The 68,306-nt window shown below is 39.0% G+C and overlaps 8 protein-coding genes across 11 annotated transcripts; 7 read left to right on the top strand and 1 right to left on the bottom strand.

Annotated features, from left to right (window-relative positions):
• Positions 1-24,262: 24,262 nt before the first annotated feature.
• Positions 24,263-29,308, top strand: LOC115728971 (arogenate dehydratase/prephenate dehydratase 1, chloroplastic). Its single transcript, XM_048276204.1, has 11 exons — positions 24,263-24,986; positions 26,062-26,129; positions 26,210-26,302; positions 26,384-26,584; positions 27,009-27,089; positions 27,179-27,274; positions 27,698-27,775; positions 27,881-27,970; positions 28,056-28,123; positions 28,281-28,362; positions 28,660-29,308. Exons 1-11 carry the CDS (start codon positions 24,680-24,682, stop codon positions 28,714-28,716), a joined length of 1,221 nt encoding a protein of 406 aa, XP_048132161.1. The 5' UTR covers positions 24,263-24,679; the 3' UTR covers positions 28,717-29,308.
• Positions 29,309-31,200: 1,892 nt separating this feature from the next.
• Positions 31,201-34,232, top strand: LOC115725909 (glucan endo-1,3-beta-glucosidase 1-like). Of its 3 annotated transcripts, none has more exons than XM_030655575.2 (4): positions 31,201-31,607; positions 31,709-33,017; positions 33,658-33,685; positions 33,822-34,060. In XM_030655575.2, exons 1-4 carry the CDS (start codon positions 31,541-31,543, stop codon positions 33,837-33,839), a joined length of 1,422 nt encoding a protein of 473 aa, XP_030511435.1. In that variant the 5' UTR covers positions 31,201-31,540; the 3' UTR covers positions 33,840-34,060. The 3 variants fall into 3 exon arrangements, with proteins under 3 accessions (XP_030511435.1, XP_030511434.1, XP_030511433.1); XM_030655574.2 differs by having other exon boundaries at positions 31,203-31,537; positions 31,709-33,013; positions 33,822-34,232; XM_030655573.2 differs by having other exon boundaries at positions 31,204-31,607; positions 31,709-33,013; positions 33,822-34,232.
• Positions 34,233-36,694: 2,462 nt separating this feature from the next.
• On the bottom strand, positions 36,695-39,377 carry LOC115728973. Of its 2 annotated transcripts, none has more exons than XM_030659380.2 (7): positions 39,130-39,377; positions 38,270-38,549; positions 38,052-38,171; positions 37,810-37,968; positions 37,460-37,632; positions 37,264-37,369; positions 36,695-36,888 (listed from the first exon to the last, which is right to left on the bottom strand). In XM_030659380.2, exons 2-7 carry the CDS (start codon positions 38,513-38,515, stop codon positions 36,859-36,861), a joined length of 834 nt encoding a protein of 277 aa, XP_030515240.1. In that variant the 5' UTR covers positions 38,516-38,549; positions 39,130-39,377; the 3' UTR covers positions 36,695-36,858. The 2 variants fall into 2 exon arrangements, with proteins under 2 accessions (XP_030515240.1, XP_048132607.1); XM_048276650.1 differs by lacking the exon at positions 39,130-39,377 and adding an exon at positions 38,961-39,022.
• Positions 39,378-40,589: 1,212 nt separating this feature from the next.
• LOC115728969 (aminomethyltransferase, mitochondrial) lies at positions 40,590-44,463 on the top strand. Its single transcript, XM_030659375.2, has 4 exons — positions 40,590-40,742; positions 42,267-42,844; positions 43,364-43,482; positions 43,785-44,463. The coding sequence occupies exons 2-4, from the start codon at positions 42,284-42,286 to the stop codon at positions 44,329-44,331; spliced, it is 1,227 nt and encodes a 408-aa protein (XP_030515235.1). The 5' UTR covers positions 40,590-40,742; positions 42,267-42,283; the 3' UTR covers positions 44,332-44,463.
• Positions 44,464-45,814: 1,351 nt separating this feature from the next.
• Positions 45,815-47,209, top strand: LOC115725911 (probable F-box protein At4g22030). The gene has a single exon (XM_030655577.2). The coding sequence runs from the start codon at positions 45,815-45,817 to the stop codon at positions 47,108-47,110; it is 1,296 nt and encodes a 431-aa protein (XP_030511437.1). The 3' UTR covers positions 47,111-47,209.
• Positions 47,210-52,691: 5,482 nt separating this feature from the next.
• On the top strand, positions 52,692-54,297 carry LOC115732625 (probable F-box protein At4g22030). Its single transcript, XM_030663312.2, has one exon. It carries the CDS (start codon positions 52,965-52,967, stop codon positions 54,252-54,254), a length of 1,290 nt encoding a protein of 429 aa, XP_030519172.2. The 5' UTR covers positions 52,692-52,964; the 3' UTR covers positions 54,255-54,297.
• Positions 54,298-58,578: 4,281 nt separating this feature from the next.
• LOC115733829 (probable F-box protein At4g22030) lies at positions 58,579-59,932 on the top strand. Its single transcript, XM_030664439.2, has one exon. It carries the CDS (start codon positions 58,630-58,632, stop codon positions 59,917-59,919), a length of 1,290 nt encoding a protein of 429 aa, XP_030520299.2. The 5' UTR covers positions 58,579-58,629; the 3' UTR covers positions 59,920-59,932.
• A 3,913-nt stretch (positions 59,933-63,845) lies between these two features.
• LOC115728602 (probable F-box protein At4g22030) lies at positions 63,846-65,135 on the top strand. Its single transcript, XM_030658932.2, has one exon. It carries the CDS (start codon positions 63,846-63,848, stop codon positions 65,133-65,135), a length of 1,290 nt encoding a protein of 429 aa, XP_030514792.2.
• Positions 65,136-68,306: the final 3,171 nt, after the last annotated feature.

Genomic DNA, 68,306 nt, shown 5'->3' with positions numbered 1-68,306 from the left:
ATATTTCAGAGAAGCTGAGGAGGAGGAGGAGGAAGACTGAGTAATTAATGATAGTGACACATGAAAGAATCCTCCATTTTCTTGGAAACTGGCTAAGGCCACTTCTCTTCAAGGCTTCATCGACATGTCTATAAATAGCGAGAGAGTCGTGAATTCTCTCCAAACAACTCAGCAAAGTCAGCCATTACAACAGCTTCAGCCTTCAAGTGTCCTCACAGAGAACCAGCCAAAGCGCTGGTTTCTCAGCCTCTTCTGCTCTTAGAATTGTATTTGCCATTCTCATCCTCGTCGATCATGAGTCTCATCTCAAGCCTCTTCAGTTGCTTCTCCGATCATTCCGGCAGTAGAGTGATCAGCTTCGAAGGAGAGGGTCACTCGCACAAGAGCAGCTCGATAAGCAAAGACGTCCACGTCAAAGGCGAAGCCAGATTGAAGAAGAGCAGCTCCAAGACGAAGTCCAAGCCTCCTCCGATTCCGATGGCTTACTTCCCTGTCGGATCTCACCTCTCTCGTCTCTGAGTCTGGTTGAAATCTGAATGCCGTCGGCGATCTTCCTTTTTGTGCAGGAGGGATGATAGAATTTGTGTCTTAATTCGTTCATTTGTTATTAGAAACTTGTTGGGAGTTGAATATAAGACAGTGAGAAACCTTTTTCGGTTTTTCCTTTTGATGAGGTTAATGTATATTATTGTGCTCAAGGATCACATCATTTTTATGTGAAAGAATAGCCGAAAGTCGCTTTTACTATGTTTGTTGCATTAGTGCGCTCTCTTTCAAGTCGATTCCTCAGTGCTTAAGATCAAGACCAAAAGATAACCACGTGCATGAACTCGCAATGAGGAGCTTAAACTTTAGGGTTAGTCTCCTCCACCCATATGGAAAAGAGAAAAGGAAGGTTGGGCCAAAATCTGTCTGCTGCTCTTGCTACCATGGGTAACACTAGATTTACCCATTATTGTTGTTATAAGATTAATGCGCGAAAACTGATTAAGATCTCGTAAATAAGTCAATACGAAAGCATAGAGAAATAACGAGAAACGATAAAGGATACTAAAGATTACGTGGTTCGATCCAAATATCGATACCTACATCCACAGGAGAGCTAGCACGAATAATCCACTACAATCGAAGAATCCGAATTACAATCGCTCAATATGCTCGTATTTCCTAACCCTAGATTACACCTAAGCTCCAAATATTTATAAATAATAAAATAACTCAGATGTAAAACTCACGCGCAAAATCTCCGAGTGTTCAAGCCCAAGCAAAAGCTCGCACACGGCCAAACCCCAGAACGTTCCTTGCGTTCTTTTATTTTCTTCTTCGCACATCTTTTCTCTGCTTCTTCTTTCGTGCGGCGCGTCTCGAAATTTTTTTTTTTTTTTTTGGAACAGAACAGGTCCTCTCCCTTTTATTTTGTATGGTTGCAGCAGGTGTCAAGGGTAAAACCCTTATGTTTACTTTTTTTCATCTATTCTCTCTGACCAAAAGAAACAACCTTGGGCCCCACAAGTAAATATAATTAGAAAAAGTGAAACTCTTTTGTCTTGTAGTGGCTAGCATCACTTTTCTTGAAGACGTCCACTGCAGATGCCACCTTTCGGTCAACCGGTCAAATCTTGCATACATCCAAGATTTTTCTTTAAATCAATTTAACTAACCGATTTATATCCGATTCAAACTCGAGATATATTTAACAATTGTGTTCCAGCATCACATAATCCTTATGTGAAAGATTAGACAAAAGCTGCTTTTTTTTTTATTATGTTTTTATTGGTCCTCTTCTCTTTGAAGTCTAATCCTAAATGTATGAAAACACGCCGTGGAGCCAACAATAAACGTGCTTAATCTTTTATACTTATGTTAATTCAGTCATAAACTTTTCAAATTTGATCAGTTCTAAATATTTTGACAACTTACTAAATTGAGTCCTTCTATTAGATACAGTTGACGTTGACGCCGGTCATCCTAAACGATCCATCGGCTTTAGCATAAACAATTTTAATAATTTTTAATTTAAAAAAAAGTTATAAGCGAAAATATTTCGAGTCAAACCACGTGGTAATTGAGATTGGTCTCCAACGGATAGTATGTTTTCCAGGTGTACATCACCAAGCCAATGACATGATGACGCGTGGCCGTGGGTAGAGAAAAGTCAGAAAGGGAGGAAGTTTATAGAAGATTCCTTTACAAACGTGGCCTTCAAGGAAATGGTGGTCCTCCAAATTAAATACGATCGAAGCTGCCCGAATGTGTAGGCTACCGCTCTCGAACCCATCAAAAGTGACTCGTGGTCCCTTAATGTCGGGGTCAAATTGATGAGTGGCTAATTTTAAAAAAGTAGTGCACAAATGTCAAAATTAACTATCTTTACCAAAAAAAATTGGTCAAAATCAACCAAAGAAAAAGTCTCAAACCTATTTTAATTATGCCAATTCACTCCATCATGTCAATTTTGTTTGGAAATCGCTAATGTGACATAGCCAACGGTAACGTGGACGTTTTTAGTAATATTTAAATATTTTTATGAATTTTTTAGTTATTATCTATTCTTATTTTTCTTTTTTGAATTTCCTTCTTCCCTTTCTTCTTCCTGTAGCGATCTCCGGACCATGGCATCCAGTTGGAGGAAGAAAGGGAAGAAAGAGAAAAGAAAAAAATGAAATTATTATTAAAAATGTCCTTGTCACGTCAATGATTTCTGATCAAAGTTGATCAGATAGATCAAATTGGCTCAAATATAAAAAGTTTAAGACTCAGTTGAAATAAAAAAAAGCTTAAGACTGAATATAGGTTTAAGACTATTTTGGTAATTTTTTCTCTTATTAGTTTGGCAGATTTAATCATAAAATTTCTGACGATTTGCCAATATAGTCCTATATTTTGGCCAAAAATCGCTTACAACTACATGATAAAAAATGTTATATAAATTTAAGAAGTTCTTGTACAAAAATTGCAAAAATTATTCACATCAAGACTGTCGATTAGACTATGTCATGTAGGACAGTTGTTGTCCACTTCGGCGAATTTCGACCGATATTGACCAGACAGATTACGTTGGCAAATAGTTAAAAGGTTTAGAAGTAATTGGCCAAATTGAAAGTTTGAGACTGAATTAACATTCGTAGAATATGTTTAGAACTTTTATGACAATTATCCCACTTTGTCAGCCTAGGTATTTTCGGGGAAAAAAAAGCGTAGGTATTTCCAAGAATCTAAGGGGAAAGAAGACCGAGTAATGATAGCGACACTGAAACCCTCCAATTTCTTGGAAGCTAAGGCCACGTCTCTTTAAAGCTTCATCAACATGTCTATATATACCGAAAGCACCGTGGATTTTCTCAACACGACTAAGCAAATTAGCCATCGTAACAGCTTCACGTGTCCTTCAAGAGAACCAGCCAAAGTACTGATTTCTCATCCTCTTCTGCTCGTAAACCCAGTATTCCGGTTTCCATCCTCATCGACCATGAGTCTCTTCTCAAGCCTTTTCAGTTGCTTCTCTGATCATTCAAGTGGTAGAGTGATCAGCTTCGACGGAGAGGATCACTCGAACAAGAGCTGTTCGGCAGGCAAAGACGGCCATGCCAAAGGCAAAGGCGGATCGAGGAAGAACGAGTCCAAGAGCAAGTCCAAGCCTCCTCCGATACCAATGACTTACTTCCCCGTCGGATCTCAACTCTCTCGTCTCTGAGTCCCGGAGAATGAAGGACGATTCATCATCTTTTTTCTCATCATGCACAAGAAACGATCAACCGAGGATTGCAAAGCACAAATCTTACTATGTAATATTCATACCGAACGGCAAGCTAACCTGCGGCCGCATCTCCAATCGAGATTGTATTCTTTCACTTTGATGTTTAAACATGTGTTGGCGAACCATTACCATTCAGATGGCCGAGGTCACACTCATGCTTTTCATTTCCATTCTAAACGACACTTGTAACAGTGTTTAATCTAGTTGCAAATATTCAATTTATCCAATTGAGCCCTTTACAAGATCATGTCAGTCCTTCTTTACTATTGGTGAGTTATCCTAATTATGCCATTGCCAAGATTTGAGAATGTCCTCTCATTTCAATCCATTTACTAAATTCATAGAAAATAGTTTTTCTTTTATTACCTTTTTTTTTGTCCCTTTGGTCTATATAAATATTATGATAACACAATTCAAGTACATTTTAGCTTACAATATTTATAACTGTACAAGTGGAATCTCATTCAGGATTATATCCGGTTGATATTCCTGCTATTTTTAGGAATAAATGTTTTCATAAGGGTATCCGAAAACTATATTAATTTATAAAAAAGATAATAGTATTTATAGCAGTCTAACTTTTGCTCCCAATTTTTGGATAGAAAAAAAAATTAAGCTTTTGTATTTCGAGTTTTCCTAATTAATTTTTTTTAATTGTGTAAATCAGGAAATTGAAATAGTAGGAATAAAAACCCGATACAACATCAAGTGAGACTCTACTTTTTCTAGTATAGAGATCATAAGGTAAAATGAATTAAATGGAACTAATATTTATAGAGGCCAAAAAGGTAAAAAAAGAAAAGAAATAAAAAGACATCATATCTTCTTTTGATTTCAAAAATGGATTAAAATGAAAAGATAATTCTAAAATTTGGGCAGTAGTGTAACTATGAAAATTGTTAGTAGCATCAAAGATTAATTTGATTTTGTTATGCAAAATTAAGTTATTAGATTGAACAAACTAAAATTTTAGAAACCATATTAAAGACAGCATATCTTCTTTGGATTTGGAAAATGGATTAAAATGAAAAGATATGCAAGGTCAATATCGAACAAATTAAAAAATTACGGATGGCATTGCATATCGGCCCAAAGTTAAAGAACTATCTAGGGCCATTTTCCCTTCCGGATAATAGCAATGTCTTTATGAATATGCCTACAATATATAGAAAATGAATTCAACAGCTTTTTCCACTTCAAAGCGGTCAACAAATAAAAAATGGGAAAATTGTCCAATCAGTCCTAAATTTATTGTACGTAATACGCATACTAATTTAATCCTAAATATTTTAATTATATTAATTTAGACCTAAATTAATGCGTGAAGTTCCAATATAGTCCTTTCTGTTAATTCTCACCGGAAATCATTGATGTGACAATATGTCGATGGCCGGTGATGACCGAACCTCCACATCGCCGACTCTTTCGAAAATTGATCAAAACAACCACATTCACAGTAAACTAAACTGGTTAAATTGAAATGTTCAGAACTGAATTAGCTTATGTTTTATAGACTTAAAATTAACTAGGTAATTTTGAGGAAATTAACAAAGAGACGTTGGACCAACTTACTTGTCCAAGACATGGTATTAGATGGTGTTTACCACGTGGCAGTTGAGAAAAGTCTCGCACGCACGTGATAATGCCTGCTGCACATCGCCAAGCCAATGGACAGGCAACAACATTCAAAGTGCCGTAAGCTCCAAGCAAATGTCGATCCTCCAAATTCAAGTCATTCGACATCGTTGAACGTCCTTAAATGCACGCGATGTATCATCTTCAGCGCCGCCGCGGTGGATGATGCTTGCTCCCATGTGGAGCCGTGTTGGACACCGAATCGAGTCATTCAATCGCTTTCCGATCTTCAGAAAATCACGATTCATCCGTCGTGTATGTTTGACTTGCGTATGAGGCGTAGGATAACTCCAATTTCCATTCCAACTTGCATGTCAATGAATCGATAGTTATTCGGACTCGCTCAAAAATAATAGTAGTTATAACTCAAATCGAACGTGTTGATTAAACGAGTGAAACTCTTGTTGAGACGTACGGGAGGGTCGGTACTGTGCATCCCTTCTTACCTTTCTTTGCTAATAAAAAATTTTTGTTAAGTAGCAATAATATCTTGGAGTATGTTTCGTGGAACATTCCGTACAATAATACAAATTGTTGGCGGGGACTTGAGGAGGAAAACTGAGTCATGATAGTGACCCATTTTCTTGGAAGCTGGCCATCCTTTTTGTGCGGGAGGGATGATAGAATTTGTGTCTTAATTCATTCATTTGTTATTAGAAACTTGTTGGGAATTGATATAAGACAGTGAGAAACCTTTTTTTGGTTTTTCCTTTTGATGAGGTTAATGTATATAATTGTGCTCAAGGATCACATCATTAATTTTTATGTGAAAGAACAGCCGAAAGTCGCTTTTACTATGTTTGTTGCATTAGTGCGCTCTCTTTCAAGTCGATTCCTCGGTGCTTAAGATCAAGACCAAAAGATAAACACATGCATGAACACACAATGTGGAGCTCAAACTTTACGGTTGGTCTCCTCCACCCACATGGAAAAAGAGAAAAGGAAGGTTGGGTCAAAATCTGTCTGTTGCTCTTGCTACCATGGGTAAAACTAGATTTACCGTTTATTGGGGAGAAGTGTCAACAAAGTCGTAAACCTATTACATTAGTGCCAATTCAGTCCTAAACCTTTTTTTGGTGCCAATTCAGTCCTAAACCTTTTATTGGTGCTAATTTAGTCATAAACCTTCCGTATTGTTGCTAATTCAGTCCTAAATTTTTTATATTTATACCAATTGAGTTAATCCGGCCAATTTCGATCGAAAATCACTGACGTAGACATCAATTGTCCTACATGGCACGACTATCGCTAATTTGGACATTTTTTAATATTATTTTAATATTTTAAATAATTTTTAAAGCAATTTTTTGGTTTTTTTCAAAATTATTTTTAAAAATTATTTAAAATATCAAAAAAATATTAAAAAAATAACTACGTTAGTGCCAACTGTGCCACGTAGGATAATTGACGTCCATGCTAGTGATTTCCAATCAAAATTGACCGAATTGACTCAATTGGCATAAATACAAAATTTTTAGGACTAAATTGGCACTATTGTAAAATGTTTAGGACTGAATTGACACTAATAAAAGGTTTAGTACTTAATTGACACCAATACAAAAGGTTTAGAACTGAATTGGCATAAAAAAAAGGTTTAGGACTAAATTGGCACTAATACAATAGGTTTATGACTTTTTTGACACTTTTCCCCCATTTATTGCGTTCCAGTATCACATGATCTTTATGTGAAAGATTGGACAAAAGCTGCCTCTTTTTTTTTTTAATGTTTTTATTGGTCCTCTTCTCTTTGAAGTCTAATCCTAAATGCATGGAAACACGCCGTGGAGCCAACAATAAATGTGCTCAACATTTTGTACTTATATTAATTCGGTCATAAACCTTTTAATTTGATCAGTTCTAAATATGTCGACAGTTTATTAATTGAGTCCTTCCGATCAATTTTGATCAAATATAACCGACGTTGACGTCGGCCATCCTAAATGACCCATCGACTTTGACGTGAATAATTTTAGTAATTTTTTTAATTTTAAAAAAAGTTATAAACGAAAATAATTCGAGCCAAATCACGTGGTAATTGAAATTGGTCTCCCACGGATATTATGTTTTCCAAGTGTACATCGCCAAGCCAATGACATGACGACGCGTGGCTGTGGGTAGAGAAAAGTCAAAAAGGGTGGGAAGTTTATATAAGATTCCTTTACAAACGTGGCCTCCAAGGAAATGGTGGTCCTCCAAATTAAATATGATGGAAGCTGCTCGAATGTGTAGGCTAACGCTCTCGAAGCCATCAAAAGAGACACCTGGTCCCTTCTATACCCTTAAATGTTGGGGCCAAATTGATGACTGGCTAATTTGAAACAAGTAGTGCACAAATGTCAAAATTAACCAAAAAAAAAAAAAAAAAAATCTCAAACCAATTATAATTATGCCAATTTAGTCCATCCTGTCAATTTTGTAGGGAAATCGTTAATGCGACATAGCCAGTGGTGACGTGGACGTTTTTAATAATATTTAGACATTTTTTTTGAATTTTGAATTTTTTATTTATTCTTATTTTTCTCTTTTGAATTTCTTTCTTCCCTTTCTTCTTCCTCTGGCGATCTCCAGACCATGGCAACCAGCTAGAGGAAGAAAGGGAAGAAACAGAAAAGAAAAAAAATAAAAGAATGAAATTATTATTAAAAATGTCCTTGTCACGTCAATGATTTCTAATCAAAGTTGATCGGATAGACCAAATTAGCTAAAATGTAAAAGGTTTAAGACTCACTCGAAAAAAAAAAAAAGTTTAAACTGAATTGACATAATTACTATAGGCTTAGAACTATTTTGGTAATTTTTTCTCTTATTAGTTTGGCCAATTTAGTTATAAACTTTCTAACGATTTGCTAATGTAGTCCTATATTTTGGCAGAAAATCGCTGACAACTACATGACAAAAACTATTATGTAAATTTAAGAAGTTCTTATACCAAAATTATAAAATTATCCACATTGGCATTGTCGATCCGATCGTGCCATGTAGGATAATCGTTATCCACATCGGCGAATTTCGATCGATATTGACCAGACTGATTATGTTGGGAAATAGTTAAAAAGGTTTAGGAGTAATTGGCCAAATTGAAAAGCTTGAAATTGAATTGACATTCGTAGAATATGTTTATAACTTTTATGATAATTATCCCACTTTGTAAGCCTAGATATTTTCGAAAAAAAAAAAAGGCCTAGGTATTTCCAAGAATCTAAGGGGAAAGAAGACCGAGTAATGATAGCGACACTGAAACCCTCCAATTTCTTGGAAGCTAAGGCCACGTCTCTTTAAAGCTTCATCAACATGTCTATATATACCGAAAGCACCGTGGATTTTCTCAACACAACTAAGCAAATTAGCCATCGTAACAGCTTCACGCGTCCTTCAAGAGAACCAGCCAAAGTACTGATTTCTCATCCTCTTCTGCTCGTAAACCCAGTATTCCAGTTTCCATCCTCATCGACCATGAGTCTCTTCTCAAGCCTTTTCAGTTGCTTCTCTGATCATTCAAGTGGTAGAGTGATCAGCTTCGATGGAGAGGATCACTCGAACAAGAGCCGTTCGGCAGGCAAAGACGGCCATGCCGAAGGCAAAGGCGGATCGAGGAAGAACGAGTCCAAGAGCAAGTCCAAGCCTCCTCCGATACCAATGACTTACTTCCCCGTCGGATCTCAACTCTCTCGTCTCTGAGTCCCAGAGAATGAAGGACGATTCATCATCTGTTTTCCCATCATGCACGAGAAACGATCGACCGAGGATTGCAAAGCACAAGTCTTACTGTGTAATATTCATACCGAACGGCAAGCTGACCTGCAGCCGCATCTCCAATCGAGACTGTATTCTTTTGCTTTGATGTTTAAACATGTGTTGGAGAACCATTACCATTTAGATGGCAGAGGTCACACTCGTGCTTTTCATTTCCATTCTAAACGACACTTGTAACAATGTTTAATCTAGTTGCAAATATTCAATTTATCCAATTGAGCCCTTTACAAGATCATATCAGTCCTCCTTTTCTATTCGTGAGTTGTCCTAATTATGCTATTGCCAAGATTTTAGAACATCTTTTCGTTTCAATCCATTTACTAATTTCATAGAAAATAGTTTTTCTTTTATTTTCTTTTTTTATTGTCCCTTTGGTCTATATAAATATTATGATAACACAATTCAAGTATATATTAGCTTACAATATTTATAACTGTACAAGTGGAATCTCATTCAGGATTATATCCGGTTGATATTTCTGCTATTTTTAGGAATAAATGTTTTCATAAGGGTATCCAAAAACTATATTAATTTATAAAAAGATGATCGTATTTATAGCAATCTAACTTTTGCTCCCAATTTTTAGATAGAAAAAAAAAATTAAGCTTTTGTATTTCGAGTTTTCCTAATTAATTTTTTTTAATTGTGTAAATCAAGAAATTGAAATAGTAGGAGTATAAACCCGATACAACATTAAGTGAGACTCTACTTTTTCTAGTATAGAGATCATAAGGTAAAATGACTTGAATGGAACTAATATTTATAAAGGCGAAAAAGGTCAAACAAATAAATGAATAAATAAAAAGACAGCATATCTTCTTTTGATTTCAAAAATGGATTAAAATGAAAAGATAATTCTAAAATTTGGGCAGTAGTGTAATTATGAAAATTGTTAGTAGTATCAAAGATTAATTTGATTTTGTTATGCAAAATTAAGCTATTTGATTGAACAAGCTAAAAGTTTAGAAACCGTATTGAAGACATCATATCTTCTTTGGATTTGGAAAATGGATTAAAATGAAAAGATATTCAAGGTCAATATCGAACAAATTAAAAAATTACGGATGGCATTGCATAGTAATTAAGAACTATCTAGGGCCATTTTCCCTTCTGGATAATAGCTATGTCTTTATGAGTATGCCTACCATATATAGAAAATGAATTCAACAGCTTTTTCCACTTGAAAGCGGTCAATAAATAAAAATTGGAAAAATTGTCCAATCAGTCCTAAATTTATTGTACATAATACGCATACTAATTTAGTCCTAAATTTTCTAATTTTACCATTTTAGACCAAAATTAATGCGCGAAGTTCCAGTGTAGTCCTTCCCGTTAATTCTCGTCGGAAATCACCGACGTGACAAGATGTCGATGGCTGGTGATGATTGGATCCCCACATCGGTGACTCCTTTGAAAATTGATCAGAACAACCACATTCACAGTAAACCAAATTGGCCAAATTTAAATGTTCAGAACTGAATTAACATCCGTTTTATAGAATTAAAATTAACTGGATAATTTTGAGGAAATTAACAAAGAGACGTTGCTTTCGAACAAAAAGGCAAAGAGACGTTGGACCCACTTACTTGTCCAAGACATGGGATTAGATGGTGTTTACCACGTGGTAGTCGAGAAAAGTCTCGCCCGCATATGGTAATGTCTGGTGCCCATCACCAAGCCAATGGACAGGCAGCACCATTCAAAGTGCCGTAAGCTCCAAGCAAATGTCGACCCTCCGAATTCAAGCCATTCGACATCGTTGAACGTCCTTTCATGCACGCGATGTATCATCTTCAGAGCCGCCGCGGTGGATGATGCTTGCTCCCATGTGGTTTGGAGCCCTGTTGGGCACGGGTTCCAATCACTCAATCGCTTTCCGATCTCCAGAAAATCACGATTCATCAATGGCGTATGTTCCACTTGCGCTTGAGGCATATGATAACTCCAATTTCCATTTCAACTTGCGTTCCGATGAATCGGTAATTTTCCGGGCTCGTTAAAAAAAAAAAAAACAGCAGTTATAACTCAAATCGAATGTTTTAATTGTGCGAATGAAACTCTTGTTGAGGCATACGGGAGGGTCGGTACTTCCATCCCTTCTTATCTTTCTTTGCTAATAAATTTTTTTTATAAAGTAGCTATAATATCTTGGAGTATGTTTTGTGGAACATTCCGTACAATGATACAAATTGTTGGCGGGGACTTGAGGAGGAAAACTGAGTCATGATGGGGAGCCATGAATCCTCCATTTTCTTGGAAGCTGGCCATCTTATTTTAAATCTGTAATCTAAATATATAATAGAAGACAAGAAAATGAGCTAAATTAATTTTTGTACACGATTAATTATTATTTATACCTTTATTGATTGAGGAGGCTAAGGATAGAATCGGATCATGCTACTATATCAACGTTGACAAATATGTTAGAAGTCTCCCCATTGTTCGTAGGCTGCCCCAACCTTCATAAGTTGTATTCATTTATTGGTTCTTCGCAAATTAGGATTGTCTTTGGATAATAATCACATGCATGGAGGCATGAATTTGTTCGTTGAATCAACCCATTAGAATCATGCTAAGGTTTCATTTGTTTGTCTAAAAATAAATAATTTGAAAATATTTTTTAAAGATCTTAAATCTATTGCAATCGTGTCGATTCAGTCTTAATATTTTTTTTTACAATTAATTCCTAAATATTTTGAAATTGTGTCAATTCAATCTATTTGATCAGCCATCGCTAGTGTGAAAAATTTTTAATAAAATTTTCTGTGTTTTTTCTTTTTCTTGTTTTGGTTAGGGCTAGAAAGAGGGCGCTAGCCCTTGCCCAACTACGGGCGAGTGCTCGAGACCCTTGCCCAACAGCCAGTGGCCTCCTACAGGCCCTTATGAAAATTAATAAAAAATTCAAAAATATTGAAATGTTATTAAATTTGATATGTCAGCACCGACGATGCCATATCAACGCCGACCGGTAAAATGGTCTAAATTTTAGGGCTCAATTAGCTAAAATAAAAGTTTATGACTATTGGCCCAATTTCAATAGATTTAGGACTCTTTTAATAATTCTCCGCACCTAAAATGCTTCTATCAATGAACCAGAAATTAAGAAATCCTCCCTAAAGATGAATTCAAACATGATTTTATCTCATTTATGGAGTTATCATATAGACAATTTACTTGCATAGATCTCATTTAGTTCCATTTTTTCGCTCGGTTATTCGCAAGAAAATTATGGTACTACATTATATATCTACAGTGTATATCTACTTATAGCAGAAGTCCTAACCCTTTTTCGATAATGTACTTGAGTCCTGAAATTTTTATTTCGTGCATTTAAGTCTTGAAACTTGTCACAGTCATCCACCGCCATTCCACCAGTTTTGTTAGGATTTTTGGGGGATGGAAAACCTACTTGGCATTTTGTTTATTACTACCATGTGGAATTGATAGAATGAAGAAAATTGTCCCGTGTCATTTCTCATCCATTTTTAAAATCATCTCGTGTCATTTCTCATCCATTTTTAAAACTAACGGAGTTAACGGAAGGATTTAAATGCATCGAAATGGTAATTTTTATGACTTAAATATACGAAGTGAAAATGTTAGGATTCAAATGAATTATCATGATAAATATTAGGTCCAATCATTGTCCCCTATATATTTAGCTTTATTTAAATCTGGATTGTGTATGCTAGATCATTTTTTTCTAGTGAGCTCAATTTGACTCTCGGTGATCAAGGAAAAAAAAACGGCAAGAAAATATATTTAATAACGTGACAAGGTGGAAGCGCACTGGGAAGGAAGAGCGTATGGTCCAAGAATACTCGAGTTCATGTCCGTAATATTCAAACCTAAGAAGGCTCTGAACAAAAAATTTAAAATTAAAAAAAACAAACAAACAAACTAAGAAGGCAAGAATGACCATAGAATTGCAGTCACATTTTGTCATCTGGGAGTCAAAAATTACGACTAATCCCATGGTTGACCTTTCTAATCTCGTTGCAATTAGACAAAAACTTGTCTTGGTTCGCTTAATCCTCGTGGCATAAACATGTTGCCCAACTGGGGGAACATTTGTATTGTTGTAGACACGTCATTTTATGAACAAGGCGATACTCAAAATCAATCTTGAAGTTTGGGTCTAATGTGTGGTTCAGGTCTACCGTAGCTTAAGATATTAGGGCTGAGCATAATAAATCGGGAACTGCTTGGACCCAAACAAACCGGCCAATTCGGTCCGGCTCTCGAGGGATCCAATTCCTGGGTCCATAAAATTGGAACCTGCTAGGATCGGACCAACTAATATATTTTTCTTTTAGATTCGTAATTGCAAACATAAACCTAACATACTTAGAATGCTTAGGATAACTTTCAGGTTTAGCAACAACGTGATGCTGTTAACGAATGGTGATCCGGTGAATATGTCGTTAACGAAAAAAATGAATGATAAATCACAAAAAGAATGTGACCGGTCCAATGATTGGGCCATTCAGAAACCAGATCGAAAACTGCTCCAGCCTATGAGATATACCGAGACTGGACTGGTCCAAACCAAAGTTGGGTGGCACGGGTCCTTTAACCAGTTGGTTTGCCTTCTGGATCCCAACAAGTCCATATGGCTGCCCGTCCATTAATTAGAACTATCCGCATATACTACGCAACACCGGGTTTTGAGTAATAGCTTTTTCGAGAGCATCCTTTTTTTTTTTTTTATCCCGGTTCTATCCTAGCCACATTGTGTGTGTACTATGTGTCGTGTGCAGGTTGTGAAACCCTACTCCCTTCTCACGTGTCCCCACCCCGCTCCTCTCGAAGGTGGGAATTCGAACCCCGCACCTCTCTCTTCTCAAATGGGAAGAGTGGCCATTGGGGTAATACGCCAACGGTTTTTTATTGATGATTTTTTTTTCCCATTGATGAGTTGAGTAGGTATAATCTGATATCTTTTTCACGGACATTGACTTTGAACTCTTGGAGTATACTATACCGCACAATGTCAGACAAATTGGAGTACTATATTCTTCAATTATTTTCCTTTAAATTGATAAAGTAAATTCGCGTGGAACCCAAGCAACATCTCTCTATATAAACACAAGGGGAAGTCAATGTCAGACAAATTGCATGTAATTTGCTTCACAACAAAAGCAAAGACTCACCAACTTCCACTTTGTGATTGTCTCTGCTTTTCAGCTTCAAGGGTCACAGAAAAAAAATCAGCCAATCCAAGACTCGAAAACCATAAGTCCGCCATTGCCGCCGCCGCTGCCGCCACCGCCGCCACCGCTGCCAGCAATCATGAGAATCTTCTCAGGCTTTTTGGGATGGTTCCGTCACTCCAACAGCAAGATCAATTGCGAAGGCAAGGATCAATCGCAGAGCAGCTCAAGAAGCAAAGACCGGGCAAAAGATGAAGAGAAATCCAAGAACTCCTCCAAGAGGAAGTCAAAATCTCCTCCGATCCCAATGACTTACTTCCCCGTCGGATCTCAGCTCTCTCGCTTGTAATCTATCCACTGGGGCAACAAAACAAAAAGTTGTTTCGTTGCAGAGAAGATCGTGCTCAAAATTCCAAAAATTCCGAGTGTTGCTTTGCAATTTATTCGTCCGTGTTTCTTCATATCATCACGGATGTTCATCATCACAATGCTCCATTAGGATCTTTTATGAAGTTTTATCGATTTGTGGGGGTAAACTCAAATGAAAAGACTCGTCATAGACTTGATTGTATTTTCACTTGATCAGTCCAGCTAGCAGGAGCAGCTGATCTTGGCTTGGGATCTGTCATCTTTCTGAGAGCTGGAATCCCATATTATGTGAGGAGAAATTGCTTTTGCTAATTCGAATTGAAGGGTAGTGTAAAATCGGTGTATTTCCGGCATCATATCCGCACACCTAATGTGGGCAAAACTTAATTTTTTTTAAGCCGATATGATCTAACAAATTATGAATAGATTTCAAGTTTTGGGCAAGTGATTAGTGGCAAGAGCCACCACTACCTCTCTGACATAGGTACGTGACGTCTATCTCTGGATAACGTATTGAATTGGCTCAGCTCGATTACAACCCAATGCGTGATGCAAGCGAAATTGTTTAGAAATCCAGAGGGTATCCTTGAATGACGTATTATCAGTTGAAACTTGTATCTGTGAATTGAGATCTGGCATACGATCGGATTAGTTACGACGATTGATTCCTAGATGAAACTTGCTTCGATGATGGAATAAAGTATTGGACCCCGGCAAGGACTGTCTCATTGGCCCAGTGAAGCCCGATTATGTATCTGGGGCGGGCTAGTGCAGGGCAACATTTTCTTGGTTTGGACTTGGGCTTGCACTGTTGACCTAATCTGTATGACCTCACTGATTATCTATACCGAGCAATACACGCAAGCGAAGACCTGCGTTGGGAGATTATTTGCATGAAATGTGAGGACTGAACATGTGCGCAATGTCTCAACGGCACGCGCAAGCTTGTTTTCTAATGGTCAAGCTAATCTCAAGAGGTTACAAATACCATACTCTCTCTTTCTTTCTTTTTTTGTCTCCTAGGACGTTGTCAGAATGGACTTGTTGTGATGTTGTAGGTATCCCATATACGCCGTGACTATGGGCGAGCGTCGAGGGCGAGCATCGAAACTCGTTTCAATCTAATAACTGGCTTGAGCCAGACTGAATTGGCTGGTTTTTAGGTGAACCAGATAGGCTCATAGGTAAAAAGCTTGGCAGCGGGGCCGAGACCAGTCTAGTTCCCGAGTTAGTCCTCTAAACCGCCGGTTTTATACGGAGGAATGGGCTAGCCAAGCCAATTCCAAAAGAGTCCTCGAAGTGCTTCCACCATTTGGCCAAGGCAATATAATGTACTAATTATGCCAAAAGTGAGTTTAATATATTTTAAGTATGAAACAAAAACTTGAGACCCAGAACCTATCGGTTTAGTTTCAGTTCAGTTTCAGATTCCAAAGACTTGAAACCGATCTTGACTGGGTAGGTTCCATGTTCTCGAGTGGAAACTGTTCTATCCTGAAATGAATCATCGCTAGCCTGGACAATGGCCTATCTCATCTGTTGCGAGGGCAAGGGAATCGGCAGGATGCCCAGCACATCCTCTCCAGGAGGCTGGCCGCCTATCCTCGATCTTTCCATTTTCTAGAAGACCCCGGGCTAATCGGGTGACAAAAACAGTTGACCGAAAGAAACAGAAAGCGGTAATCCTATGCTGGTCGCTGAAGGCATGCTTTTAGTTAGGTGGAGAATTTATCTAAGTCAATGATCGCAATCATCAATTAAAAGCAAGCATGAACTCATGGTAATCGAAATCGAAAGCTACTTCTCTTCTGCTTAGATACATTGTAACCGGATGATAAAGGGTCCAGTCAATTCTACTTTTCCTGCAATTCTGAATTTTGACTTTCATCCCAATGGGGATAGGGGCGATCATGTGATCTCATCTTTTTGTTGGTTTAATACTGTGGAATTCTTAACATCTCACCGACAAGAAAGTTAGGCGTTTGATTCCACCTGGACCTGTTCAAAGTTGGTTTAAATGTCGGTGTCAACGTTAGTGAAATCTGATGAGAAAAGTGTCGATGGTGATGGGGACAAGATGCATCTCAAGCTTTGATTTCTGCACAGTCAGTCCAATAGACTCTAGTCAAATTTATTTGAGACCATATTTTAGACCATGGGCTTTTTTCTCTCTAAAAATAGGATTATTACAGGACAACGTGTAACAGGATTGTCTCTTGCAGGGAAAATAGTTGCACACTAATAAGCTATTTTTGTAAATTTAGACGATTTGTGGAAATTTTTTACTAATACTAGACTCCATTTGTTTTGCACAATGTGAATGATTTGAAAAATATAGTCTTAAAAATGATCGCTTTTATCGCTTAAAATAATTGATCAATAAAAAATATTTTCCTTATCAACAATAATTTCAATTTAGATATATTTATGGACGAGGAAAATATTTTTTGTTTATTTAGTTTTTGTAAGTGTGCACATGAGATCAACGCTTGGTTAAAAAAGAACTTGTGGGATGTGATCCCCGATCTAGCCGCGATCTATGAGCATTATTATGATAGTTAAAAATAAAAATATTTTTCATTTTCTCACCAAAATTTAAATTATGGCTCGCGTTTTTTCCACCTCTTTTTTGGTTTCTAAAACCCTGCACCACCTTCTGACAAAAAAAAAAAAAAAAAAAACCTCTACCACCTTGAAATGACCATATTATCCCTTGTGGGTCCTTTTTTTTTCCTATTCCATGTAATCAAAGTAACGATAATATTTCCTATAAATTTTTGGAGAGCATTTTATTTTGAATTTGCATAATAATAATGGATATTTGAAATTTTTAATGTAATTAACTTTGTCATATCATATAATGTTTTTATAAATTCGTCCAATGATGGCATGAAAATTAAACCAAAAAAAATGAACTACACATTTAGCGAATAAAATGACAATTGAGCAGTTAAAATACACGGACATAATGACAAATATAAAGTCATAAATAAATCAAATGCATTCATTAAAATATGTAGATGATTCTTTTCTCTCGTATTCATGCTTAGGTTATTTTTAGAATAACGGTTTGCTAGTAAAAAATAAAAAAAAAGGTTGAAATATACAACTCATTAATACAATAATTACTTGGTTATCTGTCAAATAGACTATTTTTTTTTCCAAAAAAAAGTGGGACTCCAATTTAATCCCAAACAGGAAATAAAAAAAGAAGAAGAAGAAACCATAAATGAATATAAAAAAATGTCAGAATCAATCATATATCAAGAGTTGGTCCCTTGACCTCCATTTGTCGCTTGAAAGGGCCATAGGTAGCTTTGTCCTTTAAGTAAAATTACAACTAGGAAAAATGAAGGAAAAAACATCAGAAATAACCTTAAATCAAGAGTGGGACTTACAAGAGATAGTGTGACCAATTTAAGGTGATAGCGGGTGTTAGAAGCCAAAAATGGGGTAAAAACAAATCGCGAGCCTAAAATATTATCTAAATTAAAAAGATAAAGCAATGACAAAATTTGTTTGTAATGTTACATGAAAATACTCGCATCTTATGAAAGTTTCTAATAAAGAAAAAGTCTTAAGTGCGTAAGTTTCAAAATTTAAATGAGGCAAAGGATAATTATAAAAAGAATGTTGAGACACTAGTTATTGAAGTGAGGATGAAACTGTTGTTGCATTAAAATATTACGGAATCTTTTAATATCGAGTTTCGTGGAATTAAGTCAATCATTGCAATGTAATTGGCTTGTCTTTAGCTGTACTAGAAGAGGCGATATGAATGCATTCTTTATTTTAACGTGCCGATACCTCCACGCCTTACACCCTCGATTTCTTTTAAATTGTTTTTTTCTTTCCTTGGAGGGAGGGAAATACCAGAAAAACTTACGGAAGGCTTCTCTTCCAGCTTTCCATCAAGCTTTTTTAAGGACATGCTCGTGTCTAAATTTACTTTGCTATGCAAAAAAATAGTCTCAATTACCCATATTTTGTATAAATTTATCATTTTTCTCTAACATCACCTATTTTTCTGTTGGTGGTATGTACCAATGGAGTCATTTGGTGTGTGTGTGTGGAGAGAAATTATTGATTTATGTAGAGTGAATGAAGTGTACAGAGCGATGATAGAGTTAGCATAGGAGGAGAAAATTCTCATCAAATTCCGGTGATGACCCACGGGACAAAACTGGTGGATGAGCTGAACTATCTGAGAATAGGTCCACCAAATATTGACAATGATGTCATTTTTAATTGGTTCCTAAATGGTCGTGCGCCACATGTTTATGTTAAATTGTGGTACGATTGGTGCTGTGGAAGGACCCAACCAAGTCGTCGAGATTGATTGAAAAATGCTGGCGGCTCGTGCATGGGTCCATAGTCGTGGTGATCGACGAGCTGAAAATTGATATTTCGGTTGCGAAATTAGATCGTAATAAAATGAACTCGAATGAACGCTCGTTGGTTAGAAGACGATGCCGTGATTCGAATATTGAAAGGCGGGCGGAATTGACGGGGTTAGGTTTCGAACGATTTTTGGACAATAATGGATGATTAGCACGATTTGTAACTAGATAGAAAAAGTTTAAAAGTAGGAAAGGATGTTGTCAAATTGTCCAAACGCGAAATACGAGGACATTGTCATTATTAGAGGCATAAATCTCTCCCTCCTCAATTGTTTAACGTTCTTTTGTTATCGGGCTCGTTCGTTTGGGTAGTCAGAAGCAGATACTTAGAAAAAATTAAAAGAAATTAAGTAACATATAGTTATCTAAACCGCGAATAACGTCTAGATTGTTATATATGGGAAAACCTCGAAATCGAGACGAGATGTTATATGTTTTAAGTACGGTAGAAATTATCATTAACAATAAAAAAAAATTTAATTAAAAGCTTACTCCAACACATGCCCTAGAAGAGAGAAAAAGGAAAAAAATAGGGAAAAATATCAAAAAAAGTCATAAACCTAATGAATTGGTGCCAATTCAATCCTAAACTTTTTATTGGTATCAATTCAGTCCTAAACATTTTGTACTTGTTGCAATTGACTCTATCCGATTAATTTTGACTAGAAAATCGGCGACGTGGACGCCGATTGTCCTATGTGACACGGTTGGCATTGACATAGACATTTTTTTAATATTTTACCGCTTCGCCTTCGCTTCGCCAAATCCGGAGAGGGCGTAGCAGCCCTCACTAGATTTGGGCAAATGCTTGCAGCCCTTGTTGGCCACAACGAGGGCCCCCGACCCCTCACCCAGAGCCATCAAGGGCCGCGACACGCTCACTGGCCTTCAATAAAAAGAAGAAAAAAGTACATCTAAGAAAGAGAAAAAAATGCAAAATCAAAAAATTATCTATATATAAAAATGTCCACATCAGCAATTTTCTATTAAAATTGGCTGAATGAACTCAATTGACACAAATACAAAATGTTTAGGATTAAATTGGTACTAATAAAAGGACTAGAACTGGATTGACATCACCGCAATAGGTTTAGGACTTTTTTTTACACTTTTCTCGGAAAAAATATCAAGTGCTGATCTGGAAGTTGCCATTTTCAGGTGCTATCTATTTACCAGTCATGGACAAATCCATGAAAGGAAGTAAAATGCGGTCAATCATGCAATGAGATTCTAGAGCACATTGTGGTAAATGGTTATTGGCATATTTGATAGGAGAATCTGGACCTGAGAATGGGAACATCTGTGTTTCTTCTTGGGCATACTTATAAGTTGCTATATCTTATGCGTTTATTTAGGCGTTCGTTATGAAAATTAAAAATTTTAGAATTGAATTGACAGAAATGTAATAGATTTATAACTTTTTAGATAATTTTTCCTTTGGATGAATGTCTTCGCAATCTCGATTGAGTAGAAAAAGTAGTAGGGCAAGGCGGTGCTCCCAACCTACGCGACCATAACCCCGCTCCTCATCCCCGCCCTCCATGCGCCGTGCTAGCACGATACTATTTTAGTCGACATCATCTTTGATCAAATATAGACATTTAGCTTAAAATGCACTCATGAAATGAATGATTAAATAACAACATGGGATAGAGATGTTATGAAAGATCCAACACGGTGACTACTTTGTCCAAAAAAAAAAAAAAAAAATAGAATTCCTTCAATCGAACATAAAAATTTAGGTTATAGAACATTCTCGACACAGAAACCTATCAATGATGATAACAAGAGTCTAGGAAGAGGCCAAGGAAGTTCCCATACCTGTTATGTCTATATTCTCTTTGTTAAAGATATGAGGTGAGCTGTCCGATGTCTAATATAAAAAAAAATATTCATATACTAAATTTTCAAGATAAAAGCAAAAATATAAAAGCATGAGTCAACACGTATTCTTCCACGTTCAAAACTTTGACTATCTAACCATTCAACTTATCATTGACGTGTTAAAACCTAACTTCTCTGTTAGGAAGCTTCTCTCAAGGAGCAGGAGGGTTGTTGAATTTTTGTTTGGGGGTTTGCGTCCTTTTGAGAGCTTCAACTTTACAATTTTCCCTCAATTGTATCAATTGATGTCTTGACCATCATGCTTTCAAAGTTGCTGAAGAACTTTCATGTCATACAAATTTGAACGTATGAGTGAGTCAAACTTAACTCCCAAGACTCCTAGCTCAGGAAAAATTGCAACTTACAATGTGTGTATAAGCTATTGTAAATGGAGCAGTCTTAGGGTTTTGCAAATTTCTTTAGCCATTTTGTCATAGTTGGCAATATGACCACTTTTATATCTCCCCCCAACATCCATTTATTAAGAAAAATTGTTCAAAAAGTTCTAAACCTAATGCATTTTACCAATTCAATCATTAATCTTTTGCACTTTCGTCAATTGAGTCATACACTTTTTGCCAATTGAGTCCTATTGACCAAAAATCGTTGATATAGACACCGGCTTTGCAACATGGCATGGCAAGCATTGGCGCATGCGATTTTTAATAATAGTTCAATATTTTTTATAATTTTTTATAATTTTTTCTTTCCTTTTAGTTTCTTTCTCAGTGGTTGTAGCCGATGAGGGCTCGACGACCCTCGCTGGCCACCAAGAAGAAAAAATAGAGGTAAAAAAAAGGAAAAAGAAAGAACACTAAACATTTAATATAATTTTTAAAAACCTTAAAAATTATCCACGTCAATGCCGGCCGTGTCACACCGGATGATCGGCGTCCACGTCAGCGATTTCAACCAATAGGACTTAATTGAAAAAAATGAAAAAGGTTTAAAATTGAATTGATAAAAGTGCAATAGATTTAGAATAATTTTTTTCCTATTTATTACATTTGCTCCTTTCACTCTCTTCCTTGTTCCAATATCATTTTTATAACTCCTCATCATTTCAAAAGTGTGTCTACTGCAGAGTATCAAAATTTCTTATTTTATTTACAATCATTTCCTCCCTCCTCAATTTCTTAGCATTCTTTTATTACCGGGTCCGTTCCTGTGGTTTGTCGGAAGAAGATACTCAAAGTAAATAATAATAATAATAATTGAATTACGAATAACGATATAACCTGTGAAAACATCTAGAATCTATAACAACAATCGCAAAATCATTAAAAGATTACTTCAAAACATGCCCAAAAAGGGGAAGGCTAATCGAGTGCTTGTCTTGAAGTTCCCATTGTTAGGTGCTGTATAATTAGCAATTATGGCAAATCCAGTCAAGGAAATAAAATCGTGTCAATCTTGCCATGAAATTCTAGAGCACATCTTAGTCAATGGTTGTTGGCATATTTGATAGGAGGGTCTCAACCAAGGAAGGGGGGAAATCCGTGTTTCTCCTGTACTTATAATTTGAAAGTGTACGAGCTGATTGAAGTGTTCACTAGAAACAAAAAAAATTACATATTTTTAATTTGGGTGTCTTCGCAATCTCGATTGAGTAGGAACGATAATAAAACAGGACAATGCCCCCGACCCCGACCCCGACCCCGTATCCTTAACCCCACTCCACATCCTCGCCTCCGTGCACCATACTAGCTAGATGAAATTTCCCTCACTAACCACATACAAAAATGGACATTTTAATGGAGGTCATGTTGGATCAAATGTAGACATTTAGCTTCCGATGCATTCTTGAAAACTAATGATCTACTAATGACATTATAAATTGCATGTGAAATCCAACACAATGACTACTTTCAAAAAATAAATAAAAATCAGATGGTGTATTTTTATACAAATTCATTTGACAAACCAGCCTTTGAACAAGTCATCACCAGGCATCAGCACAGACATTTACATCAACAAACTTTCTCCCAGTGATCATTTAAATATTCATAAAAAAAAATGTCATTGTCAAGTTTAAATGCAGAAAATTAGTTGGATGAGTTCTTCGATGCTTGGCTTAGCTCGGTTGGTTCCTTAATTGCGTGGGCAACAGCAAAAGGATGGAAATCCCTTTTTGAACAAGTGACTTAGACCCTCAATTTGGAATTTAGAGCACATGCTAACCTAACTCCCCTTACCTAAATGTTGCCTTAATTCTAATTAACTCACCTAATAACCTGATTTAGTCATTTACCAGGGTTGGGAAAGGTCCGTATTTTTATTTCCAAACTTGTCGGAAGCATACATTATACTTGCCAGAAGTGCACATTTTAAGAGATTTACATGGATTTAGTCATAAACATTTTAATTCATAGTGGAGTTAAAAAATGTATTGATGCAAAGGAACACTTGATTTCTATGCTTAAGCTTATCTTAAGTTTAATATTAAATATTATACCGTATCTAAATCTATCGGGCTAAGATTTAAGAATAATTGATAGTGATATTACAAAATATACCTTCCTTTTTTATGGGATTACTCATTCAATATTGAGCAAAAAAAAAGAGGGTAGGACATAAAGGGTTGGGAGTGGGACAAAGATGACCAAAAATGGGATTTTGAGCCTCTAAAAGTGTAACTAGAGTACTTAAAGAAGCTATTAATAGACTCTAGATTGACATTAAAAGTCCATGAATTTGCAAATAGAGCAAGGGGGTTAATAGTAATGTATGAATTGTGGTAATTCATAATGATCTCCCCTTTCAAGATTAGTCCATTGCATAAATAGTCCCTCACCAAAACCATCCCTCTTATAATCATAGATTTATCGACAAAAATGTTGGTCATCAATTTAGGTCGCGTTTGTTTCACTCAAAATTCATGATAAAATACAATATTTTTTTTTCATGTAATTCATTTTTAATGAAAATCATTATTTTTTGTATAATATAGGGAAAATGATTTCCTTCTTGTTAGAAAGAGAAACCGTTTTCTCCCAATTTAAGCATATTATTTTCGGTTCATGAAAGTTATTTTCCATACAACAATTAATTTTATGTCATCCAAATATCGAAGAACGATCTTGTGAAAATGATTTTCCTTCGAACAGACATAACATAACTTGTTTGCAAAAATTGGAAGTTGTCTATATTTGGCAAATAGAAAAAGTCTCCAAGCTTCTTCTTTTATGGATAAGCTTCAAACTCAAAAACAAAATTAAAGGTTTTCCAAAAAAAAAAAAAAAAAAAAATAGGAATTTAGCTTGGACATGTGCAAACCCCCAGACAGAGAAGTAAGAGCTCAACTTCTCTCTCTCTTCTCTCTCTCTCTCTCTCTCACTGGTTCTTATTATTGTAGCCCAGAAAGCGTCACACAAGCACAAAAACTTGCTCCGTCTCCATCTATCCTTCTATGCATTCCGAGGAAACGTGTAGCCAACATTCCGCTCACCTACCCTCCTTTGTTCTCTCCAAGAAGTTCTGATTAATAAAAGAAACACACGAGATCCCCTTCCCCCCGCAAGACTTCTGCTTCCGTTTCCCAATCAGCAGCCGCAGTTTTGCGCACACATTTGCGAAGGGAATTCTTTCGCGCTGGTTGATGATCACGTACACCTACACCCGCCGTGGGGTCCATAGCCTCACCACCATTTCTTGATTCCCTTCCGTCGGCAATGTCCCACCAAACCCACCAGCACATGGTTGCGCATTTGCGCGGTTGTGCGAATTGAATGGTGTCGATGGCTTCGAAGGGGGCGCTGCCCATCTGGGTCTGTGCGAAGACGGCGCAGCTTCAAGTGGGTTGCTCAGATTTGGGGGCTAGGACTTGTGGGTTTGCTCTGAATTTGAGTGTCAACGGGGATTCGGAGAGGCCTAGGAAATGGGAGTGCCTGAGTGTTGGAGTCTTGGCTCAGAGAGCTATCACTCCTGTTGAGGATGAGAAGCCTCAAACTTCTGGGTTGGAGTCGTCTGGGGCTATTGAAAGGACCCAGCAAGAGGAGGCCAAGGTGTTTCACAAGGACTTGAATCTTCTTCCAAGTGAGTAGTTTTAATTCTTCCATTTTTCTATTTTGTGCTGGTGAGTGTGAGTTCCTTGTATTTAGTTATAGTTAATGTAATTTGGAAGCTTTTGAGAGTCTATGCAAAATGAGGGAGAATTTATTCATCAATGTCTGCTTGAAGATTAGCCCCAATTTGGGATTGGACAAGATTGATCTTTTCTTGACTGCGTTTTGAATTGAATTAGCTTGCAGAGTATAGGACTTTTGATGGGGAATGCAGATTGACTTTGGGATTTGTTATGTGATGCTTGGGGTCTTTCATTTTGGGTGTTGTTGGATCTGTTATGGTTTAACTGGTTTTGCTATGGAGAAGGTGATGATTGAATGGATAATACACCCGATGGATGTGAAAATGAAAGAAACGAATTCTTTCTCGAGAGTATGTGGATGGAATTCATGGTAGTCACATTTGCCTTAATAGATGCTGATGCATTTAGTTGAGAAGTTCTTGATCAAAGGGAAAATGCGAGTTGTTTCAGATTGGGAATCGCACCCTTGAGTCTGAACTACATGACTTAATTGGAGGGGATAATGATGCGTCCTGTAAGAAGTAGTAGGTATAGGAGATTCTTAAGTGAACTAATTTTGATTGTATTTGGAGTAGGCGTTTACCTATGCAAACTTGATTGATTAGAAGAAAAAAAAAGAGTTAGCGTGTTAGTGCTGCTAAAGCTTTGCGGTTCTGAGATAGGTTATTTACGAGTTAATGGCCATAAATGACTTTTTATTACGGAATAAATTGTTGGAAGGGATCTAGATTTGGTCCCATCTGCAAATCTCTCCATTCCAACAACTAATGGGGAAAAAGGTAAGAAAATCTTTTCAGATGCATATTCAAGATTCTTGGAGACCATTTTATTGTGCTTAACCAAACATTATTGATCACTTACCAAATCAAGTAGCCTGCCATTGGAACCTAACAATATACATTTGGCTGTTATAATGTCGGTAAGTTGATTAAATTAAGATTAATTGTTTTGTTATTAAATTTCCAGCTCTCTCCTGTGTCTTTTCGACGATTTCATAAATTTGGTCACATGCATAAATGGCAGAACCACTGTCTGCGCTGGACCTTTATTCTAATTCCAATGATGGTTCAAAAGTGCGAGTTGCTTATCAGGTACAGAACCAGCTTTCACTTATTCTTCCCATCATATTTTCAGAATGCTGTATTTATGAACTATGATGTCATCAATGCAGGGTGTACCAGGAGCATATAGTGAGGCTGCTGCTCTAAAAGCATATCCAAAGTGTGAGACAGTACCATGTGATGAATTTGAAGCTGCATTCAAGGTTTAAGATACTGCTACAGTTTAGGCTCAATTGCTAATTATGCACAACCAAACCTAAATATGGTTAAGTGCTTTCTTTCAGGCAGTTGAGTTGTGGCTAGTTGACAAGGCAGTCCTACCTATCGAGAACTCTGTAGGTGGAAGCATCCACCGTAACTATGACTTGCTTCTTCGTCATAGATTGCATATAGTGGGGGAGGTGCAATTACAAGTTAATCACTGCTTATTGGGTTTGCCTGGCACAAGAAAAGAGGATCTTAAACGGGTTTTGAGCCACCCACAGGTCATTTTTTTTCCCATTTTCTCCTTCTCCTTTTCCCTGGTTCCTTAAAAGGAAGGCTGTTTAACTCTATGACCTGCTTGTGTACAGGATATGAGTAATTATTTCAACTGATTATGACAAAACTATAAAACTGTGACCAATAGATACGATCAGAAATCAATTGTGATGAAACTATTAAACTATCTTTTCAGTTGTAGGTTTCTGTGCTGTTATTACAACCTTCTGTTCAATCATGACCTTTTGGTTGCTGACTAGAAATAGGAGCTAGCTGCCAATCCTAGTTACTTGACTTAAGCATCTCATATGCTGGTATTTACTATAATTCTATCTGATGCTACCGACTGCATTGGACATTACGTACTCTTCATGAAAATGTACATGATCCTATTATTCTCGAATCTAACGTGTAATTTATTTCTTTCAGGCTCTGGCTCAATGTGAGATGACACTAATGGAGTTAGGTGTCGTCAGAGTCAGTACTGAAGACACTGCCGGTGCTGCTCAGGTAACAGTGCTGAAAAGTCACGTGTCTCCTTTTGACGTCATGCTAAATTACTGATGTTATTATGATTCCACACAAAAATATCCGAATAGATTGTCGCCTCAAATGGTCTAAGAGAAGCTGGAGCTGTTGCAAGTTCAAGAGCAGCAGAGATTTACGGACTCGACATTCTTGCTGAAAAAATCCAGGTAATGCCTTTTTTTTTTCAGGGAATATAGAGGAGTTTGCACTGGTCGGTGCATATGCCATAGTGAATCACCTGTTAAGAATATTAGTCAGTCTGTTTTTGAATATTTTCCGCAGCAACTCACTGTGATTGTGCATTTATTACTAGAAATCTCCAAGATAACAATGCAGCCCAGAAGTTTTAACGCACCAGCGTTGAGATATGCAAGAATTATCCCACACTCTTACTAGCATATATTAAACCCTTTAATACATTCCTTATGCACATCCATCATGCATCAATCATCAATGTATATGTAAAACTACCATACTCTGCTCCTTGTGCATGGCATTAGTCTTGAGGTTTGTGTAGTACGTGTTTCTTTTGCATTTGTCTTTCTCATTATCGTACTTGATTGGGCTTGTTTCCACTTAACATTTATCAGGATGATGATGATAACATCACCCGTTTCCTTATACTTGCTAGAGAGCCTATCATCCCAGGAAATGACAGACCCTTTAAGGTATTACATTGCTGCAATGATATTTTGACGTACTTCTATTGATACCACCATCAACAATGCTTTCTTCTTTTCCTTTTTTACCATTTTCTTACATCTTGCCATCAGACAAGCATTGTTTTCACTCTTGAGGAAGGTCCTGGTGTACTATTTAAAGCCCTTGCAGTTTTTGCTCTTAGGGACATTAATTTGACAAAGGTACGTCCTACTATGGTCGATTTTGGCCTTTGCTTGTAGCACCAGAGGGGACATTTTTCCATTACATTCTCCACTGAAATTTCAGATAGAGAGCCGTCCTCAGAGAAAGCGTCCATTGCGGGTTGTGGATGACTCAAATAAAGGCAGTGCCAAGTGAGTGGTCTCATTATCATCTGGTTTTCCACTAGATAGCGATAATCCAATTTCTGGTATCTGAAAGATTAGGGTTTGTCTTCCACTTTTGGGGGATGCTGAGTTTATTACAACTTTCATGCTTTGTCATTTGACTATTTGATATTGAACATGGCAGGTACTTTGACTACCTTTTCTACATTGACTTTGAAGCGTCCATGGCAGACCCCCGGGCCCAACATGCCTTGGGACATCTGCAGGTTTGTTGTTTCACAACTTACTAGAGATCGGTATTTTGGGAATTTGATCTTCCCCAGAGTTTAAATTGTATTATAGTATCAATTCCTATGAAGCAATCCATTGTCTTATTCTTTGCTGCATCCAGTTTTTCAGCTTACTTCCCGATCTGAGGGTGTATTGAGGTTCAATGGTTTAGCCATAATCAGCTCTCTCTCACTCTCATTCTTCTTTAATGTGTATGCGGAGCACTGGCAAATTCATACTAGAAAGTACAAGAAATGTAATCTTCTTTTTCTGTTTGCCCGAATTGTTTGCAGGAATTTGCCGGTTTCCTCCGTGTCCTTGGCTGCTATCCATCGGATATTATTCCATAGACAGTTTCTTTGAGTACCTGAATGAAGATTCACATTCTGAACATAAAACCCGCATTTTGTTGCCGATTCTACCTGTCCATCTGTGCACATCTGTACTCCAGAAGCAGGGGTCTAAAGACAGCATTTGCCATTCTTATATAGAGTTATTGTTGGTAGGAGCTTTCCTTGTTAGGATCATTCTTCGTCAATTCTTTGATCCTCTTCATGACGGCAAGTTTCATGTTATCAAGATTTGCAGGCGTCACCAAAAGGCCCGAGATTAAATCATTCTATGATGCCTCATCGGGCATCGTGTCTATTGTTTAGATGCAAATAAACTTGCATTGTCTAGCAACGCCGCCATCATCAGTCCATAGCATTTTCTTAACGTTCATTTTCTGAAGCTCTCTTGATTTTGACTATTGCATTATTCAAGCAGTTCATTTGTGGCGACTCGGTTGGAGCGACTCGGTAAGAATGTGTTTACTGTACTCTTGAATTACCAAATGAAGAAAAGATTGATTGTTTCTTCAGTTTTCAAAAAATTAATGTATCTATTGTTTGGGTTGCCAACAATAGAATTATGAATATGAGCTCTACATGATTGAAAATTGATCATTGCTGAATGGTTGCTGGAAAAGCTAAAATGTTGCAGGGTTTCTTTTAGGCCAGAAATATTGCAGGATTTGATGTACACTATTTTGCTCTTGCATGTGATTATTTCCGTAGACAGTTACTAGTTCCTGACCAGGATGATCATCGTAGTGATCGGTTACTGTTTCCCAGATCGAGTCTAGTAGCACTTAGTAGGGATGCCGAAGTTTTACTCGAATGATTTGAGAATACATTTGGGTGTATTTGAATGGCAAGCGGGACGGGTTTGTCAGTTCCGTGATCTGATTGTGTGGTTGAACAAGGTAAAGAAACGTGATGCGCAAGTCGGCGGGACGGGATGGCTGGGAAGGTAATGCATTTCATTTGCGAGTCATGTGCATCTCACGTGCTTTTGATCGTGTCGTCTGTCAATGTACAGTGTTATGTCCTAAGAAAACAGAGAATTAATACTAGCAAGTAGCAACCAAGCCCTAAATTGATACGGTAAAATGGTATGTCTAAATAAAAATGTGATTAAAAATGAATGTTGTAATGTTGCATGAGAAAGTGGAAGAAATGAGAAGTTATAAGAGATGTGCATCGACCGTGTTGTTTTTATGATATTATTATTCGGGTTAATAATACCAAAAATTTTAAACCGGTATATATGTGAATTGATTTTTGTGTTAGAAAAAATCTCAATCCGGTACACATGTGCTACGTTTACTCTAAATTAGTTTTTATATCACAAGAAATTTCTATTTGGTATGTTCGTGTCACGTTTATCCCAAGCTAATTTTCGTATCACGAAAAATAATCAAGTTGGTACACTTATAATAAATTTATCATCCGTTAACTGCAGTTGAATGCCCTCGATAAATTGGATATGTGTAAACACACGTGGCAAACAACTTGAATGGTCGGTATGACGGTATGCGACTTGGATCCGATGTGGAAATACAACATAAGAAGCTGATGTCGTTTTGGAAAGACAAATTTGAAGAAAATGAATCGAGATCGAGAATTATGGAAAAATTAGATCCCCTCTCTCTCTCTCTCTCTCTCCACCAAAATCTTAGGGCAAAATTGAGGCACAATCAGGGATTTTAGTGGCTCTTCAAGACACGAGGAGCTCTAAATAGATTTCCCAACCTCAATTCATTTTCTTCAAATCTAGCTCCCTAAAATGACATTGTTTGAGAGATCCGTTTATATTGAATCTCCACGTCACGCCCCAATCGTTTAAGTCGTTAGTTACACGTGTTTTCACTTCACCAATTTGACCGAGGATGCAGACGACGGCTAACGAAGGGTAAATTTGTCGATAGTGCACAAGTTTTAGATTTTTTTTGACACGAAATTAGTTGTGACACAGGTAATTTGGGATAGATGGGGCATAGGTAGTTTGGGATAGATGTGGCACAGGAATATCCCTTTAGAAATTATTTTTGTGACACCTAAGTTACTTGAGGATAAATACATTACGATTATACCAGTCCAAGATTTTTTTTTTTTGGTTGGAAGTTCAAGATTTTTGGTGTAATTAACTTTTGTATACATTTATTTCGAAATGGTTTTGGGAGAGTCAAAAAGTGAGATCAAGCTCACTCTTTTCATTTATTAACTAAATTAGATACATAAGTCAACTTTGAGAATTTGCTAACGGATACAGTCTATTTATTTCCTGAAAAACGAAAAATTTGAAAAATATTCTTTTAAAAATAATAGATAACATTTTTAAAAAAATAAATGAGTCGATAATAACTTTTTTGAGAAACGAATTGACATTTGACAAAATAGAAGGGGCTAAATGGACTTTTCACCTTCAAATGGTTGGTGGGGGAAAAAGCGACATTTCCGACCGAAGATCGCCACAAACCAAAAGTCGCCCACGTTTCCATCTAAATTCCAATCGTTGTATGTCCGTTGTCCTTCCCTTTTCTCGGTCGACAGCTTTGCATTGCATCGCTCGTTTGAAGTCCAGAAGTTGCTGCTGGGATTTCCTTAAATGCATGCTGCTATTGACTGTCGTTATCCTTAAACTATGCCGAAACTCAACATCTAACTCCAGCTCTCTCTCCTCAGTTGAACCAAACCCAGATTCGGCATTCAAGACCGAATGAACTTCTGCAACTCTTGTCCTCTCTCTCGCGGTCCCCTTATTACCCCCACCACCGTTCGATGTAATGCCGCTGTCAGCAGCTGAAGCTGAACTGGACGATGAAGAAGCGCGCGCAACCGCATTTCCGTAATGGCGAGCTTTGGGATGGTTTCCGTTTTCTTCACGGCCGTCTTCTTTCTCTGCTACGGGATCCCAGGTAACAGGACACTTGAGCGTGAGGAATTCAAGGAACCCACGGAGGATTAAATTTTTTTAACTGGATCTCTTTCTTCGTTTATCTTTAAATTGCTTCTGCAGCTGGGTCATCTCCAGCCGCACAAATTAAGCAGACCCAGGACCCGAAAGACGAACCCTTTGTCGGGTTGAACGTAGGCACGGAAGTTTCGAATCTTGTCTCCCCAGAAGCGTTGGTGTCGTTTCTCCAAGTGCAGAAGATCGCCCACGTACGTCTCTACGATGCGAGCCCGGACATTCTCAAAGCTCTGGCTCGCAGTAAAATTCGGGTGACCATCAGTGTTCCCAATAACCAGCTTCTTGCAATTGGGTCCTCGAATGCCACGGCTGTAGCTTGGATTAGCCGAAACGTTGTTGCGTACTACCCGAAAACCCTAATTACAGGCATTGCAGTTGGGGATGAAGTCTTGACCACCGTACCCTCTTATGCTCCCATTCTTGTGCCTGCAATTGAATTGCTTTACAGTGCTTTGGTAGCTGCAAATTTGCATAATGAAATTAAGATTTCGACCCCACATGCTGCGTCTCTGATTCTTGACACATTCCCACCTTCTCAAGCTTTCTTTAACCAGAGCCTTAGTTCAGAGATAGTCCCTCTGTTGCAGTTCTTGTCTAGGACCAGCTCGCCTTTGATGATGAATTTGTACCCTTACTATGTGTTCATGGAGAATAAAGGTGTAGTTCCTCTTGATAATTCGCTCTTCAAGCCAATAGCTCCATCCAAAGAAATGGTTGATCCCAACACTTTGCTTCATTATACTAATGTGCTCGATGCGATGATTGATGCTGCCTATTTTTCAATGAAGAATTTTAACATTACGGATGTCAAGGTTCTCGTGACTGAGACAGGATGGCCTTCAAAGGGTGATTCAAAGGAGCCTTATGCAACCATTGATTATGCAGATACTTACAATTCAAATTTGATCAAACATGTACTTGATAAAACTGGTACTCCTCTGCACCCGGAGACCACATCCAATGTGTACATATATGAGTTGTTCAACGAGGATCTTAGATCACCTCCAATATCTGAAGCCAATTGGGGGTTGTTTAATGGGAACTTGACGCCGGTTTACTTGCTGCACGTATCAGAAACCGGGGGCTTTTTGGCCAATGATACTACCAACCAGACTTACTGTATTGCAATGGACGGTGTAGATTCAAGGACATTGCAAGCAGCACTGGATTGGGCGTGTGGTCCGGGGCAGGCAAATTGCACAGAGATTCAGCCAGGAGAGAGTTGTTATAAGCCAAACAATGTGAAAAGCCATGCTTCATATGCATTTGATAGTTATTACCAGAAGGAAGGGAAGGTTTCCGAGTCTTGTGATTTCAAGGGTGCTGCTATGATCACCACTACTGACCCCAGTAGGCATCATTCTTTCTTTTTCCATGTTGCTTTCTTGAACTGCATAGATATTTGATTTGTGTCATGCCCTGCTTGGCCATGCTTATAAGGGGCTGTGACTTCATTGGCATAAGGGTGGAATGCTTTTCCCTATTATCGAGCAATGCCTCTTCTCTTAGTAAGAAGTATGACTAAATTGGATGAATTTTCCCCTCTCGAGCTCGAGCTCGTTTTCTCCTAAGAGTGCACTTCCTTCCTAGTGGTCACTGTAACTAAAGGATTTGTGAAGTAGTAGTAGCTCTTGAAGTTGGGCATTTGGACTTCCTTGTGAATGAACATTTCCTAAGCTCTAATCTTTGAACCGGATTGGTCTTAGGATAATAGACTAGTGAGTACTATTGGTCAACCAAACTTCTCAATCTGTCATTTAACCGTTTACCTAGTCCCTGTGATGATTCTTATCTTCCTAATCTGGGTTGAGCTGGAAGACTCCTAAGTGACGATAAACTTAGTAGGGATGCCTCATTTCGTGGGTGATGCTTGTAATTATAAAATAAGCATTCACAAGATCTTAATAAGAAAACTTATTTTCCTGTTTGTGTTATCTTCTCTGTGCTTCTGAAAATTTCTAGAGCTCATCTGATGATTTTGTTGTTTCATTCAGGTCATGGAGACTGTGCCTTTCCTGGAAGGTGAGAAAGGCCATTTCTCCAGTACTTTCTTTTCTTGTGTTTATAAAGACGTGTTGGTAAACCTCATTTATGTACTCATAGAATGTGTTAAGACTTAGAAGATTTCTTGATTAGCATCCTTCTACTTTGGGTGCAGCAAGAAGGAAAGCAATAACACAGGGCAGGCAAATTCAACCGAGCCAAGTGGTGCAGCCAACAGATTAGGACTCATCACCTCGAGAAGTGGCAGGGTAGTTGCATTGGTGAGGGCATTTCAACTTCTTTTAGCCACACATTTCTCCCTTTTCTTTTCGATTCCTATGTTGATGCCGCGCTAAGTTACAGACCAATGACCATGGTTCTTTGGTTGGATGAGATTCATTCATTCGTTAATTCCCCCCGATTCAGATCAGATTCTTTTAAGCATTCGCCCCCAATTTGACGAAAAGTGATGGCGGAAATAGGTTGTAGATCAGTGTTTGAGGATTCTGAATGCTCCCTTCTATGTACATTATGTAACAAGTTTGTTCTTTTGTAATATGGAATTTTGGGATCATTTTCCTCTGAACTTACCATGGCTGTTTCTTTCTATTTGATGCTTGGACACTCTGGCTCTTTCTTTCAAGTCGAATCATAACGGTAAAACTCTGTTCTGTGTGTTATGCGTTGCACAGCTTGAGATATTGCTGCTCGAGACTATAAAGTTGATGACTGAAATTAAAAACTCAAAAGCAAGGAACGAGTACTTCATTTTGTATGGTACGTTCTCTCTTTGGGACAAAATCTGAGAAATCAGTGAGAACTTGTTCTTTAATTCTCAAAAATCTCAATCATGCAGGGAGAGTGGCTGTACTCCATATTTGATATGCTTGAAAGTGAAACTTGATACCCATTTTCTTGCCTCAACTAGAGTGGGAGTAGTTGAACCTTATCCTTATCAAAGCCCTATATGGTCACCTAAGCTAAGTTAAAAACAAAAAAAGAAAGCAACATGGGAAAAAGTAGTACAGACAAAATGAGGAAGCAAGATAGCCACTATATTTACATGTATAATAATGTTTTGCTACATACCAAAAGCAAAAGAGTTTTGTCTCGAGATGGCATTTCCCATGAGTACCAATTTGAAATCGCAAGAGAAAAGACTGGTGATTTTACAAAGAGGCTAGCAATTTTAGTTCAGCAACAATTTAACTCTCCCCACTTAAGACTTTAGCGTGGGAGTCAAATCTCGCAGCTGTGATACTAGCGTTCCGTACTCTCTCCAAATCCCTTTACTAGTAGGGTCGCATGTTTATTGACCAATTTTAGTTCATTTAAGCCAGTGGCAAGATGGCAAAACTATGGAAGATACATACAAGGAGATTCGAGAAAAGTCAACTTTCCGACAAAAAATAACAAATTTTTTATAAAATAACTAAAAAAGAAGAGACTGTGAAGTTTGATTGCTGCTGACCTCACCTATGGTGGAGACAGTAAGAAAAAGAACACGAGAGACAGTGGGATCCATCCGGGAACGACATATCTTTTGTATATTCTAAGTTCTTTGTTTTTCTTTTCGTGAAATCGTTCCAAATTTAATATAAAAGTCAATTGATGTAGATCCGACAAAAGGACTATACTGTATTTAACTAGAGAAACTCAACTGGTTTCATGAATGAAATGTTAAAACTTAAACCCATAAAAGACTTCTTCCCACAAATAACTGATTAAGGAAAATGAAGGGATTGAGGGATTCTCTGTGTGTGTGTGACGTGGTTGAGAACTGGGAGGGCATATATTGGACCGTCCCTGGCTTGTATGTCTACTCCACCGATTTCCCTTTGAAAGTAATGGACATGGACCATCGCAATTTGTCTAAACAGCAGATTCCATTTCTAGCTGCTTATATATTAAGAGCTGAGAGGCTTGGGTTCAACAAGGCCAAGTAAGTTTGGCTTGACTCGGTGAAGCTCTCAAGCTGTTAAGAACCATGAACAGATTTAACAGAGCTCTTCTCCTCGCTCTTCTTCTTTCCATTGTCATTGCTTCCACGAGTACTGTCGACCATGACATTGCCATAGAAACTGATTAGAATAGCTTTTGTCGTCGATCAAGCGGTAGGAAGCTTATGGTCGACAAGGAAGATGACGATAAGAACTGCTCGTTTAGGGGTTGGTGGAGTTGTGGAAGTTTCTTTGCCAGGCGGTGAGGGTTTTGGCAAGGGAGGTAATGTGAATGGTAGTGCCGGATATGGAGGCAGCGGCAGTGGAGGAGACGGTGGTGGAGGAAATGGCGCGTAAGGACATGGAGAAGGTTATGGAGGAGGGGCAGGGGCAGGGGCAGGGACAGGGACAGGGCAGGTAAGGGCAGTGGAGATGGAAGAGGATGCGGGGGTGGTGCAGGTGTTGGAGGTGAAGAAGGTAGCTCTGATGGAGGTTTTGGCCATGGAAGTGGGTTTGGTGCTGGTGGTGGTATTGGAAGTGGAATTGGCAGTGGCGCTGGAGGTGGAGGTGGTGCCGGCGGTGGTGGAGGTGGAGCATATGGCAGCAGTGGCTCTGGTGAAGGGTTTGGTCAAGGAAGTGGCTTCGACGCTGGGCTTACTTCAGGTACTAATGGAGGGGGAGCCGGTGGTGGAGGTGGGGGTGGTGGGGGTGGTGGGGACGGAGTTTCCACCGGAGGGTACAGTCATGGGAGTGGTTTTGGTGGAGGCTTTGGCATGGGAGGATTCATTGGTGGTACTAGAGGAGGTGGCGGCAGTGGACAAGGGGGAGATTCAGGGGAGGGATGTGGTGAAGGCAGTGGTTTCGGAGCAGGTGGAGGCATGGGCGGTGAGTTCAATGGTGGCAAAGGCGGTGTCCACATTAAGACCATGACAGTTTTTACCAAATTCGTCTATTTGGTCATACAAAGACAAGCATCACTCCGATCATTTTCAAGTGCCAGTGCAAATGCAGAAGGCAAATAAGTGATGTAGAAATGAGAACTGATATCTTTCTCACTGCGAAGGTAATCTGAACCTTTGTATGAGCTAAAAAGAACGATGGCAGGGCCTAGACCGAATGTTTGAGCAAACATATTCACAGATTTACATAATTATTACACACATTACTATGTACTAAGACTAGTGAAAATTTCTGGGTCACTGAACATTATGGAACTTCTAATCTACACAGTTCTTACAAGGGATGATGTGCTTGCACCTCAGTAAGGAGCACTTAGACTCTTGGCCACTGTGGACTCACTACCTGCATAGGCCAATAAATAATCTCACCAGCAGAAACACATCAAATAGATGCATATATCAACTGAAAATCCATCGTTGTCATAGAACTTGAACAAAAACAGGGAAATCAAATGGCCAGTGAAGGAGTTTAGTGTATAATGGTCGAAAGCAGGGTGTCAATCTATTCTTCATGTCAATTATCTCCCTGGTTTAGCATCTAATACAATCAGGTCACGTCAGTCAATGTATCATTCACGAGGAAAAATGCATGGAGATTGCATGTAGTGGAAGGATATGAGAAGATATCCACTGTGTTTCAGTCCTTTAAACTTCAGACGATGCATTCTGTGAACATTTGCGCAGAAATGGGAAAAATTGCAGTAGAGTAGGAGCTGACCTCTAGCGTACTAAACACTAGACGCATTCGGCTAGCCACTACCGACGGCTCTTCTGAACGGCCCATCACAGCCATCTGCTCCAGTTGAAGAGTTTTCACTGGAAGCCTTAATTTAATCATAGAGTTGAAAACCGCCATCAACATGAGATTCCAAAACTAAGAGGTGGCATGCGAGGACAAGAAAGCAAAAGCTCACCATGCCATTCCCCTTATATAATACGCATTTGCTATGAGAGCACAGAATCCTTTCCATTGGAGTAGTATTTCTTCCGACACTGGCGGGGTAGATGACCATCTGACAACTGTTGGCTGTGGCGTGCACAAGATGGTAATGAATATGATGCTCAACCACAGTATACACTCATCAATCTGCAGATAATAAACACCAGTGGACATCTTAAAACAGTCGAACATACAAATGTTGGAAAGGGAATGAACTAAGAACAGGATCATTAAAAAGCCCAAAAAGTCACCTAGAACAGTGGAATCCGGTTATTATTATTATTAAGTTCATGAAGTTTACAGGTTCTAATCAGTAATTATTACCTCCTCAGATATGATTTTAGATTTTAAAGTGGTGTTTCCACCATAAGCTTGCATTGCTTCAATCTCGACACCGGATTCCTTCATATCGGTAAGTTCATCCCTCAATCCTTCTTCGGTGCAGCCGAGTGCATATGCATTTACCCCAGCATTGATGAACTCCTGATACAGGGAAAAGGTTTTGACTTAGAACAGACAATAACTCAAGCTCACCGATGAAAGATTCAGCAAACTACTAAATATACTTTTAAGTTGTGACCTCCTCCACGATCAACAGCATTCCTGTACCTCCTAAAGAGACTGATAGCTATGTTTCGGGATGAACGATATTCATCATCAAACGAACTGGAGTCACCCAGTCGGCACTGTAGCATCACAGCAATTGCGCAACCTTTAGCACCAGAAAGAACTAAATCGAGATATTACAAAACAAATTAGAACTCGGGATGGAGAACATGCATACTAGCCATCTCTTCGAAGCCACATGGTGAAAAGTCTGAAGTTGAGTGCATCCTTTGTCGGAAAAGGAAGAATTCAAAACATTACTAGAACTTCTCACAGGAACGAAAACTGCAGTTTTATTGGAGCAAATCACATGGTTAGCTCTGCATGAAACAGTCTCGTGCAGAACCGGATTCTTTGGAAGTGCCTGATAATTGCTAACACCGCCCGTTACAGTAAGCATGGTTGTACCATGATAATTCTTCATTCAGGATTCCATCCCAAAACAAATGACTGCAAACCTAACGAGCAATTTGAACAATCAACAAGACCAAAGTTCAGCAACATGGACAGATAAGGACTTGACTTTCTTCATGCCCAGAAAAGAATCTACAAATCCATAATGGAATTTGCTAACATATTTGGAAATTGCCCTGACCTATTAAAATTTAGCAATCAAGAACTAAAAACCGTGATTGTAGAAAAATTCGTCGCCCGAAAAACGAAAGAAAAACATTCACATGATTCGATATCAGCAAATGGAAACTCCAATGCTTCTTGTCTCCTCTCTTTTCACTGTTAAACGCCAGTATTCAAGTGAAGATAGACTAGAAATTCACACTCTTATGTTCCTTCCACCTAAATTTGCATCTAGAAACAACACAGATGCAGTTGCATCAGCACGTACAAGCTTGCCTCCTAATTGACGACGCCATGATTGGTCCCCTCGACGCAAAAACACATCATTCACGATAAAAGCAACCAAACACCACAAAACATGTTTGATTCTAGCGATTCTACCAATGAACCAGGAAACTCGAAATGACCCATCAATCGAACACGCGAATCAGCGGCGAAAAACTGATCCGCAGGGCTACCCACCTCGTCAGCAACGAGACGAGCTCGTCACATGGGAAATGGAAAGAGAAACTGCGTCTTTCCCCCGCGAGCAGCAGCATCCAAACGAGAGGCGAGATGAGGAGTATTCGAGCGGATGGACCCAATAACTAATCAAAGATCTTGGGAAAGAATCTGTTCTCGGCCACCAATTATTTGCATGGCTCTGGAGATTCTTGCGGATTCTCCCTCAAATTCTCAGACTTTTCCTTTGACAAAATCGTGGCCGCCATGAAAATTAACGTGGGGGGACTCTCGTCGGTTTTGTCCTCTCTTCTTCTACCGTTAGTTTGAGGGGAGAAAAACGGCGCCGTCGTTGTGCTATGTTCCTAAAATCTAATAAGGCAAAGGTGGAAAACCAATGTGCAAAAGTAGGGCCAAGAAATTGTGGTTAAATCATGTTTTTTTCTTTTCTTTTTTAAGGACAATTTCAATTTTCAATAAACCCTTTCGTTTAGACTCATGATAATAACTATCTATATAAGCATTATAGCTAGGAGGAGTAACCGAGCTGGTTCAACTTGGGAATTCGAAGCCTGTTCACAAGGGGTTCCATTCGATTCCCGTTCCAAAATTTGGGAACCGAACTTGATTGGTTCGATTGCTGGTTCTATACCCTAGATTATCCGATTCTACTCAAGAACCCGAAACATGAAATGTGGATTTCAAAGTAGAACCTAGAACAAAATTGGATCGTCACTTATTTTAAATAGTTTTTTTAAACTTTTTTTTTAACAGACAATAGTGAAAATTGAATATATTTGACATATTATCATCATACAGAAAAAAAATTATTTTTATGTGTTTATATATGGTAAAATGATACCCAAAAAAAAAAAAAAAACGAACAGAAGTACTAGCCAATTTCAAGATCAATAAGGTTGGTTTCTAGTTCCAAAAAGTAAAAATCAATTCTAAGATTTCAAATTTCGAATATGGAAATTGTCCGATCCGTGACCCGTCACCTATAATCGTAACACGTCTCAAATTATTTTGCGACATCATGACATTTCGAATCTGAAAATTGTCTGATCCGTGACTCGTCACCTATAATATGTGTTTCAAGCATACGTAACTAGTTTCATTGAATCGTTCGGAAGCCGAACCGGACCGACCTGTCTAGTCCCATTACTAACATCTCCAGTCCGTCCCCGATTCTGCAAATTGAAAACCAGTCTCTCAGGTTCGATTCGGGGTGGAACCGAATGGTACCGAGTACCGACCGTCCCTAATTTCTGGACCATCGATGCTTGAAGAACACGGTGACATCATAGGACTGAGCAACACAGGAACACCGAGGAAATGAGATGGGGCTGCTCCCGTTGCGACCACCACTCAGTAACGATGGGTTTTGATTTGGGCAGAGGAACCCTCCTCCACCCACTGCGCACTGTCGCTCACCAACCCAAAAAGACAAAGAAGAAAATAAAAAACCTGCCCTTTGTTAATTATCCACCACATCGTTATCTCGGCGCTCTTCCATATGAAGCGCCCATAAAGGACTTTCTTTTTTTCTATCACCAACCTCGAGCGTTGATGCCCATCTGGGCTCTCTGAGATTTGGTTGTCTTTCGTCAAGAAGCAGGGCGTCTTCTCGGGTAAGTCCCTCTCTCTGTATGTAAGGTATTCGCTTAAATGTCTGAGAGATGAATTGGGTTTGCTCTTTTTGATCAACTTTTGGTGAAAGGATGCTGCTTTCTGTATGGAAATCAAATCCTCTCCGTGGGACACGTTCTTTCTTGTCCTGGGGAAGTGGCTTTTTGATAGGATCTGAATGTCATTTTGTTCTTTTGCTGAAAATGAATGTCATTTTGTTGAGAATGGAATGATATTCAGAGTTTCCTCTACCAGTTTTGAGACCATGAGGTGTATGTCTGTGCAATATGAAAGTCATATCTATTTTGATTTGTTGTTGGTGAGTCAAGGCATCCTCTATTATTGGATGGGTTGATTGTGTTTCTCATTGAATCTGAAGCTCTTACATTTTTTTTTGTGAGTTTCTTTGGGCAATATGGTTGTTCTGCTCGAAATGAACTTCTAAGATTTAGACGGCTGATGACCATTGTCTTATCTTGTGACATTACATTTAATGACAGCCTGAGGTGATATACATCTATTATTTGTTCTTTTGTTGTATGTTATGTCTGGGTTGTGATGTAGTACATATGACATTTTACAAGACTAAATGCTGCCAGTTTCCTAGAGGAATATAGCGCCAGATTAAACTTTCATGAAATGCTTGAGCTGCTTATAGAGTTACTCGTGCAAACATGGAAAATCTATGTCAAAGACTGTGCTTTTCTTTCCTCGTTTTATTGTTTTGATGATGCATCACTTCATCCTCTTGCTGAAATATTCAAGTCACTATATACACTTGCCAAACCAATGCCCATCATGACTTGTCCTGATCCAATTAAAGCTGTTGCTTGGAGAATGGGAACTGAGGCGAGATAGGGGAAAAAAAAAACTTAAATTTTGCCATTTTCTGACATGGAAAGGATTCTGAGTGAAGAGCAAACAATCTCCATTTCATGTTTGCTCAATTATCAGCCTAGAAAGGATAGTAGGCCCAGGCTTAATGTTGCGATTGAACACAATAGTAAACAGAAGAAGGAAATAAATCAAACACCAGATTTACGTGGTTTGATTGGTGGGATCTACTCCACAGAGAGAGCAGTATACGATGCCACAATAGATCAAGGTATATTATAACCACACTTAAATGCTCTCCATGTTTCCCAATCCCTAATCACTTCAAATAACTCAAATAGTGTTTAGCCCCTCACAAATTACTCGTAAACTATTTCTTGATCTCACTAAGGAATCCACAAATCTTATAACAATATTTATTCGCTTGAACACCAAAAACTCCTCTTAGATGCATCACGAAGAAGACTCTCTTCTTATATGTACGACATTTGCATCCAAATGAGGAAACTCCTTTTAGGAAATCTACTTAAACTAGGCAACAACTCAAACTAGGAAACCACTCAAACTAGGAAACATGCATGTATCTTCTTTCTTTTACGGGGTTATTAATATCGCTCAGAGACAAATCTCCTTGTCCAATGTCCTTATCTTCATCGGATATCTTACTTGTAACGTCCTCTATTTTTTACCAGAATTTTCTCATCTAAACATGAGAGGAGGAGGTTTGTGGCAGCTTGGCCAGTCAATCAGTCGCCGCCTTGCACAGGCTGATAAGAAGGCTGTAGCACGTCGATGCTTCGCAAGTGAAGCTGATCTCAAGAAGACAGTGCTTTATGACTTCCATGTCGCTCATGGGGCAAAAATGGTGCCTTTTGCTGGGTGGAGCATGCCCATTCAATACAAAGACTCAATTATGGACTCCACAGTGAACTGCAGAGAAAATGGTAGCCTCTTTGATGTCTCTCATATGTGTGGCCTTAGCCTTAAAGGGAAGGATTGCATTCCTTTCCTTGAAAAGCTGGTCATTGCCGACGTTGCTACACTAGCTCCCGGCACAGGGACACTGTCTGTGTTTACTAATGAGAAAGGAGGGGCAATTGATGACTCTGTGATCACCAAAGTCAAGGACGATCATATATACCTTGTGGTGAATGCGGGGTGTAGGGATAAGGACTTGGCCCATATCGAGGAGCATATGAAGGCTTTCAAGGCCAAAGGCGGCGATGTTTCGTGGCACATTCATGATGAAAGATCTCTTCTTGCTCTCCAGGTTGATCTTACTGAACACATCTTTCTCCTAATTTCACAGTTTTTGGGCGGACATGTGGTTTTCACTACTTGTCTTTATTCTTAAATAGATGGTTATATTTTTGTACTCAGAAATGGGCCAAGGAGATTGTCTTATCAACCTATCCTTATCCTTTTCATCAAAACTGACACTAATGATACTAGAATCAAAAGCTTGGTTTAGCATAAGATCGAAAAACTCTGAAAGTATCGTTTTTCGAGTAATCAGGCCTTGCTTTGTTTATTTATCTTCTTATTAATAGTTGATACTTCGGATTGCATTCATAAAATATGGAGGGACAAATGGAAGGTCACGTGCTGCAGTTTATAAAAGAAACTATTCTAGACTCGATTGTAACTGGGGGACTGTTCTTTTCTCTATAGCCTATCTGTCAGGATTTCTGAATTCCAAAAACAGCTTGATTTAGAAAGGGAAGTTTAAGTGGTCCAAGTGTCTATTCCAGAGACATAACTATGAGTCCTCCTTTCTTCTTTGGTATAGGGTCCTCTTGCTGCCCCAGCTCTCCAGCACCTCACAAAAGAGGACTTGAGCAAGATTTATTTCAGCGACTTCCGCATCATTGATATCAACGGTGCTTCCTGCTTTCTCACCAGAACAGGGTAAAAGAAAATTTTCTCAGTCGATCCTTTTATTGCGTTTTACTTCATGGAAATTATCATTATTCTTGTATCACTGCTATCAGCTTGTCCTCCTACATTTAGTCCTGAAAGATCATATGCCTTGTGAAGGGCCTCTCTTGTCCTTCTATAATTGTATTTTCCTCACAAATGAGCAAAGAAAATGATCCAAATTTAATTAGTTGGCTAGAGTGACAGTTCTGGTTCTTTTCATTTTTATGCCACTTCCGTATCCTCATCCAACTAGCATGAAAGCCTATTGAATGGTTTTCTGTAATTTGCAGTTACACAGGTGAAGATGGATTTGAAATCTCAGTCCCTTCAGAGCATGCCGTGGATCTGGCCAAAGCGATCCTGGAGAAGTCAGAAGGGAAGGTGAGGTTGACCGGCTTAGGTGCTCGGGACAGTCTCCGTCTCGAAGCTGGACTTTGTTTATATGGCAACGATATGGAACAGCACATAACTCCGGTGGAAGCGGGACTGACATGGGCCATTGGGAAGAGGAGGAGGGCTGAAGGCGGATTCCTCGGAGCCGAGAAAATCCTCAAGCAGCTCGAAGAGGGTCCGAAGATCAGGCGTGCCGGATTCATCTCTTCAGGCCCGCCTGCCAGAAGTCACAGCGAGATCCAGAACGACAAGGGAGCAAACATCGGCGAAGTCACGAGCGGAGGGTTTAGCCCTTGCTTGAAGAAGAACATAGCCATGGGGTACGTGAAATCCGGGTCACACAAAGCTGGGACCAAGGTTAAGATCCTGGTCCGAGGAAAGGCCTACGATGGCGTCGTCACGAAAATGCCGTTTGTCCCCACAAAGTATTACAAGCCATCTTAGTTGTTGGATGGTGCATGAGCCCCCATGGACTTTTTTCTGTTCTTCCTGATGTTCTCTCTCTGTTTTTTATATGCTTTGAATAACTTGACATTGACAGTTGCAGTCAATGATAATCTTCATGTTCATACTTGATTCATATGAGGGTCGAATGATGTGGTTTCTGCAGTTTTTTTTTTTTTTTGCCGGGAATTTTCGTCGCCTTATTCAACTAATAAGATTAACTTCATTCGGCCTCTTTGACATTTTCAAGCAAAGCAGGCAAAAGTTGAGGAAGAAGCAAAAAGTCAAATTCCCGAAATGCTAGTCGACTTGAACGCCAAAGTAATGTACTCAAGCCAAAAAGACTGACCAATGCCACATTGAAAACAGACCCGACCCAAATCCGATCCTTACGTGAACCCGAGAAAACCCGTTTCTAGAAATGGTCGCCAGGCAATAGTAAACGCTTTCCTAAATTCATTCTATTTGACCAAATTAATCTTAAGATTTACTCAAATCAAAACTAAATCAATAATTTTATCATGAAATTTTGAGCATATGGTAACACTTTTTTAATCATCGAAGGTAGTCATCCACCTCCTGTATGTTGTCCATGTAATGCTACCATTCATGTCCTAGAGTAGGACACCTTCTGTTTCATGCGAAAGTGATCTTTCATAAGTATTGCCCAAAACTAATGGACACGCTAACCCAAAATCTCAAAATTAGTATAAGAAATAACGTGACAAATTGTCGATCTCGAAATTGAATATGACTCAATTATTTGAATGTTCACTCGCAATATGTCGTATTCGTGTAACATGTCAATTATGTAATCGGAATTAAAAGATCGGAATAAGTGTGCCGTAAAACCTAAAACTTTTCATGAAAATACAATTGAGTCCTAAAATTTTTACAATCAAGTCCTAAAATTTGACCTGAAAGAGCAATCGAATCATAAAACTTTTAAAAGGTACAATCAAGTTCTAAACATTGTCATGAAAGTGCAACCAAATCCTAAAAATTTCAAGAAGTACAGTTAATTGAAGGACATGATTTCACTAATTTGACAAGTTTTAGGATTTCTTGTACTTTTTGAAAGTTTTAGGACTAGTTGTACTTTCATGATAAGTTTTAGGATTTCCAACTCATATGCATAAAAAAAAAAAATTTCTTGTGTTACTATGAAAACATATGTAATGACGTATTTCACATATATAGACGTGATGTAACAATGTTTTTGCCTTTTAAATTTACGCAGAATCTTGTTGCTTGAAATGTACAAAATCAGAGAATTGGAAAAGGTCAGCCTCATGGGCTGAGTCAACACCTTGCGTTCTACAGTCAAATTTTCAAAACCTACGACCTCTTCATTTTACATCACGTCCTTCGCATGTATAAATACGCCACCCAAATGAATCTCCAACCTCCATAACCAAAACCACTCCAACCCTCAAGCAATCCTCTCAAAATCATCACCCCAAAAGATTAACAGCGACCCTTAATGGCTGCTTTACAAGCTTCCTCTCTCTTAGTCTCTTCCTCCTCCTCTTCTTCTTTCTCTTCGGGTCGTTCTTCGAAGAGAACGATCACCGCTTCGATCCAAGTCCCAAAGCCCTCGAAACTCGGCCTTGGTGATCCTCCTAGCGCTGCGATCGCAAAGAAGCTAGTTGAGGAATTGAGCACCAGGAATGGCTATGCCTTTGCAGAGCCGCTACAGATGGACGCCGTCCAGAAAGATAGGGTTTTGGAGCCGCGCCTATCGCCTATTCCTTCTGTCGAAACGATCGTGAAGCTCTATGCAATCTTGGAGGCTGTCGAGGATAGAGTGGAGATGCATGATAACATCGGCGAGCAGCGAGACAACTGGAACAAGCTCCTGTTGAACTCGGTCAACATGATGACTCTCACTGCCTCCACCACGGCCGCGATGGCTGCAGCTGCACCGGCTCCATCCTTGAGAGTGTGCTCCGCTCTCTTGTTCACAGCGGCCACAGGGATGTCGCTTGTGATGAGCAAAATCCAGCCCTCGCAGTTGGCCGAAGAGCAACGTAAGGCCTCTAGGTTGTTCAAGCAGCTCCGGAGCGAGATCCAATCTATGCTTGCGCTCCAATCTCCAACTGAGTCAGACGTGGAGGAGACGATGGAGAAGGTTCTGGCCCTTGATAGAGCTTATCCGCTGCCTCTGCTCGGAGCGATGATCGAGAAGTTCCCAGCGAAATTTGAGCCTGCCGCATGGTGGCCTAGGGTTTCCAACAACCGCCGTCAATCCCGAGGACGGAAAACCGTCAAGAACAGGGAGCAAAACGGATGGAGCAAGGACCTAGAAGTGGAGATGAGAGCCATCATCCAAGTCCTCAAGAGCAAAGATAAGCAAGACTACTTGAGGCTCGGGAATCTGGCGCTAAAATTGAATAAGATGTTGGCGATTTCGGGTCCTTTGCTAGCCGGTATTGCCACAGCTGGCTCGGCCTTTGGAGGCTCGACAGCCACGACAGTGGCAGCCATTGCCGGTGCGATGGCGGCCATCATCAACAGCTTCGAGCATGGTGGTCAAGTCGGTATGGTGGTGGAGATGTACAGAAACGGCGCGGGATTCTTCGAGCTTATGGAAGAGACGATCGAAGCGACGCTCGAAGAGCAGGACTACAGCAAGAGAGAGAACGGAGAGATGTTCGAGATGAAGGTGGCGATGAAGCTGGGGCAGAGCTTGTTGGAGCTCCGAGATTTAGCAAGAAAATCAATGGCTTCTTGTATAGAAGGGACTGACGTGGATGAGTTTGGAAGCAAGCTTTTCTGAACTCCTTTGAACAAAGATAGATAGGGGTACATACAAGACATGTACAATTTGGCTCAAAACATGATTCCTTCATTCTTTAATTCTTGGTGCATATTTTGTAACTATTAATCCCACCAAAAGAACATTATAAAAGAGTTTATTCATATGCCGGTCTGATTTTCACAACCACATTCCATTCCATTAATTGATTGGCCTGTTGATATTTTTAATTTTTAATTTGCCTTTGGCAATAAATTTCAAATGGACATTGCTTTTGTTTCATATTATGGTAGCAAAATTTGGTACTGAAGGCTTTAGTAAGACAAGATGAGTCCACCACCATTACACGTAAAATGTAAAAGAGCTGTGTATTTTACTCCTTAAAATATCGACTGAATAAAAAAGTTGATGCCGAACCCCGTGCAAGGGCCGCGAAGCCCTTGCGGCCACCGGCGAGGGGTAGTGGCCCTTGCCCTCGCCCTCGCCTAGCTAGATTTGGTTGTGGCGGGCGAGCCCTCACTAGATTTGGCCAAGCGAAGGTGGGTGAGGGCCGCGACCCCTTGCCGGCACTGGCCTCTAAAGGAAAAAATAAATATAAAAGTAATAATAAATTTTGAAAACTAGTAAAAAGCTAATACGTTAGCATTGGTGGTGCCATGTAGGATGGTCGCATCCACGCCAACGATTTCCGATCACTAGGAATGAATAGAAAAAAAGGAAAAATATTTATGTTTGAATCGGCAAAGTTAAAAGGTTTGGAAAAATTACCAAAAAAATGCTAAACCTATTGCACTTATATCAATTCAGTCTTAAAACTTTCAATTGTACTAATTTAATCCTAAACCTTTTAATTGTACTAATTCAGTCCTAAACCTTTTGGCAACTTGCAAATTCAGTCTTAAACCTTTCAATTATGCCAATTTAGTCCTAAGCCTTTTGAAATTTTGTTAATTTAGAACAAGATTTAGAATTGAATTGGCATAAGTGCAATCTGTTTAGAACTTTTTTGATAATTTTTTCTAAAAAGTTTATGACTAAATTGGCAAAAGTAAGAAAAAATTAGGACTTTTTTGACAATTGTCCCCTTTTTGACCCAATATTTTTTTTTTTTTTGGTCGAATCCTTTATGACCAATTGAAATTACGAATTTGATATATTTTTGTTGAGGACAAAAGAGGAAAATAAACGCTGGATGTGTAAAGAAACAACGATGGGCAATGCGCCATACCTTTCTCACGATGCGGACACTATCAAATGGTTGAAGTCTTATTATATGTCTCCTACGTCACAAACGGTCTCCACGCGAATGGCTTTTGTTTTGTTTTGTTTTGTTTTATTTTTTTTTTTTACCCTCAACTAACAATTTGAGCTATGAGTGTTACAATGTTCAACTCAAAAGCTTAAATCTATAGGTAGAGCGAGATTACACACACATATATATATATATATATATTAAAGAATACAAATCCATGTACAAGCGATGCGAGATAATTAACACCACGGATCACAAACGTCACATGAAATTTGGCGAACGGGGCCCTTAACGAAACCGGAGTAGAACTTGCCTCTGATATGATGTCAAAATGTCCAACAAAAACTCAAGGCGATAGGTATTGGAAGACCGTATGTAGATAAAAAGCATATAAACCCCTCGCACAAGTGACGTGAGGTATTTAATACTTAGTCAAAGTATTTTGAGATTTTCTATCTTTTTCAATATTTCTTTTTACCTTTTTTTTTTTTTTTTTGCTTCAGTCTTTTATGTTGTTCAAATAACCACATCGGTTTACTACGAGGTTTATATGCTTTTTTATGTACATGTGCTCTCTCTCTATTTATCAATTTAAGTTTTTGGGTTGGACATAATAATATGTGTCAAATAGCATTATACTGTATTGTCCTTAATCCGAATGTTTCTTAAAATGCTCGAGTTGCCTAGATATAATCTTACTTCTAACTTTTTGCTTTTAAGCATATGATGTTTTGACTTTAGTCAATATTTAACAAGTTGATCTTAACTACATGTACTGTCTCATTTGAAATAGTGTGAATGTAATGATCCGGTTCGACAAAGAGGGTGTTTGTCGAGGTCGGATGATCAGATAAGGAGTGGCTCCCAGCAACTTATACGATGGCAAATGAGGCGGAAATGAATGAAATTGGGCATAAAAAATAGGAGAAAGCATTTATGGGATATGTGTGTATGCGCGCGAAACTTGAATTAACTTACATGATACGTTTCTTTTTCTTTTTTTTGACGTAGCAACAATGTTAGCATTGTAACTTTATGTTAAGTGTACTCGTGAGAACACTCTTGGGATGTGCGGTTTCTTGAAAAAGTGACCGCTTAAAAGCTAAAGGATAAAATTATGAGGCTTGGTATAGGATGGACCAAAGACGATAATACCTCAAGTGAGTTAATCTAAATGTGTCACAATATGGTATCAAAGCGGGACCCTCTACCATAAGAGTGTGCTTCGAGGACAAACCACACGGAAGCTAGCGGGCCTATAACAACTAGGGCTGGGAAGGGTGGGGAGTGTTCTCTGGAACCAAAGGGCCCGGTCAAGTAGCAAATCTTGACAAGCTTCTAAGATGGCAAATTGAGTAGAAATGAAACGAATTGTGCACCCAATAGGAAGGGAGTGATATATATATGGAAGTTGGAATTAACTAGCAAAAGGTCTTTTTGGAGATATTAATAATGTTTAGCATTAGAACTTTAAGCGTGCTCAAATGAGGGCACTATTAGGATGTGCAACCTCCTGGGAAAGTGACATCTTGTTCACCGGATGACAAGATAGTGAGGTAGGTAGGGGATGGGTTAAAGTAGATACTACCTTGAGTGAGTTAATTTGTTTTTAGACAATGAGTGAGTTAATTTAAGAGTGTCACAATATAATTATAGGAGGATCGTCTCCCATAGGTATATAGTTCGAGGATGAACCACGAGGAAGCTGGTGGGCCTATAATGATTCGGTCTGACAAGGGTGGGGAGTGTTCAATAGGGCCACGGAACTCAAATAATAGGTGACTCTCGACGGGTTTCTAGGATGGACCAGGGAGCGGGAATAAATCGAATTGTGCATTGAACATGAGGAAAACGAAATTGGAAAACATATATATGAAACTGGAATTAACTCACAATGGGTTGTTTTTTAGCTAACAACAACATTTAACATTGGGACTACGATGTTAAAAATGCTCGGGTGAGAACACTTGTCGATGGTTGACTTCTTAGGAAAGTGTCCATATATTCGCCAAAAGACAAAACTGTGGTACTCGGTATGAGATAGGTCAAAATGAATAATATCTAGAGTGAATTAGTTCAAGAGCGTCAAAGTTTAAACTTTTCAATAATTTTTTAAGTAGTTTTTCCAGTTTTGTGTCGGTTTATGAGGGACTTATATTATTTCTAAAATGACTATCAAAATAAGCCTTCTTCTTGCTTAAACATATTTACGGACTGATGTCATATCATTAAAGTGGGTCTTCAAATAACCATGACATTAATGACATCACTCGTTTGCATGGCTTCGAAGTTTACTTATTTAAGCTACATTGTCTTCGTAAAAGTATGTGTCGCGTCATTCGACCTCTTTACATTTTCAACCAAAGCGGGTAAAAGTTCAACCTATATTGGGTTGCCTCGCTTCCACATTACAGCCAATTTGAAGGGAAAAGCAAAAAGGCAAATGCCCGAAAATTAAGTTGACTCGATCACAAAAATAATGAACTCACGCCAGAATCGACCAATGTGAAACTGGAAACTCACCCGACCCGACCCGACCCGATCCAAAACACAATACTTTGTGAAGCCAAGAAAACTCCATCTCAATAATTGGTTAAATATCAAACAACTCGAGATTTGACTTGATAGTTCTCCTCAATTTTATAGTTTTCCAGTAAATTGGTTATATAAACAATATGTATATAGTCTAGCATATCAATTTCAAAAGGCTATTCATAACAAGAGCACATCATATGGAATTCGAATTGGGTTAGCCAAGAAATATGAATAATCAATTGGTTATCCATAAAAGAAATTTCTGAAAGATAATATATATGATGTGAGTCATAAGTGGGAAAGAGTAGAGAGGTCTAACTAATTGGGCTATCCAGGTTGACAAAAGAGGCATAGGCTCACGGCCCGATGGCGCATGTCACATGTGATGCTAGTAAATGGTTATTTAAATTCATTCTATTTGATCAAATTAAAGGTCTGCATGAGAACCATTCCGGTTCTCTAATTGCATTCCTTGAAACAAAGCAAGATGAGAACCTTGTTTGGTAACGCAAATGATTCGATTACTGTTCTTATAATCGGTTTTAGAGCAAAATTCAAAACAAGAAAAAAAAAGTTAGTTACGAAAAAAAGAATCACTTTTGAGAATCACAAAACAGAATGAAGTCTCACATCTCTCACTTGTCCCTTTCGGTTCTCTCATCACTTTTCCCTCAACCTAATAAAAATAAAATAAAAATAAAAAAATTAGAAAAAAATTGGAAAATTTTTAAACAATCACAAAAAATTTAGAAAATTCCTAAAATAGAAAAAGCCTAGATTAGGCTAGTTTGATATCATTTTCATAAATTTAGGCCTAAATTTTCTAGATTTCATAGATTTCACTCTTTTGCAAAAAAATATTGTAGAAGATGAGAGCATCTAACTTGCGAAGAATAACATTTATATTCGTAGCTGTGCATCACAAAATGTGACCATCCGCACATGGAACCGGAGCCAAACACCCACTTGGATTTAGGACAGAAGCTGTAAAATGATAGTGAAGGATTTGTACTTCGTATTGAGAAGGATAATTTGATTTTTTTTTTTTTTGTCGGTAGATAATTTGGTTATTTGGCTACTATGTTTGTATGTATTTTAGGCAATGCAATATTTAAAGAAAAAAATGAGTTCTTAATATGGGAACTGTTCCATGCTTCGATCGAACTTCAAACGTCAAGAGTTAAAATTTGTGTTTCATTTATGACATGCTTAAAAAAATGTATTTTAAATTATTTTAGTGTGCATTGAAAATTAGTCTTCAATTTAGGATGAAATTTTACAAAGTAACTACATAGTTATTTAACTTAAATGAAAAAAAATTAGGAAGAGAAACTGTTTTTTGAAATATAAATTTTGTGCGATTATTAAACACATTTCTGTTCCAAGAATAGAAATTTTGAGCAATTATCAAAAACTCATTCAGGAACATAGTCAAAAAAATGTCATTTTAATCAAAATCGGTTTTAAGGAACAGAATAGTTACCATACATAGCTTAATTTTCGGATTTACTCATATCAAAACTAGATTAATAATCATATCACAAAATTCGAGCATTTATGACACTGATTCTCGAGCTCATAATATCAAATAATGTGACAAATTATCATTTTGAAAATTGACTACGACTACCTTGTTTAAAAGTTAACTGGTAACAAGTCATAATTCATCGATGTACTAGTTGTGTTAATTGATTTAAAATGCGGAGTATTACGATGAAAACTATGCGAAATGACTTATTCCTACAGTTAATATCGATTCTCTTTGATCAGTCACGTATGCATGAGGAGACGTAACAATGCTTACGTAGCATTTGGATGTTTGACATGTACAAAATCAAATAATAGAAAAGGTCAGCCCACAGGGGCTGAGTCAACACCTTGCGTTCTACAGTCAAACTTTCAACAATTCTGACCTCTTCATCTTGCGCCGCGTACTTCACTTGTAAAAATACGCAACCAAATGAACCCCCAACCTCCATAACCGAAAACACTCCAATCCTCAAAGCAATCCTCTCAAAACCATCACATTCACACACTCGAAACACCCACCGAGAGTTAACAGCAACACCAGACTCGTCGACTCCATTAATGGCCGCTTTACAAGCTTCCTCTCTCTTAGTTTCTTCTTCTTCTTCCTCCTCCTCGGGTTGTTCTTCGAAGAGAACGATCACCGCTTCGATCCAAGTACCCAAGCCCTCGATACTCAGCCTCACTGATCATCCAGGCGCCGTGATCGCGAAGAAGCTGGCCGAGGAATTGAACATCAGGAATGGTTATGCCTTTGCGGAGCCGCTCCAGATGGAAGTCGTCCAAAAAGATAGGGCTTTGGAGCCGCGCCTATCACCTACTTCTTCTGTCGAAACCACCGCAAAGCTCTACGCCATCTTGGAGGCTGTTGAAGATAGAGTGGAGATGCATGATAACATCGGCGAGCAGCGAGACAACTGGAACAAGCTCCTGTTGAACTCGGTCAACATGATGACTCTCACTGCCACCACCACTGCGGCGATGGCTACGGCTGCGCCGGCTCCATCGCTGCGAGTATGCTCCACTCTCTTGTTCACAGCGGCCATCGGGATGTCTCTCGCGATGAGCAAAATCCAGCCCTCGCAGCTGGCTGAAGAGCAACGTAATGCCTCCAGGTTGTTCAAGCAGCTCCGGAGCGAGATCAAGTCGTTGCTTGCGCTTCAATCTCCGACTGAGTCAGACGTGAAGGAGACGATGGAGAAGGTGCTAGCCCTTGATAGGGCTTATCCGCTGCCTTTGCTAGGAGCCATGATCGAGAAGTTCCCCGCGAAGTTTGAGCCTGCCGCTTGGTGGCCTAGGGTTTCCAACAACCGCCGCCAATCCCGAGGGCGCAAAACCATTAAGAACATGGAGCGAAATGGATGGAGCGAGGACCTAGAAGTGGAGATGAAAGCGATCGTCGAAGTCCTCAAGAGCAAAGACAAGCAAGACTACTTGAGGCTTGGGAATCTGGCGCTAAAATTGAATAAGATGTTGGCGGTTTCGGGTCCTTTGTTAACCACCATTGCCGCGGCAGGCTCAGCCTTTGGTGGCTCAACGGCCATGATGGTGGCGGCCATCGCTGGTGCGATGGCGGCGATTGTCAACAGCTTCGAGCATGGTGGTCAAGTCGGTATGGTCGTGGAGATGTACAGAAACTGCGCGGGGTTCTTCGAGCTTATGGAAGAGACAATCGAAGCGACACTAGAAGAGAGAGACTACAGCAAGAGAGAGAACGGAGAGATGTTTGAGATGAAGGTGGCAATGAAGCTGGGACGGAGCTTGTCGCAGCTCCGAGATTTAGCAAGAAAATCCATGGCTTCTTGTATGGAAGGGACTGAGGTGGATGAGTTTGGAAGCAAGCTTTTCTGAACTACTTTGAACAAAGATACATAGGGGTTACATACAACAAATGTACAATGAGGCTTATCACATTATTCCTTCATTAATCAACATGCAAGTCTGATTTTTCACAACAACATTTGATTCATTTGATTAATTTAGCATGTTGATATTTTGAATTTTTTGGTTTCCCTGTGGAAATAATTTTTGAAATGGGCGTTGCTTTTCTTACATAATATGGTCGCAAAATTTGGAACTAAATAAGACAAAATGAATCCATCAGCCGTTACATATAAAATGTAAAAAATCAAGTATTTTATTTCTCAACATATTAACTAAATGACAAGTTGCCAGTAGGGAAAAAATGGTTCCCAAAATGTGGTCTTTACATATTATCATGAAGTACATACTGACAGAGTCACATGATTCTATGTGCAGGAATTGTCAAACCTTAATTAAATTCTAGTCTGGTTTCGACCCATATAAGAATTCCACATCTTAGCTAATACTAGTCTACTTATAGATAAAAGTTTAGTTATTCTATTATCGTACTATACGGTTAAGCATTTTCAGAAGGTCATGTTTCTAAATTTTCTCAGTTGACATGCTCAAGACGAAGGTGATTTTCTTTATAACCAATTGAAATTATGAATATGATATATTTTTGTCGAGGACACAAGACAGAAATAAACGTTGGATGTGTAAAGAAAAAACGAAGGGCAATGCGTCATACCTTTTTTCACGATGCGGACACAATCAAATGGTTGAAGTCTTAAATGTCTCCTGCGACACAAACGGTCTCCATGCGAAAGCGGCTTTGACTTTTCTTGAAGAGTTGGCGTCATTGACGCATTCAGATTCTCTTCGCCCTTTGTTCTTGGGCATCGGCTGATTCCTTCTTCTTCTTTTCACCCTGGAGCAGCAATTTGAGCATATTTCTTAGCGTTACAATGCCCAACTCAAAGGTTTAAATCGATAGGGCAGAGCAAGATCATATTCACGAATGGAGGCCATAACAGGAACTGGAACTCGACTCTGGTACATTGGCTACATGTCCAATGAAAACTCGAGCTAATAGATAAAGAGAAACTGTATGTATGAAAAAAAATAAAAATATAAACCCCGTGCACAAGCAATGTAAAGTATTTAACACTTGGTCAAAATGTTTGAGACTTTTTATCTTTTTCAATATCTCTTGTTTCTATTTTTTTTTTCTGCTTCGTTCTTTTGTGTTGTTGAAATAACCACATCAAAGGACTACCAAGTTCATATGCTTTTTATATACATGTATTCTCCCTCTATTTATCAATTAAGTTTTTGAATTGGACATATTAATATGTATCAAATAGCTTATATTTTAGTCCTTAATATTGAGTGTTTCTTAAAATGCCTAATTGTTTAGATTAAATTTTATTTCTAGCTTTTCACTTTTTAGCACATGATGTTTTGACTTTGGTCAATACTGAACAAGTTGATCTTGAAAAATTCATGTATAGTGTCATTTGCAATAATGTAAATGTAACGACCCGGTTTGACAAAGGAGGTGTTTGTTGAGGCTAGAGGGTCGGATAAGGGGTGGCTCCTACCAACTTATATGATGGCAAATGTGTTGGAGTTGGCGAATACTTCGGGGACCCTTGTTTCTCACACGGGGTACGCCCATGTGAGCTTAAGGAAACCGAAGTGTTACCCAACGACATATGACCCCTACGCGCGGGATGCGGGGGTTCGGGGGCAGCGCCCCCGAAACTTCTACGGGTTTGGGTTTTTATTTAAGTTGGCCCGTATGGTGGAATTAAGAGGTTTTAGGTTTTTTAGCCCGTTTTTGGGCATATATATTTTATTCGATTTTATCATTGTATTGAGTTGAATTGGCTGTAAACCGAAAAAATATAGTGAAATCTCTTTGCGGGACGTAGCCCTAATCTTGGGGTGAACCTAGGTAATCTCGTGCGTCTTTCAAATTTTTCTCGATTCTCTGTATGATCGTCCGATTCGGTTCCGATAAATCCCTTCAAAATGAAGTAGGAATGGATCAAAATATGCACCAAAAGTGGAAGAAAGCATTTATGGGATGTGTGTGTATGAAATTGAATTTAACTTACAAGATATGTTTTTTGGCGTAATGACAATGTTAGTATTGGAACTTCAATGTTAGGCGTGCTCAAGTGAGAGTACTACTAGGTGAGTGACTTCCTGAAAATGTGCCCACCCGAACGCTAAAGGATAATATTGTGAGGCTTGGTATAGGATGGTAAAAAAGTATCCAATACGAGCATGCTTCGAGGACAAATCATACGGGAGCTGGTGGGCCTATAACGACCTGATATAAGGAGGACTGGAGTATTTGTCATGACCCGAGGGCTGGGGCAAGGAGCAATTCCTGACAAGTTTCTAAGATGACGAATGGAGTAGAAATGAAACAAATTGTGCACCCAAGAGTTTTCTTGATGTATGTATGTATGTATGTATGTATGTATGTATGTATGGAAGCTTGAATTAACTCACAAAAAGTGTTTTTTGACATAATAAGAATGTTTAGCACTAGAACAGTTAGCATGCTAAGAAGAGATCACTACCAAGATGGGAAACCAATTGGGAAAGTGCCATATTGTGTGCCAAATGACAAAATAGTGAGGCTTGATATGTGATGAGTTAAAGTAGGTAATAGCTCGAGTGAGTTAATTTTAGAGTGTCACAATATAATATAAAAGGAGGACCTTCTCCCGCAGATGTGCCATTTGAGGATGAACCTCGAGGAAGCTAATGGGCCTATAATAATCCAATCCGATAAGGGCAAGGAGTGTTAATTAGGGCCAAAGCACTCGAACAATGAGTGGCTCATGGTAGGTTTCTATGATGGCAAAGGGAGTAGGAATAAATCAAATTGTGCATGGAATATAAGGAAATCGTTCTTGAAAAATATATACATGAAACTGGAATTAACTCACAAAAAACGTTTTTTGAGGTAAGGACAACGTTTAATATTGGAACTTTAATGTTAAGTATGCTCAGATGAGAACACTATCGTGAGACTCGGTGCGAGACGGGCCAAAACGAACAATATCTTGAGTGAATTAATCCAGGAGTACCAAAGTCATAAACTTTTCAATAATTATTTAGGTAGTTTTCAAGTTTTTTTTGTCAGTTCATGAGGGACTCATATTATTTAAAAAATGACTATCAAAACAGGCCTACTTCTTACTTAAACATATTTATAGACTGATGTAATAACATTATTGTGGGCCTTCGAATAACCATGACATTTTTGACATCACTCGTTTTTATGGCTTCAAAGCAAGCAAAAGTTCAACCTACATTGAATTGACTCGCTCCCACATTACATTATAGCCAATTTGAAGGGAAAAGCAAAAAGTCAAATGCTTGAAAATTAAGACCAATGCTAAATTGGAAACTGACCCAACCCAAAACCCGATACTTTGTGAATCCGAGAGAGCTCCATCTCAAGGACCGGTCAAACCTCAAATAACTCGAGATTTGACTTGAAAGTTATCCTCAATTCCATAGTTTGCCAATAAATTTGTGATACCAACAATGTGTATGTAGTCTAGCAAATCAATTTCAAACGGCCATTCACAACAAGAGGATATCATATGGAATTACAATTGGATTTGCCAATAAATATGTTTAGTTATTTGTTTATTTCTATAAGAAAAATTCCCAAAAGATAATATATGTGAGTTATAAGTGGGAAAGGGTAGAGAGGTCTAACTATTGGGGCTAAAGCCAGGTTGACACAAGAGGCATAGGCTGACGAACGGATGGGGCATGTCACATCTGGTAATAGTAAATGCTCTTCTAAATTTGTTCTATTTGACCAAATTAATTTTAGCATTTACTAGAAAGAATAGAAAAATATATCATGAAGTTCGAGCATACGATGGCCCCGATTCTCAAAATAATAATATCAAATAATGGGACAAATTGACATTCTAAAAATTGAATACGACTTGGACGTTTAGATATTTATTTGAAAAAGGTCGTAATACATTTATATATTAACCATGTAGATAAATTTAAAATGCATAGTATTACGACAAAAAGTATATGTAAAGACTTATTTCTGTGCAATGTTGGAGGCGACGTAACAAATATTTACATAGCATTTGGATGTTTGACATGTACAAAATCAAATAATAGAAAAGGTCAGCCCCCATGGGCTGAGTCAACACCTTGCGTTCTACAGTCAAACTTTTCAACAATTCTGACCTCTTCATCTTGCGCCGCGTACTTCACTTGTATAAATACGCAACCAAATGAACCCCCAACCTCCACAACCGAAAACACTCCAATCCTCAAATCAATCCTCTCAAAACCATCACATTCACACACTCGAAACACCCACCGAGATTTAACAGCAACACGAGACTCGTCGACTCCATTAATGGCCGCTTTACAAGCTTCCTCTCTCTTAGTTTCTTCTTCTTCTTCCTCCTCCTCGGGTTGTTCTTTGAAGAGAACGATCACCGCTTCGATCCAAGCCCCGAAGCCCTCCATACTCAGCCTCGCTGATCATCCAGGGGCCGTGATCGCGAAGAAGCTAGTTGAGGAATTGAACACCAGGAATGGTTACGCCTTTGCAGAGCCGCTACAGATGGACGTTGCCCAGAAAGACAGGGTTTTGGAGCCACGCCTATCGCCTACTTCCTCTATCGAAACGACCACGAAGCTCTATGCGATCTTGGTGGCTGTCGAAGATAGAGTGGAGATGCATGATAACATCGGCGAGCAGCGAGACAACTGGAACAAGCTCCTGTTGAACTCGGTCAACATGATGACTCTCACTGCCACCACCACGGCCGCGATGGCTTCGGCTGCACCGGCTCCATCACTGAGAGTGTGCTCCGCTCTCTTGTTCACAGCGGCCACAGGGATGTCGCTCGTGATGAGCAAAATCCAGCCCTCGCAGCTGGTTGAAGAGCAACGTAATGCCTCGAGGTTGTTCAAGCAACTCAGGAGCGAGATCAAGTCCATGCTCGCGCTTCAATCTCCGACTAAGTCAGACGTGAAGGAGATGATGGAGAAGGTGCTGGCCCTTGATAGGGCTTATCCGCTGCCTTTGCTCGGAGCAATGATCGAGAAGTTCCCCGCAAAGTTTGAGCCCGCCGCATGGTGGCCTAGGGTTTCCGACAACCGCCGTCAATCCCGAGGACGCAAAACCATCGCCAACACTGAGCGAAATGGATGGAGCGAAGACCTGGAAGTGGAGATGCGAGCGATAGTCCAAGTCCTCAAGAGCAAAGACAAGCAAGATTACTTGAGGCTCGGGAATATGGCGCTAAAATTGAATAAGATGTTGGCGGTTTCAGCTCCTTTGCTAACCGGCATTGCCGCAGCGAGCTCGGCCTTCGGTGGCTCGACAGCCACGACGGTGGCAGCAATAGCCGGTGCTATGGCAGCAATCATCAACGGCTTTGAGCACGGAGGTCAAGTCGGTATGGTGGTGGAGATGTACAGAAACAACGCGGGGTTCTTCGAGCTTATGGAAGAGACAATCAAAGTGATGCTTGAAGAGCAAGACTACAACAAGAGGGAGAACGGAGAGATGTTCGAGATGAAAGTGGCGATGAAGCTCGGACGGAGCTTATCGCAGCTCCGAGATTTAGCAAGAAAATCAATGGCTTCTTGTATAGAAGGGATTGAGGTGGATGAGTTTGGAAGCAAGCTTTTCTGAACTCCTTCGAACAAAGATGCATAGGGTTACATACAACAAATGTACAATGAGGCTTATCACATTATTCCTTCGTTCTTTAATTCTTGGTGCATATTTTGTAACTAAAGATCCCACAAAAGAACTAATTATAAGCATTAATCGACATGCGGGTCTGATTTTTCACACCAGCATTTGATTCCATTGATTAATTAGCATGTTGTTATTTAAATTTCACATAATATTAGAGTAAGAGTCTTATGTTTAAATCTTTCCAGGCCCCATTTGCCTCTCCAAGTAAATATTTTCAAGCCTAATACTAGGCAAAAAAGACAGACTAAGCGTGGAGGATAGTGATAAAATTTTTAAATATTAAATCACACATTCATATAATAACTTAAACTTTTTGAATAGTTGACAACAATGGTCTCACAATATGTTCTGAGTTTGGTTTCGACCCATATATGTACTTTACTTCTTTATAACCAATTGAAATTATGGATATGACAGATTTTTGTTGAGGACGAAAGAGGGAAATAAACGTTTGATGTGCGAAGAAAGATAAAGGGGAATGCGTCATACCTTTTTCCCCATGCGGACAAAATCAAATGGTTGAAGTCTTAAATGTCTCCTACTGCACAAACGGTCTTCGGGCGAAAGGGGCTTTGAATTTTCTTGAAGAGTTGATGACATTGACACATGCCTTTGCCCTTTGTCCTTGGGCGTTGGCTTTTGCTTCTTTTCCACTTCTAGAGCAGCAATTTGAGCATATTTCTTAGTGTTACGATGCCCAGCTCAAAGGCTTAAATCAATAAATGGAGAAAGATCAAATTGCATATAAATCCGTGAGCAAGTGATGTGAGACAATTAACATCGCATATCACAAACTCACATGAAATTTGACAAACGGAGGCCGTAACATGAAAAAGAACATAATTCGACTCAAGTACGATGTCAGAATGTCCAAGAAAAACACAAGCTGATAGGTGAAGGGATACCACATGAATATAAAGAAAATATAAACCTTGTAGTCAAGCGACGCGGGGTATTTAACACTTAGTCAAACTGTTTGAAATTTTTTATCTATATCAAAATCTCCTTTTTTTTTTCTTTTTGCTTCAGTATTTTGTGTTGTTGAAATAACCACATCGCTTGACTATGAGATTCATATGCTTTCTATATAGATGTGTTCTCCTTTCATTTATCATTATAAGTTTTTTAGTTTTTAGCATGCTATGTTTTGACTTTGGTGGATACTTAACAATTTGATCTTGAAAAAAACACGTATAATGCCATTTGAAATAATGTTAATGTAACGACTCCGTCCAGCAAAGGGGTGTCTTTATCAATGCCAGAGGACTGGATAAGGAGTGGCTCTTAGCAGACTTATATGATGGCATATGAGGCCGGACTAGAGGAACGCCTTTACGGGAAATGCGCACACACGTGTGTGTGAAACTGAATTAACTTACAAAAAACATTTTTTGATGTAACAACGTTTAGCATTGGAACTTCAATAGTAAGCATATTCAGGTGAGAGCACTACCGAGATAAGTGACTTCTTGGAAAAGTGCCCACATGTATGCGAAATGGTAAAATTTTGTGGCTCGGTATAGGATGGGCCAAAGAGGAAAATATTTTGAGTGAGTTAGTCCAAATGTATCACAATATGGTATCAAAGCGAGACCCACTCCAGTAAGAGTGTGCTTCAATGACAAGCCATATAGAAGCTAGTGGACCTATAACGGTCTGGTTCGAGGAGAGTGGGGAGTGTTCGCCGGGACTAAAGGGCTTGAGCAAGGAGCGATTCTTCACAGGCATCTAAGATGGCAAAGGGAGGAGAAATGAAATGAAATGTGCACCCAACAGGAAGAATGTGTGTGTATATAAAACTGGAATTAACTCACAAAAGATATTTTTTTTATGTAGCAACAATGTTTAGCATTAGAATTCCAATGTTAAATGTGCTTACATGAGAACACCATTGGAATAGGTGACCTCTTGAAAAAGTACCATCTCGTACGCCAAAGGATAAAACGGTGAGGAATGAAATTGATCAACTCGTAGCCCTCGATCTTACAAATAACATACTAAAATTTGAGCTAATTCCGTCTGACGTTTAGCCTTCAAATCGTGGCCCTCTTGTTTTCTTCTTTTTCTTACCACACGGTTGGCCGAGAGTCCTCCTCCTCCCCTGTTTCACTACACTCTCTCTCTCTCTCTCTCCTCTGAGGTCACGCACGAAGACAGACCACTTCTTTTCTTCCTTTTTGTCTTTTGCTATTTTTGCTTTTTAATTTTTCTTTTCTTTGTTTTTCTTTTCTTTTTATTCATTTGCTAGCTGGGCCCTACAAGAGACGGACCCGGTCAACAAAAACGAACAATAACTCAAGTGAATTAATTGGGCATCAAAGTTTAAACTTTTCAATAATTTTTTGAAGTAGTTTTTCCATTTCTGTGTACGTTTATGAGGGAATTATATTATTTAAAAAAATGACTGTCAAAATAGGCCTACTTCTTGCTTAAACATATTTACAGACTAATCCAGTAAAATTACAATGGGTCCTCACAGAACCATGACATTTAAGCTAGATTGTCTTCATAAAAGTGTGCGTCCCCTTATTCAACGACCAAGATCGACAAGAATATTACAAAAATCTGACCATGCCCCTTAGTTTTTATCCACCCTTTTATCAGTCGTCCTCTTGACATTTTCAAGCAAAAGCAGGCAAAAGTTCAACCTACATCGAATTGAAAGTCAGATCACCGAAAATTAAGTTGACTCGAAAAAAATGGACCCAAGCTAAAACTGACCAATGCGAAATTGGAAACCGACCCGACCCAAAGCCCGATACTCTCTGAATCTGAGAAAACTTCATTTCAAGAAACGGGGAAGCCTCAAACAGTTCCGAGATTTTACTTGACAGTTTTTCTCCTCTATTCTATTGTTTGCCAACGAATTTCTCATATAGCCAATATGTATATAGTTTAGCAAATCAATCTCAAAAGGCCATTCATAACAAGTGCACATCCCATGTAATTCGAATTGGAATAAATATGAATAATTAACTAGTAAATAGGAAGAACGAGCTAATTATTTCTATAAAAGAAATCTCTGAGAAGATAACATATGTGAGTTGTAAGTGGGAAAGGATAGAGAGGTCTAACTATTTGGGCTATCCGGGCGGACGAAAGAGGCATAGGCTCACGGGCCGATGACTCATGTCACATGTGGTAATAGTAAATGATTTTCTAAATCCATTCTATTTGACGACATTAGTTTCAGGATTTACTTGGATCGAAATTAGACTAGCAATTATATCATGAAATTCGAGCATGTGATAGACTCTGCTTCTGAAAATTATAATATCGAATAATACGACAAATTGTCATTCTCGAAATTGAATATGACTCACATGTTTAAATGTTCATTTGCAACATGTCATAATTCAGATGCGTACTATAACAATGAAAAGCTATATGCAACGAGTTATTTCTGCAGTTAATAGTGATCCTATTTTGGGAAATGTTTCACCGACAGTCTTTGTCGGAACGGTATAATTTCAACTATAGATCCATACACCATTGCCGTGTGTTTTGTATAAAGCACTTATTAATTGGGAGATCTTGTAATCAGAAATCACCGACGATATTGTGAGACTGTCGGACTAGCAGCTTCTTTCTATTTTCGTCAGTCACGTATGTATCAGGGGATATCACAAATATTCACGTAGCATTTGGATGTTTGACGTATACAAACTCAAATAATAGAACAGGTCAACCCGTAGGCTGAGTCAACATCCTGCGTCCTGCAGTCAAATTTTCAACAATTCCAACATCTTCATTTAACACCGCGTACTTCACGTATATAAGTACAGCTCAAAAGATCCTCCAACCTCCATAATCAAAACCAGTCCAATCCTCAAGCAATCCTCTCAAAACCTCCGTCAATGGCCGCTTTACAAGCTTCCTCTCTCTTCATCCCCTCTTCTTCTTCTTCTTCCTGTTCGGGTGGTTATTCAAAGGGAACGGTCACCGCTTCGATCCAAGTCCCGAAGCTCCCAAAGCTCAGCCTTGCTGATCCAAGCGCTGTGATCACAAAGAAGCTAGTCGAGGAATTGAGCATCAGGAATGGCTACGCCTTCGCAGAGCCGCTACATATGGGCGTCGCCCAGAAAGATAGGGTTTTGGAGCCACGCCTGTCGCCTACTTCTTCTGTCGAAACCACCGCGAAGCTCTATGCGATCTTGGTGGCTGTCGAGGATAGAGTGGAGATGCATGATAACATCGGCGAGCAGCGAGACAACTGGAACAAGCTCCTGTTGAACTCGGTCAACATGATGACTCTCACTGCCACCACCACGGCCGCCATGGCTGTGGCTGCACCGGCTCCATCACTGAGAGTGTGCTCCGCTCTCTTGTTCACAGCGGCCACAGGGATGTCGTTCGTGATGAGCAAAATCCAGCCCTCGCAGCTGGCGGAAGAGCAACGTAATGCCTCGAGGTTGTTCAAGCAACTCAGGAGCGAGATCAAGTCCATGCTCGCGCTTCAATCTCCGACTAAGTCAGACGTGAAGGAGATGATGGAGAAGGTGCTGGCCCTTGATAGGGCTTATCCGCTGCCTTTGCTCGGAGCCATGATCGAGAAGTTCCCCGCAAAGTTTGAGCCCGCCACATGGTGGCCTAGAGTTTCCAGCTACCGCCGCCAATCCCGAGGACGCAAAACCATTGCGAACGCTGAGCGAAATGGATGGAGCGAGGACCTGGAAGTGGAAATGAGAGCGATAGTCCAAGTCCTCAAGAGAAAAGACAAGCAAGACTACTTGAGGCTCGGGAATCTGGCGCTAAAATTGAATAAGACATTGGCGGTTTCGGGTCCTTTGCTAACCGGTATTGCCGCGGCCGGCTCGGTCTTCGGTGGCTCAACAGCCACGATGGTGGCGGCGATCGCTGGTGCGATGGCGGCAATCGTCAACGGCTTCGAGCACGGAGGTCAAGTCGGTATGGTGGTGGAGATGTACAGAAACAACGCGGGGTTCTTCGGGCTTATGGAAGAGACAATCAAAGCGATGCTTGAAGAGCGAGACTACAACAAGAGAGAGAACGGAGAGATGTGCGAGATGAAAGTGGCGATGAAGCTCGGACGGAGCTTATCGCAGCTCCAAGATTTAGCAAGAAAATCAATGGCTTCTTGTATAGAAGGGACTGAGGTGGATGAGTTCGGAAGCAAGCTTTTCTGAACTCCTTTCAGTGTACATATAATACACGCACAATGAGGCTCATCAAACATGATACTATCATTCTTTAATTCTTGGTGCATATTTAAACATCTTGTGGCAGAGAAAGAGATATGATCAAAGTATAAAGATTCTTGTTTCCCTTTTAATTATTGAAATCGATATATGATTTAAGCTAGCTTAATACAATTTCCCTTTTTGATTTCACGATGTGGACGCAATCCAATGGTTGAATTCTTGAATGTCTTCTACTGCAAGAAGGGTCCCCACGCGAAAGCGGCTTTGAATTTTCTGAAGCTGTCGAATTCTTGACTGTCTTTGCCCTTCGTTTTAGGGCGTTGACTTTTGCTTTGTTGTGTACCCTCCTAGGGCAGCAAATTGAGCATTTCGTGGTCCTGGCGTAGTCCTTGATTTCATTGATTGAGATTAGAGTGTTTAAGATAGCATGCCGAGGGAGACCCCGCGCCCACCCCGAAGACAAAAGACGTCTGATACTTTAACTCATCTTGCGTGCTTGAATGTCTAATTCAAAAATTTAAGCTAATAAATAAAAGAAAATCATATGTATATTATGAATATAAACATCCTAGATATGTGATGTTAAATAATTAAAATCAATTTTGCCCCTAAGGCGTGTGATCCTGAGATGCTCGATTTACTACTCAATCCAAGCTCAAGCAATCCACTAGAGAATATTTTGTTTCTAGGAACTTTTTGCCCTTGAACTATTACATATGGGAAAAATTATCAAAAAGTTCTAAACTTATTGCGCTTTTACCAATTCAGTCTTAAACCTATCAATTTTGTCGATTTAGTCCTAAACACTTTCACCTTTTACTAATTCAGTCTTTCGGCCAATTTAGCTCCCCGAAAAATGCTTACGTAGATTCTTAGTCGGGACAATAGTCCTACGTGGCCGATCCATCGCTGACATGGATGTCGAGAAATAAAAACGGCAGCGTTGTTTTTTTTTTTGTTTTTTTTACCTTCTCTTGCGTTTCATTTCTGGGCAAATTGCCCTAAAACCATAACAACGCATCCTCAAAATCAGGATAACACGCTCCCAAAATGAGAACCCTAATTTGCTCACCAACGAAGCTTGACACTCCTCGACGACGGACGACATCCATTGATAGCCATCGGATGCGCAACGACTCTCACTCCTGCCCTCCACGACGACTCTTGTCGACCGTCGGATGCTCACCACCAAAGCCCCCGACTCCTCGATGACGGATGATTGCTGATGACTCTAACGACTCATTGGAGATTTTTGCACCACGACGACTCGGTGTGTCCCCATCGATAAACTCGAGCTGGTGTTGTCGGTTCTACTTCAAATTCCAAAGAGTCAATTTTTGCCTCAACAACTCTTGTCACCGAGTTGAATCTCCTTCCCGAATACATGGATTGTGTCCGGTGGATGCATATTCCTTTGTTGGGAGGCCTTTGCGATTGCTGCATCGATCGCTTTCATAGTTTCTCGAGACGTGAAACTCGTATGCTGAGTGTTGGATGAAACCTCTTTGGAGGTTTCATAGATGAATTAAGAGGTTTATTTAGGATATTGCGTTGATCCTCGACAACCGATTCTTTACTTTACATGGGAAAAATTGGTGTTCAATTTGAATACGAAGATCCCGTAGCGGTAGCCTCTTCCGTGTTATTTATATTGGGTCCGATTTTGTGTTGCAGACTCAAACACCTTGACTGTCTTACATGGCTTGTCTATATTTAGTTTAAAGAGTGTGGGGTATTCTTAGTGGTTCAAATTAGGGTCTTGGGAGCAAAAGCTTGGCGTAGTAGTGAGTCTCTTTTTCCGCGTCTTCAAAAAGGTTAGTTTTACTTATGCTTTAAACATTTTGCAGAATTTCATGCTATCCTCACTTTTTCCCTTGCGGATGACACAATCGAAGACGTCGATTCCTCCAATCGACAACAATACATCCATCTTTTGCTGTTGTGGCCTTAAAGCTCCTCTACGAACAACAAGGATGAAGGACAATTGGGGAAGACGATACCATGGTTGCCCAAGATATAACCACAATAATAAAGGGGAAAGTTGTAGTTTTTTCATTTGGGTTGATGGGGAAATCAATCAATCAGCAAGGAATGTGTCCAAAAGTTTTCAGTGGAGCAATGTTAAATAAGAACCAATATCCACTCATAATGATGATGATGGTTGTTTAACAGTGGCTGAGGTCAGAGCTCTCAAGGCACAACCAAAACAAATGAAATAAATGAAACGCGATAGGCATTCTTGCAGAAAGAAAATTCTAGATTGAAGATAATTGTGGTTATATTATTGTTTTTTATAATAATAACACAATTTATGATTTTGCCATAGGGTAAACCATCATGAACATATTTTGTGTGTATATGCTCTCTGTTAGTAGCGTGAGTGAAGTGAATGTTGTTTTATATTGTTATTTGCCAAAAGTTTTCCTCTCATGATGTCCTTTTGGATACATAATTTTGAGTAGCCATCAATTGGCAATAGGAAATAGAAGCTTCGTGGCCATATGGAACCGAGCCTAGCCTCTCGAATTGTTTTAGAATTTCTTTGTTTCACTTACATGTAATAACTAGGAGGGGAGTTACTCCCTCGGACATATGAGTGTTAGGTACAAATATTTTGTGCTCTACTTGGAAAAAATACTAAACAATCGAATATTTCGTGCTATACTTGATTTTGGTTTCACAACTTTTCCATAGCTCATTTAAGATCCTCAACTTATAACTTTCATTTATTTAAGTTAATTTGGCGAGTTGGGTCGTTGATGGAGAGCAAGAAATGTTGTTATTTATGATGGTGTTTCTCGTGGTGGCAGAGGGTAGACTGGAAATTTTCACTTTGCAATAGTGAGGATGAAGATGGCCATATGGGTTCAAGGGCAAAGCTTTGTGTTCTCTTCCGAGAGGCTCTGGAGTTTGATATTGGTGTTTGCTGCTTTGAGTAAATAAAAGTAACTAAAATTACGAGAGACAAATTCATTTTCTCTGAAGAAAGAATAGGGAACCATACATATGCTGTCATTTTCTGGTGTTGAAATAAAATAAGGAGTGCACCGATTACGGCCACAAACAATCTAGAAAAAAATTGTACCATGAAAGGGCCAAAGGTTATGTATAAAGAATAATTGCCTAACATTATTTTTGTCGATAAATTCAATCTTC

The sequence above is a fragment of the Rhodamnia argentea genome, chromosome 3 (genome assembly GCF_020921035.1).
Source record: "Rhodamnia argentea isolate NSW1041297 chromosome 3, ASM2092103v1, whole genome shotgun sequence".
Classification (NCBI taxonomy): domain Eukaryota; kingdom Viridiplantae; phylum Streptophyta; class Magnoliopsida; order Myrtales; family Myrtaceae; genus Rhodamnia; species Rhodamnia argentea.
This window is presented reverse-complemented; position numbering and strand designations above follow the sequence as displayed.

Excerpts from the sequence above, each read along its gene's own strand:
- LOC115728971 (XM_048276204.1), top strand. The coding sequence starts at position 24,680 with ATGGTGTCGATGGCTTCGAAGGGGGCGCTGCCCATCTGGGTCTGTGCG. Across the intron at positions 24,987-26,061 it reads GGACTTGAATCTTCTTCCAA|AACCACTGTCTGCGCTGGAC; the intron begins GTGAGTAGTTTT and ends CATAAATGGCAG. Across the intron at positions 26,130-26,209 it reads AAGTGCGAGTTGCTTATCAG|GGTGTACCAGGAGCATATAG; the intron begins GTACAGAACCAG and ends TCATCAATGCAG.
- LOC115725909 (XM_030655573.2), top strand. The coding sequence starts at position 31,541 with ATGGCGAGCTTTGGGATGGTTTCCGTTTTCTTCACGGCCGTCTTCTTT. Across the intron at positions 31,608-31,708 it reads TCTCTGCTACGGGATCCCAG|CTGGGTCATCTCCAGCCGCA; the intron begins GTAACAGGACAC and ends TTGCTTCTGCAG. Across the intron at positions 33,686-33,821 it reads GACTGTGCCTTTCCTGGAAG|CAAGAAGGAAAGCAATAACA; the intron begins GTGAGAAAGGCC and ends CTTTGGGTGCAG.
- LOC115728973 (XM_030659380.2), bottom strand. The coding sequence starts at position 38,515 with ATGAAGAATTATCATGGTACAACCATGCTTACTGTAACGGGCGGTGTT. Across the intron at positions 37,633-37,809 it reads CTAAAATCATATCTGAGGAG|ATTGATGAGTGTATACTGTG; the intron begins GTAATAATTACT and ends TATTATCTGCAG. Across the intron at positions 36,889-37,263 it reads TAGTGTTTAGTACGCTAGAG|GTAGTGAGTCCACAGTGGCC; the intron begins GTCAGCTCCTAC and ends TGGCCTATGCAG.
- LOC115728969 (XM_030659375.2), top strand. The coding sequence starts at position 42,284 with ATGAGAGGAGGAGGTTTGTGGCAGCTTGGCCAGTCAATCAGTCGCCGC. Across the intron at positions 42,845-43,363 it reads GATCTCTTCTTGCTCTCCAG|GGTCCTCTTGCTGCCCCAGC; the intron begins GTTGATCTTACT and ends TCTTTGGTATAG. Across the intron at positions 43,483-43,784 it reads TGCTTTCTCACCAGAACAGG|TTACACAGGTGAAGATGGAT; the intron begins GTAAAAGAAAAT and ends TGTAATTTGCAG.
- LOC115725911 (XM_030655577.2), top strand. The coding sequence starts at position 45,815 with ATGGCTGCTTTACAAGCTTCCTCTCTCTTAGTCTCTTCCTCCTCCTCT.
- LOC115732625 (XM_030663312.2), top strand. The coding sequence starts at position 52,965 with ATGGCCGCTTTACAAGCTTCCTCTCTCTTAGTTTCTTCTTCTTCTTCC.
- LOC115733829 (XM_030664439.2), top strand. The coding sequence starts at position 58,630 with ATGGCCGCTTTACAAGCTTCCTCTCTCTTAGTTTCTTCTTCTTCTTCC.
- LOC115728602 (XM_030658932.2), top strand. The coding sequence starts at position 63,846 with ATGGCCGCTTTACAAGCTTCCTCTCTCTTCATCCCCTCTTCTTCTTCT.